Genomic DNA, 72,089 nt, shown 5'->3' on the forward strand with positions numbered 1-72,089 from the left:
ACATGCATGACTGTTCATGTTGTGAGACGTACATTTCCAACCTCTCCACACACACGTGCGCGTGCACACACACATACACACATCCCTTTAAACATTCTTACACACACATTTTTCAATTTGCTTACCTCCGCACAACACGACCATAAATGAAAGGAGAACTCTTGTCTTTTCACTCAAATATGATAAATACCTTTCCTTCTTCATGTTGAAAAGATCTTGTCTCCATGTGCCCTTTTAGCCCGCTCAATATAGAGCAGTACTTGATTAAATCCCATTAGCATGGTTATGTGAATGAAGGACCTTCATTAAAATGCACAAATGTGATTTTCCTACAGTTGCTCGGTGGTAATATCATTTTCTTGCTCTATGTTTTAAAATAGCTTATGATGTTGCCCAGATAATTATGACATTTATTTTGTATTGCATGCGACTGTTGCAAACTTAATGTCCTGTATTGTCAAAGGTATAAAAATGTGCTTCTTTATTGTTCTAGCTCAGGATTTTTCACATCATGAACCTGCTGCTGATCTTTACTTGTCACATGGTCTGCCATACCATTAATAGTTCACACTTTGTCACAGTTCTCTTAACAAGTTGTGATCTACAAAGTTCTGAGAACTTAGGTTTGAAGGTGATTGACATGTACCAGAGGACAAGCTGTTATTTTTTATGTTCGTATGTGATTGATTTATAGAAAACTCTTTCCACTGGGCCAAATGAGGCAGCCTAGAAATGTGTAGTTTTTTTTTAAGAAAGTGCCTCTGCTATCTTTTTAATTAATATCTGCCTCAAGGCGAATAGTTAGATACAAACAGAAAAAAAAGCCTTGGTGCATACCAATGGTCTGCAAATCCAGGAAGGGGGAAAACATTCCCTCTGTGGTCAAAATGAAAATTAATTTGATCGAGCCACTTCAAATGATAAATAATTCTACGAATAATTTATCTTGATGTATTTAAAAGAGTTATTTTTTCCACTGGATTGTTGCACACATTAAGCACCGATGTTATCGTCCCAGTTGAATATAAAAATTCAAGTGTATTCATTTGGTCCTTGAGACAGCAGTTACTCAGCAAGTTATTTGAGTTAATCCTAGATTTTTTTTAAAAAGCTTCCTTATATTTTAATCTCTTGAACACCAAGAAGATATCCACTGGCAGATTATGGGAAGTTTTTCTGCAATTAGGATGTGATTGTCCTGAATGAGCATATAGAAGGACTGCAGTCTGGGAAATGACTAACTTTAATTCTTAGACAGCAGTATGCTGATTGATGCGTTGAGTCACAAAAGCATAGGGCCATATGTACTTCTGCAATTACACAGCGATGATGGAATAGAGTTCTGAGATAAATGTTATGGCGTATCATTAGCTTCCATGGTCTGTCATTTTGAATTGAGAAACACTGGAAAAGAACATTAAAAACCCATTCCCAAGCACTAATACTTTAAGCACCAGTCAGCTCTAAAAAGTTTGTTTACTATTCTTCTTGGGGAACTGAACACCAAGAGGGAGGGTCACATCTGCCACTGCCAGTGTACGTTCCACTCCAACAACTAATAACCATTACCTACGAATCAAGCAAATCAGATTTGACTGAGAGAACGAGAAGCATACAGTATATTTCTCTAAACACAGGCCAGTGTTGAAGAAACTGCAAATTGGCCACTGAATGTGAATCTAGCTGAAGGGTGGAGTGCAACATCTTATCTGCAGAGCATAAGTACACATAATTTCAAGCTACGATTTATTTGCCTCTGAGCAATTAGGCAAAAAAAGAAGAAAAAAAAAAAAAATTAGCATGAGCAGTAATCTTTTGTGTGGCGAATATGTGAACTAATGTAATGAATAAAGAATCATTTGCCTGGAGCAAATTTTTAAATCGGTGTGCGCATAAGGTACATGCATATGTGCATTTTTAAACCAAAGAACGCAATTGAAATAGCTAATTTTTATCTCTTCCAAAGTAAGCTGGCACGGTGGATGTAAACAGAGCAATCCTATTCGACAAGGCAAAATTGGCCGCGCAGACGCTCGAAGGAACAAAAACGCCGCGGTGTGCGAGGTTATCTCTCGGGAGGAGAGAAATTAAATCAAAGCCATGACTATCCATTCCTCAACCAACTCATACAAGGACAAGAGCAAACATTATTAGTAATTGCTTTTTTATTTGATCTTTTCATCTTTTTTTTTCAGATAGATCACAATGAACACAGCCTTTAGACAATAGCAGTTGAAATAATCCATACAAATGAATGTCTCTGGTCTTTTCACCAGTTGCCCATTGTAGCGTGGAGCCCTATGCTATCAGTGTGGGCTTTGGGAGGGAGGGGTTGAGGGGACGACACTGACAAACATCGGGTGCTTGTTTTAACTAACCAAAATGGCATGTTGTCTCTACGTGTGTGAAGCAGTGGCTGTCTGAGTCTGTGTGCACCTGCATCAGTGTGAGTCAGAGACCAGAGGCGGTTAGCCACATTCAACAAGGCCCAGTCCTAATCACTTGGTAAAACCAACAGTCTCAAGTGGGCAAAAAATTACCCACTCTAGATTTGAGTAATGCACTGCCAACAGTGTATGATGCCAACTGTGTGTCATTAGACAATGAGAGGCCTTACATTATGCTCAATCTCCAACTATGTGTTGACCTCAGAAGCAGCCTCTGCTCTATTAGACAGCAAATAGCCTGAGAGAGGGGGGGCATGGCTTTAAAGAGTTCCTTCAATCCACTGGACCCAGCTCATTTCCTGCCCACAGATTGTGAGTGTACAGACAGTGGCTAGGCCAGGGGAACACCATTAGAGGGGACAGCACTTTAAATGTGCTTGAACTGTGACAGTGACTCTTTGTGGCAGCCAAACTGAGTAAATCCCGGAGTGACCTCTGCACTCTGTTTTAATTAATGCCCAAATTAAAGAGAGACCGCAGCAATAGGTTTAACGTGAGTTGGAATTAAATCTATAGCACACAGGTAACATAAATTAAATGAGAAGGGGAGGAATTGTTTTGTCAAACAATGAGGGCATGAAAGCGAATCAAGCACACGCACACACACAGAGCAGAGAATGCCTGATCCGGCATGAAGACCGAGCAAAATGAGATAAAAAAGAAAATAAACCATGAAGACAAGTGTGAGAGTGTCACATTTGTCTGGGTAGTGTTTTGCCCTCTCTTTCAGCCTTCAGTTTACCTTTAAGGGGCTATGCATTTAAATGAAAGGCAGTGTGTTGCTGAAGTGCCCGGGTGTTTGTGTGTCTGGGTGTGTGCAAAACAGCATTTCTTTCTTTTTCTTTTTTCTTTTTTTTTTTAGCGAGGATCACAGTAGCAGAATGCACTTTTGAACAGCACAGTTTAACCGTTTGTGCTGTCTGTATGATGTGAATATCAGGCTTGCTTGATTTATCCAGATATTTGAGAGAGATAACAACAACCCAAAAAGAAAAAGAAAAAAAAAAACGTCATTTAAAAATAACCATAAATATTATTCCTCCTCTGTCAAATCTTCCAAGCCCTCTCTAAAAACAGCCGCTGCCATCTCCCAGGAAAGGAGCAAGGGTAAACCAAAACCAAATACTTTACAGACGAAAGAGAGGAGGAAAGCTAACAGTTGCTTTGCTCCTCAGAGGCGAGAAAGCAAACAGCTGAAGAGGAGGAAAGTAAGCAAAGGAATAGTGATATAAAAAAAGATGGAAAGCAGGCTTAAGATACAGCAGGATGGCAGAATGACAGGAGAATGTCCAAACATGTACCTCGATTAAGAAAAAGAAGCGAGAACAGAAACAGCGAAATACTCAGATGTGACATGTCTGAATGTGTTAAATCTGCTGTCAAGATTCCAACTCAGCTCAGATATACTTTACATTGAACACACCAGGAGCCATTTATACGAATATAAGTCACTGTTCCCTCTCATGGCTGCATCTTACATAGATTTGGTGATTGTGGACATATTTTCCAGAACACATCTAGTCTAATAGCCTACTGTTCTGCTTATTTTACTGTCAGATAATATTAGAAAAAGCACCTCCCATTCTTATTTCAGAGAGTGGCCGAAATGTGCCAAAATTTTCAAAAATAAATGTCTGTATTATTTTTTTTTTAAGAAAGCCTGAATGTGAAGACACTTGGTTGTATAAACCGTGTACCTAAACAGCTAAAGACATCGAATCCAAAGCAACTTCAGATATAATTTCAGATGTCAAGTTTCTCTGCAAAGTATGAGAATTCTAACACGTATAGAGAAGGAGTACATACATAAACAACACAGACTGCTGAGAAAGAACCTCTTTTGGTCCTTTATAGAAAATGCACATTCTGGTGGACCAGGGCTTTATAAGCAGTCACAAGCTCCACAGATACAACAAGCTCTCCGCAGAGACAGTAAGGCAGTTTTATGATCACCAAGGAAACCACTCCACTTTCCATATGGCAGGTTTCTTTTTTGGAAAGAAAGTAAAAACATAATGAACACAAGATACGCATACTAGTTATTGTTAAAGAAAATAGCTGCCCTGTAAAAATCTGCTCAGTAAAAATATTCAAACTGTTATCTTGTGGTTGTTGCTTTTTGTTGTTGGTTTGACTTGTTTTCTAGATCAGCTGGCTCATTAAGCTTTCAACAGTTATTGTATTTGATCCAGCTGGATCTCAGGGTAAAAAGAGGCGACATCTCAAAAGCACTGAAGCCAGCCTGCAAAGATGCAGAATAGAGAGGAAAAAAAACACCAACAAAAACCCAAACTAAAGCAAACTCACAGAGTTCGACAGCTACTAAGGCAACTTTTGCCAAATACAATATAAGCCCATGTATATTGCAACACAACTATATATTAATTTAATAAAATACACAATATAGCTTTTGTACACATAACAATTTGGCTCAAATGCACAGAAATTGCAGTGAAATCAATAAAAATATGTCAATTTTTTGATGTAAACACATCTAAATTGGATACATTTACACATATAATGATATTATGTATAGTGATAATGTGAAGGGACATTTTCTTGTTTGTTTATATTTTTGGATACTTGTCTTTCGAAACAATGGCAGTGTCCTTTGCAGTTCTTTGAGTTAACACCCCGCTCTAGACCTTAACCCGAGGACACTTTTTTGCTGAGATTCCTCATTTCTTTTTTTCTTAAAAAATGTATAAATATTTTGTTAATATTTGGACACTATACATGAATTCATACATATAGTCATCTATATAATCATATAGATATCATCTTTTCACAGTTGAGGAAAAATGTCCCTTTTTATACAACTGGTGATTGCCTTAAGGCATAGTCACACACATGATAATTCACTGTACACAAGGGACTGAAAGCTGATGATGTTCATGTATAAGACAATTACACAGATGGCCAGTTGTGTGAAAGCATTAGTGTGTATGTGTGTGTCAGTTTGTGTGTGTGTGTCAGTGCGTGTGTCAGCATGTGTATGCGCAAAGTGTAGTGCACACGTGTAAAGTTGGTGCGTGCAGCTACACCGGCCAGCAACATGAATGTTTAAATAGGAGGCGTGAGACAGACACAACTTACACATGTGGCTACAAATGACAGGTGAAACATGGTTACACTGTTAATAATTCTCCTTCAGCGTAGCATTTAAGCCCCCCCCCCCCCTTACTGCGAGTCCTTAAACAACCCCTGCGAACACACCCCTGATTAACCAATCTGTTCATGTTCAGTTACAGGATCCATCACACAATAAACACGTTTATTAAAGTCAGAAATGATAAGGTTGTTTTGTGTGTTTCCATCGTTCACCGTCCCGGGTAGATTAGAATTTGTTTCTCTGCTTCCGCGTCGATTGTCGTGTCTGACCATAATTAGTCCTTTTTCATTCAGTTTCTATGGCCATCACACAAAACAGAAATCCACCTACACACACTTAGATATGTAGGATTTCACGAGAGACCATGAACAACACACTTATGAGCTGGTGGGCACTTAGATAATAGCTTGCGAGGTGCCAGAGGCATAAGCCTCTGCAATTTGCTTAAGAATCCAAAACAAAAAGAGTTTATAAATTCAGCAGAATTCAGATGTTTGTTAGCCAGTTCCTTCTTGTTGGTTGGGATCTTAGCTCCAAAACTAGTGCCAAGTAATAAGCGTTCCCATTGTCCATCCAGAGTTGGTACTTCAACAACAAATACAGTGAAAAGAGCTCCTATCATAAGAGCCATTTAACCTTTTTGATTTGTTTTGGTGACAGTGACAGTTTTGGCATGAGAGTTTTTGGAATAGCATCATATTCCTCTCTCTACCTCCCTACTTCTTTTTGTTACAGTCCTCTGTGTCACTTCCTGAGTGTGCCAGTGGCCTCACTTCCTCTGCAGTCCTGCAATAATTTGTCGATGTCTCTCACCACCTGGTCTGCGTCCATTCTGTCGCGGCTTCCGTCGGGCTCCACCTGCTCCAGGACACACTCCATTTCACCTGTTGCCTCTTGGCTGATCCTGGAGCGGGCCTCTGCGAGCACCTTGGCCACTGGGTCTGAGGGAGGCAAGGGTGGGTAGACCCCCTGGTCTCTGGTTTGTTTGGTTGGTGACAGGTACTGACCATCAGGAGGCCCGTAGTGGCCGGAGCAGGTAGCAGGAGGAGGTTTTCCTTCAGCCCCGTCGGCTGGGCTTTTGACTGAGGAGCAGGGAGACATGGTGGAGCACCCTTTGGTGGGACTGCTAGAGGCTGAGGGTACCTCTTGGAGCAGTGGACTGAGGGCACGTTTCGCCTTCAAGTAGGGCTTGACATTGGCGACCAGGATGGTGTGGTCACGCCTCTCTTTTCCAAAAGTACAGAACGTCTTCTTCCCATTGGGGTTGACAGTCTCGTAGGTCTCTGCCTCGGGCACCGTCTCCATCCCCGCTGGTACAAACATATTGTTGCGGTAGTCGACACCCTCTGCCTGGTTTCCTCCAGCGGGGAACTGGGGCATCCAGCAGCGGTCAGAATGACCCAGTACTCGGCACTCCTCCGTACAATTCACACAATCCTCATCTGGAGAGAGAAACAAAGGGAGGGGATGGAAGGAGAAAAAAAAAAAGTCACATTCATGTCAGTAGTGGGCAGAGAGAGTGAAACCACACAAGGAGAGGGGTAATAGAATCAGAGTACTAGTCTGAAACTGTACAAAGAGCCCAAAGTTAGGGAAGTAGAGCCAAGCCTGATGAAATTATGAATAAAAGGAAGAGGCAGCTAAACATGTCCCATTCCAAGAACTGTAAATGCACACGCATACACACACATACACACACCTTTCCAAGGGACTGGGGGACACCTGCTAGCATTTTCCAAAGCTCTGATGAAGGGGATGGCAGAGCATACAGAAGGGATGGGGAGGGAGCGAGAGAAAAACAACAACAGTTGAGGTTTGGCAAAGGCATAGTGGCGTTATCATAAATTCATGTCAGTGGGCTTTGAAGCCCTCCCTAGACAGAGAGACTGTGCCAAATGGCTTGTGCTTCTTCCCCGTGTGTTTGTGCCTGTTTATTTGTGTGCTCCTTGTTGTTGTTGTGTGTGCACGCATGTGTGTATAACTGCAAGAGTGTGTGTGTGTGTGTGTGTGTGTGTGTGTGTGTTCCCCTCTTTCATCTCTATTCAGAGGGATGCACACTCTGGCTGATTATGGGAGTGTTCATGCCTGTGTCAAACAGATCCAGAACTTGGTTACAAAAAAATATATATTAATAAAATACAGAGAGGAGCGCATTTTTTTCTTCTCCTTGGCGTGGAAGGGGAAAATAGAGAGGGTAAAAAAAGAAAGAGCATCTGTTGTCCCATAAATGGAATTTTTCCATTGGCCGGGTGGGATGAAACCAAGAGACGAGATGACACAGACAGGACTATACAAATGAAATTGGTACATGTAGTTCCTTGTTTCTCATCCACACGTCCGACAGCGTAATAAACAGTAAGCCGACACATTTCATTATGCTGCCTCGACAGGCCTCCATCAATCATTCCATTAGTTTAGGAAAGTGTAAACTTGACAAGCTACATGTTAGGCAAACCAAATAATGCAACAGCACTGAACGCTGCTCTCCAGTAAACATTTAAAAGCTTACTTTCATTCACAGGCCAAATGAATGCAGCTCAGGCCAATTTACACATTGTTTTCAAGATACGCAATGCATCTGGAAACAATATGTTTGTGGAGCCAAACGCCGCTGAAAGACACCACATTTTTAATTTCTTGCAGCAGTGCACTTGTTCGTTTGCTAAAATACACTATTTGTAAAGAAACAAATGCAGCAGAAGTCAAGCAGCTCTCTTTGTTAAGAGGAATTAGTTAAGTCTATTCATGGGAGCTTAATTTCGGCATTGTTGATGTTTGTATTGGCCAATCAAAGTGGCAAAAACCCAAGAGGCATGAAGCAATATTTGAACTTAAATCAGCCATAGACTTAACAATTTAATACTCTTAAAACATGAAACAGCTTCTTGACATTTTTCACCTTCCCTGCTGAATGGTAATGGTTCAAACCTTGATTCCTCATGATGAATCGTTGTCCTTGTGTATTGAGAGTGATGTTTTTCCTGTGAAATTTATCTGCATTTAACAAGCCTTTTGTGGCTTGAAGTCTGAAGCAAATTTCAGTAGGTGACCTTTTAAGGGATATTTTAACGCGGTGATAGAAAACTTTTTTTTTTTTTTTAAACGTAACATTTAAAGGGGCACTATGTAGTTTTGCAGAAAAAAATTCAAATTCAGAATTTTAATATTTACAATATTAATGAGGTAATAATACAAACTCAGAAATGTTTATTTTCTCCATTACTGAATAAACAAGCTGTTCTCAGAGGAAAATAAAGTCCCCTGAACACTGTTTGAAGCTAGAAAGGTGGCAGGGTCTGCCAAATATCTGTTTGTTTATTCAGACATGACAACAAAGAGAGTTTGTTTTGGGAGGTTTTTAGGCATAAAAATCACTCATGAAGATTTTTCTCTTCTGATTAAAATGTCTTCCCCAAAACTACATAGTGCACCTTTAAAAGACTCACATTGAGGCGGCTCAAAGCTGTACAGCTTCTCTGCTATTATTCTCAACTCCATGTGAGAAGACAACATTACTGTCAGGAGCTGTAAATCAATTCCATTATACCATGCATGGACCTTTACAGCATGGCGAGAGTGCTGCTGTAAAGACCACAAACTTGGGACTAACACAATCTTTTCGTTGATGCAAATGAGCGGGCAGAGTGGATGTGCTTGAGTGCACTTGGCGAGGCCGTCTTTGCTGTGTTGCGGGTCAGCAGCCTTGATTCCTAAGAGACTGCCCTCCTAAGCTGTAGAGATGAGCTTAACACTTCACAAATGTTTGAAGAAGCCAAACAGCGCTGGCAGAGAGAGCCTGACATTTCCCATGTCGAGGCAGTCAGCTGAAGAGGAAATAAGGTGAGCTGGAAAAGCGGAGGCCGGACCAGTTTGAGATGGACTACATTTAAATGGTGCGGGTGGGTGAGCGAATGCATCCGCACTCGCCGAGAAGCATTCGTGTGTGTGTTTGTGTGTGCGAGTGTTTGTGCAAGAGTGATTTGAGATTTGAGTAAGAAAATACGAACGACACGTCAAAGCGCAAAGATCGATGATATGGTCGAAAGCTTGTACATACATAATACAAACCCGAATACACTCTCCAACCAGAACACGCTATTACTGCAATCCATCACCGAGCAACAAAATATAGACCCTACGTGTAACCGGGCTTAACAGCTGGACGACCGCTGCCAGTCACACACCGGGCTCGCATGCATTCCAGACACACACAATTAACTTAGCCCCTACAATGTCTTCATGCTCTCAGAGGTGATTGTCCATTCACCGTGTGCATATTAAAGCATAAATAATCCATGCAGACATATTTCCCTCTATTTAGTTGGAGGAAACCTCTGATAGATTATTCATGTCTCAGTCGCACATTCAACCTTGAGGCGTTCTCCTCATATCTATGGCTAACAATATGACATATGAGAGCAAGGGTGACATTCATCTCCCTCCCTTCCTCCCTCCCCCTCTGTCTCACTCCCTCTCTCTCTCTCTCTCTCTCTCTCTCTCTCTCCCTTCACCATGGCTCCACCAGCTCTCTGGGATGGGCAACAGAAGCCTCCACCAAGGACACATTTGCCTGTGATGATTTGGCTACCAGGTGCGTGCTCGGTCGCTGCATCTCCAGTTTCTCTCTCAGCGCTGTGTTTGGTCTCCAAGATAAATTACACTGATAGTGAATCATGCAATTATTTATCACGATTTGATTCAGCTCTCGGCCAGTGATTTGATGTTGTACGACGATGAAACAGACAAATCAGCATACGGTAAACCATTACGCAAAGAGTCCCATTGGCTTCACTATTTCTGCACCGCTTTAGTTTTTCTTTATTGCAACATCACTGTGTGAAATTCTGAGTATTTGTTGCAAAATCAAAACATCAAGATAGCTACAACCTCAAGATAACGATCTATGTTTACAATAGGTAACGCTGTATTATTTATCGTTTAGTGTCCACTCTCTTATCATGTTTCCAATCTCGGACGCTGATATTGTATAGCTAAAGAAAAATGAGTCCTTAAATCTCATCTTACATAAAAGGCCTTGAAAATGGCCGCTGCATCCTATAACCACACTGGCCCTGAACCATATGGAAACAAGTGAAAAAGAAAGGGGACGATGAGATTATATGCAGCATGAATTTTAAATTATTCAGTATAAAGCGTGAGAGAAAAAACATCTTGGACATCAAGAAGAAGATAAAAAATCGTGCTCAATTTACAAGTGAAGTGTCGCCGAAACTCTGATGGAATTGTCAGGAGGCAGGCGCCGTTGATGTTTGTATCTTTGCGGCCCTTTTGTAGACACTTGACCCGGTTGAAAAATCCCTGATTGAAATCAGATATTTATTACACCTTCATTGCTGACAAAAAAGTTTAATTAACTTCACACACTCTTTTGTACTTGTGGATGCTTTCTTAACAGTGAGCAGCCGGAGCTATCTTACTACCTCTGGCAGGGTTAATTGCCTTGCTTTAGGGCAGAATAGCCAGACTGGGTAACAATGAGTTAGATAGGACAGCTATGTAGCTGCCAGTTATCTTTACTGCTAAGAGCACATGAAACAGATATAAAAGTGGCAAAGCTGCTCCAGGAAATCTCTCGAGCAATAATAAAAAGGACACACAGTGTCACGGAAACTGTTAAAAATCCAGAGAAAAACATTAATTTAGCAACATTAGGGGAAAAAAAGGGAAAAAAAAGAAGTAAATGATCCTGGTTCACGGCTTTATTTGTCAACATCAGATATCGCCGTGCCTCGTTACAGCAGCCGGGGCGAGATAGGCCAGTGGAAGTGCAGGAGAGATGAATGAAGGATTTGTTAATTACTTTCTGAACCAGTGAGGTGCCTTATCTAAAATGTAAAAATCAGTGCCTACATGTATCTCTTTAAAGTGACTGGAACATTTTTAGAGGCCGTTCTTGCTGAATAAATTATGAATAATTTGAATGAATAATCTCAATAATGAATTCCATTTAAAAAGCAGCGTAGAGCAGCTAAAAAAGTGCGTGATGACCGTGTGAGGTATTCAGAAGGAGGCGAGGAGGGAACAAAAGTGGACCACGTGTATTGTGCATCGGATGAATTTATATCTATAACTTAAAGGTGCACTATGTAGTTCTGGGGAAGAGATTTTAATCTGAAGAGAAAGATCTTTTGTGCTTCTGGTTTTTTATGCCTAAAAAAAACTAAATAAACTCTATTTTTCATGACTGGATAAACCGAATAAAAGGACAACACAATTTCAGTCTTGCTTTACTTACTGCTTATATTTGGCGGACCCTGCCACCTTTCTAGCTTCAAACAATGTTCTGGGGACCTTTTCTTCCTTTGAGAACAGCTTGTTTATTCAGCCAGGGAAAACATAAATATTTCTGAGCTTGTATTATTACCTCATTGATATGGTAAATATTACTGTGTTTCAAATCTACATAGTGCCCCTTTAATGTTTCCAACCAAAAAACAGAGACCAAACCAAAAAAGGCTTGCAATTCATGTGCAACAAAAAGACACGATGAAGAAGAATTACTTGCTGTTTTACCGAACACATTTGTTTGTTTCTTTCGTGTAAGAAGTCCAATTTTCAACGCCGTCCTTATCTTTTTATGTTTGTAGCATGCACTGATTTTTCTAGAGCACTGAGCCTTTGCTGTGTGGATACTACAGATTCATAAGAACGGGGAGCTATTATCGGTGTCTCATTTTTCAACCTAGCACTTTCTAATGCTTCTTGAGCACCACGCTAACGCAGATGCAACAGAAAATATACAACAAAGAATCGAGGTTGGTGGGGCAAACCCGTACAGACATACACCTCCACCTACACACACAATATCCACAATCACAACTCCACTTGAGATGATTCACAACAGTGTTCACTGTAAAATGTCAGGATGGAACGAGGTCGATATTAAAAAACTTCAATAACCCAAAGGGGTCAGAAATAAATGCTGGAGGAGAAAAAATCCTTAATACAGTGCTACACCCTGCGGACTACTAAATTGTTGTGTTCTGCTGTCATTTAGTTTGTAATCATATATAAACAGCCGCGTTTTATCACCATCTCATATCATGAGAGTTATCAGTGTCGTGAAAACCTCCCGCAGCCGTTTCAGCAACATAGCAACGGTGAGGGTGCTTCTTCTACTGAGCCATAAAACGCCTCTCATCCCTTTCCAAATGATAAAAAAAAAACCTCCCCTCTGTTTTCCTTCCAGAAAAAGTCTTTTACTAAATTAACACCTAATTAATTAGGACAAGGGGCAGCTCAAAATAACACACAGGTGGGCCTGAACGCAGGGGGCTCTCCCTCAACACAGACTATAAGAGAAAGTAACTGGTCACCAACCCCAGCGTGTTTTTTTTTTCCTCCTCTCCTGGATTTAATTTTTCAAACTTTTGGGTTGGAAGCTTCCCGTATGGCGCGTGAAGGATGTGCACCTAAACCTGCAAGTGTAAAAGTGTGGCTTGTTTATCAGTGTGTGTCATAAAGCATGGTGTGATTTCCCTAAACACCCCTTTCTCCCTCCAGACGCCTGCCCCCCTGGCCCTACATGCCCATCCCTCCTCGCTTTATTACCCAGCCCTGTGATTAATGTCCCTCTGTCACACTCTGTGGTTCCCGGGGAGGGAGGGAGCAAACCGAGAGAGAGCTGTACATGCAGGCCACTGCTGGCGAAGCAGGCTGAATACAGGACAAACTCATAGTGTGCTGGAGTGTTCCCAAAGTTAGAAAAACAAGGTGCAGGAAAGTAAAAAAGCTACACGCACATAACGATTTAGCATCCATCGTAGTGGTGGTGAATCATCTTCCCGTTATACACACCTGGGTAGTCATTAGACAGCTTTATGAGCTACAAATAGAGCCTATGAGGTTGGAGAATGATCTAAGATGATGTGTTTAGGTGTGTGTTTGTGAGTCGAGGTTGTGTTGCGGCAAATATCCCCCAACCCACCCAAGGTGGACAGGAGGAATGGCAGCTGACAAATTGCGCAGAGCATCTGTGACAGACCATGACTGCACCTGTTCACCTGAGGGAGCTCACAGTGTGTGTTTATGAAGTGCATGTGTGTGTGTGTTATTGTGTTTTTAATCTCCTCGCCTATCGCTATCCGGCCCAGCTGATCCCCCCCCCCCCCCCCCCCTGCACTCTCAGCCAATCAGGGTGACTAAATATTTGAACTGCACAGATGAGAGAGTCTCCACTCCGACGGAGCCGAATGTTTAGTAAATATCTTGTGACTTCTCAGGTTGCCAGTCTACAAAACAACAGCAGTCAGAGGAGTGAATTTCAAACTTTAGGTCTGGGTGAACAGATTGTGCTTCGGATAATTTAAGATTTCGTCAATTTCTAAGGATTTAGACATTACGTGGTAGACTGGAAGGCCAATTTCTCCTGGGGCTATACACCAAATTACTATCTGTGAATACGACATTCGGTGTTGAGGTGGATCCTACACTTACTGCTTTTTCAATCTGTGGATTTCCTTTTTTATAAAAGAGCTGCTGTTCTCTTATGAAACACATTTACTCTGCTTTGAATTCTTTTTTTTTTTTTCATGAAACAGACCCCAACAAATCAAAATGTTACATTTCTCATCACTTCAGATATAGAGCACGCTAGTTTATTTCCCTTTATCCTTATACAGCATTGTTGTGGTGAAATGAGAGCATCACTCGAGTGTATTACTGCATCTGATATTGTTATGATTCTAAAACAGAGCTGTGCTGGGAAAACAGGCTGTTCTCTGCAGTTGGCCGGTCTGTCTGTTTTGTCAACATTATTTCAAGAGGTTTGCAGTACAGTAGTATTTCCATCAGGCTGCTGTCTGGGTGTATTCAATGCAGTTTTGCTGTGGGACCTGCGTTTCACTCCGGCCAGCAGCCCTGCTCGAAATCTATCAACAACAGCAAACGGTGCCCATAGTGTGATTTTAAAATGATAATAAAATGTAGATTTTCCTGGTAAGGCTCTTCATCCACAGCAGCCCACATATAATCTACTTTAGCAGTGCAACTGTATCCACATTAAAACTATTTTAGGATATGATATGTTAAATTGTTATTAAGCTCACGTTTTATTTAAAGATCTACTGAGAGTGTGGCTGTGTTGAGGGAATAGGTCCGGATTGTTCTGTGCAGTGGGTGGCCAGGCACAATGAGGAGGATACTTCTCTCCAGTGTAATAGCTTTTATCACAGTGGGAGGCATGAGAATACTGATGCATAGCAGGAAATGCTTGGCAGCAGTGGTGGGGGTGCCCGGTGGCTGGCGATGCCGAGACTGAATCAAGGACATATATCTCAGGATCAAACACGTCCTCTCTTCAGGCATTCCCTCGCAAACGGCAGGACCCTCCGTCAGCTAATGCCTGGCTAAGTTGTTCAAAGAACACCCCGAGGAGAGAGTATTTATGCATAGGAGAGAGAGGGATAAAAAACCCAAGAGGAGGAGGACGAGGAGCATAAGCTCATATTCAAACAAAAACAAACACAGAGAGCCTAATCAATGATGAGCAAGCAGGGCTGTGTGCTGTGGGTGGCGAGAAAGGCCTGTGGGTTGAAGAGATGAGGGGCTCCTGGACAGCCAGATTGATGTTCTCAAATAGTGCTTTCCCTTTAACACAAAGCAGCAATGAGGGCCCTAAAATGCACAATGTGGTCCTTAAAAATACAAATCTGTTTACAAGTGGCCTACCTAGTTACGTAAAAGGCTGCGTTGTGTGCTCAAGTGTGTGCGTTTGTCTGAACAGAGCAGGATGGACCGTGCCTTGCCAGTGTGTGCCTGCAACGCGAGGGGGCATTGATTGTTTTTCAATGAAGCTCGTTTTTTTTTTCATTCTATGTACCCGATTTCAATATGAATAGCTTCCCGAATGTTTTTACTACAGGTTGTAGACTTGTCATTCGCGGCTGAGCCATGTGCTGCCTGCTATGATCTCAATTATCAAAGGTTTCTGCAAACTTTAATTGTTAGCAAAGGCCAACCTTGAGACGAGTGTGAAAACTCGAGACTCCGTTCCTGTTATCTGTTGACAATCAGCCGAAAACGAACAACCTCAACAAACGGGTTTCCAGCAGTAATGAGGAACCGACCATGGGAACCTATCCAAGGCTAAAAAGTGCTGAGGACAGGCAAACTGATGTTTATCTGTAACCGCACCCGTCACCTGTGACAACACTCTTCAGAAGATTCCCACTGCTGTGTTTGACCAGCCCATTCAATCAGGTCGGAAGTGTTCTTCATTGAGGCGTTTTCATTACGAGGGACAGAACGAGAGAGAGGAAGAAAAGTGCCATCGGAGAAAAGGCTATTTTTTGTGATCCTTCTTTCGCTGGGCATGCAGCGTTCACTGCTCACAGCGGTCAGAGGTAGCCCATAAATATTGCAGGGTTAGTCGTGGAAGATCTTTGCTTGAGCCAATCAAAAAACCTGAGCCTCTGTTCCGACCTGTGACTTAAGATGTTGTATAATTCACATTTCCGCTGGCTATAGCTCACTCTTCAACCCCTCTTTCTCTAACTCCTTAAGTGTTCTAATGGTGGAGCAATTCGGCAGAGCAGCCACAGGCGAGCCATTACATATACAGTGGGTGTCTGAGAGGGGCAACTCTCGCTCCTGCTGTCATCAAGCTATTTATACCCATACATCAAACAATTAACATGAAACTGGAAGAAAATAAATATCAATAACATTACAATTACACAGCATGCTGTAATCTCTTCCTATCAATCTATCTGAAGGTATGGCTGCTGATAATACACCTGTACTATATCTGTATACCATGTACTGTTTTTGCTCTGAAGATATTAGAGCTGAGCTCATCCTGCACTAGGTCCAGGTTCATTTTGGTTCATATTTCTGACATTAAAGCTGCTGTAAGTGATATACATTTATTAAAATAAGCATTAAATAGCTCTAAATCCCAACAGTAATCCCTGTTATAGAGTGTTTTGCCAGTAACCCATGTCTCTCCTCTACTTGCTCCTGCAGTGAAAGAGAAAAAACATGTCCTGGTATCCCTGCCCACTGTGCCCAATCAGGCCAGAGAGCTTGATAAAGAAGCGGTCTTGTCTGCTCGCCAACAGGCAGAGAGCAGGATCCTCCTGTTTGCTGCTATGTCTGGAGAGGAGGGAGGGGATTGCTAACTGCAAAACGGACAACAAGTTAGCTAAAATGGCAACAACACTTATAGCAGCTTTGAGAAATGTGACACAGTTGCCAATAAAAATGTACAGATATCTACAGAGGAAACCTTTGAAGGTCGATTTTGTGCCTCTTGTGCTGAAAGTGTGTTATTCATTGTAAATCAAAATAACAAGCGAGATATTGTGTGGCAGCCTCACGTTGGCAATTTCAACAATGTAGATCCTTGATATAAATAAAGTTATTCTGCTGTAAATAACACACGTTCAGTGTACTTACCAGTGAATAGATGCTTGTGTCTGACCCTTACTTATATAAAAAATGAAAAAAAGCTAATTTCCCTATGAGGGTACACACTGCAGTCACATGCACCATTGCATACAAAGCCAGACATACAAACCAAAACCTGCACACATATGAATGTGATGTAAGAACTTTTTCTCAAATATTGAGCATAAATTGAGGAGAACAGCGAACAAAAAAGTCTGCTGTGCAGCCTACTTTCGAAATGGGATTAGGTTTTTTCCCCTGTTAGGGGTTGTCTGAGGCAGACATGTTAGCAAGGAGGAACAAAGACAGACAGAAAGCCACAGGTCAATAGTATCTTGCTACCTTTACCTGGAGAGAGACGTGGAGGGTGGCACAAAGGGTGGCAAGGAGACAAGAAGGGGACTTATTAGAAGATGAGGCGAGAAGCGTGGTGAATCAGTGGCTAATCCTCCGTTTCCTCTAAGCCTGTGTAATTAGGACATGGGGGATTGCACCGTGACAGGGGATGCTTCTGGACCGCCTTGCTTTTTCTCCTCTCTTTTGTTTATTTCTTCCCTCTTTTGCCTGGGTTTATGGCAGTTTGTCATCTAAATATAGCGTGCTCGTGTATGACTTGTCTATTGTGTGTGCATCGCGGCGTGTTCACTCATCAGCAACGTAAACAGACACAGCGTGCTCGCGCCATGTTTTATTTCTCCTCACGTCTGCTTACTGTTTTTGGTGAACGAGAGTGCCTTCTCTTTTTGCTGCCTTGGACGCTGCGTGACACCTTCAAATTGAATTTTGGCCCATTTATGGGAATGAAATGGGCTGTTTTCAATCAAACTTTCTCCACCGCACGCGCACAATAACACACCGTGTTCGAAGGGTGCCTATAACTAAAAAGCCTGAGGAGACAGAGCACAGTGTGGACCAGACATGAGACCAGAGACCAGAAAGGCTGATCAGCATCCTTCTGCCTGTTAATAGCCTTAATCTACTTTCTTCCCCCAGTAGACGGTAAGGAAAGTTGCCTTGGCCCATTTAGAAAGATACCGAGCGCAAGAAATAAAGTGAGAAAGAGAGTGAGGAAGAGAAAGACACAGAGAGAGAAACGAGAAGGGGGGGGGGGCAGGGAATTAAAAAAAATTAAGCCGAGTGAATCTATGACTCACCAGCTCATTACAGAAATCCTGTTTCTATCCAAGGAGAAAACAGGTTTAAAGTACCCTATTAAAGAAAGAATGAAGGGAAACCTTTTGTTGCTAATTCACGGAGGGTCGTCTTTTGAAGTGCTTCAATCCAGCACATTTTTACATTTTAACCATGCTTCTTTAATGATGCTACTCGCAACATTCTACATTTGAGGGATCTCCTCTTAAACTGATTGGATTTGCCGCCTAAAATGGGGCACGGTGGCCCTGTCCTGATAACCGGCCTGAAACAACAAGGATAAAAACCCATTTAGCATTGTGGAGGCTTCATTCAGACAATCCATACAATAACAAGATCCACCAGACATCACACAATCCTGTCACATTTGCTGAATTAAATCACTTTTCATTTATTGTCTGCCTCTCTCTGTCTGTGTCTCTGTTTGTCGCTCTCTTTTGAACAAAGGGATTTGAACAACTCAGGGTGTCATGGCTTTGTGCAAGTAATCATTCCCATGTGTACTGCTTTAGCAGGATTAGGGAGAGTGCTTCTGATTCCCTCTCTCTCAACAGAGCCATCACTGTAATACAACAACGCGTTCACATACAGTGTACAGTAGCGCTGCGTTTCCCTCGCTACTGAGTTTTGGTCCTGTGGTATCAAATGACCTTGATCATTTGTAGCGGTGAGTTTTTGTAATAAGAATGAAGCCAAATTCTGAGAGAAAAGTTGTGATGGCAACATACATGAATAAAAATCAGGCTACAAAAGAGGAAAAGGAACATTCTGTAACCCTCGTGATTCTCTCGCAGCCGTTGCCACGAGCAATACCCTTCTCTTGCTGAACAGGGTCACGCTCCACACAAACAGGGTTGGTAGGTAACATCTTTAAAGGCATGATAATCAGAGCCCAATGCAATCCAAGAGGGCATCATGACATAGAAAGTGAATATGTCCTCGCCGGTGCTGATGAATGATTCAGACATCAAAATAGTCACATAAAATAGCAGATATCATGTTTTCAGCACAGCCACAAACAAATTCATTCTTCCCAAGTTTGCCGCAGTAGATAATCTAGCGCGAGTATGGCCGGATGAAACGCCAGATGTGCCGATGATTTTTTGTCATCTTTCAGATTCTATTCCGCAGATTGCGATAACACCACCAGAAAAATACTCCAGTATGTCTGCGGAGAGCAGCTGTGACACTTGGGAAGATCTGTCGCGTACTTTGGTTACATTAATTCAGCTAAACTAACAGCATCTGCAGCCGTGCAAAAATACTTTAAGCACGTACCTGATATGACACCAGTTTTCAAACAGCCTAATCTGACAGACCAAGCCGGTCTACGTGTGTGCAAATATTTTCATTTATCTTCTAACTTTGACTCGCTAGAGCACGTAGTCATTTCTCACTGTGTGTGTTATTTTTGAGTTATAGCATTCAGTGTGCACACATGGAAAAATGCACTACGGATCATTTAATGAACACAGTTATCACTATTGAAAATAGAAATAACAGAGAAGATCAGTTGCCACCGACTCCCGAAACAAAATGTAAGACTGTTGTAGAAGACTAGCGACAGGCGTACCAGACAGACCAGATGCCTGTCCCCATGTTAAATCACTCCTCAAAACACATTTGTATAAAGCTGCCTTCAATTCTTGGTTCCAGTGCTTTGTTTTATTTTGTTTTTTACTTATTTATGTTACTTTTTGTCTGTCTGTCTGTTTTATTCATTAATTTTTTATTCATATGTTTAATTGCCCTAGCGGACGCTTCCTCTTTTCCACGTCTTTAAATGCTTTGCTCCGTTTATTTGTGCAGCACTTTGTTGCTCTGTTTTTGAAAAAGTGCAATAAAAACTGAAGATATTAAAACCAAAATTATTGGTTACATCACGTTAACGATCATAAAAAAAGTGGCTAAAGTCGTGGAACGATCGCGGCTTGGTTGAGTTTAGGCACCAGAACTTCTTGGTTAGGTTTAGGAAAACGATCATAATGTGGGTTAAAATATGTATGTTATGGACGTAAGTTCACTTAGGTATTTAAGTTAGCGTATGGGGGTGTCACTATTGCCTGAATGCATGATTCAAAGTGACTTTTTTTAGTTTTAAGGTCACGATTCAAATTGCTTTTCGATTTCAACACTTTTTTCGGCTATGCAATAACTACACTAGCAAATCTGGATTAAAAAAGATCATCAGGGTGCTTTATACCCTGGCAACTATCAGATTCTTCTTTTAAAGAAAATGCAGAGGTATTTTACTGCAACAACTTGACTTTATGGTTACTTTGTGCATGTTATGGTCAGGAAAGTTCAAATCATATTCATCAAAAATAAAGATTTGCAAGAAAAGTAAGAAGATTCTAGTTGGAGAAGGAGTTAACCTCAGTAACAATCAGCTGATCATCTTTGAGTGATGTGTTTTCTATTTTTTTATTTTTTCCACTGCAAATGCACCCATGTCTCCTCCCTACGTGAACTTCCTCCCCCTCTCCCGCTCTAATCCCTATGGCCAGGAGAGTCGTCGCCTCACGATGAATGCAAATATGAGTCGTACTAAGCTGCTTGCACAGACAACCTATTCAGACAGTTCACGGTGTAGAGAATTTATATAGTATAATGTGTGAGTACAAATCACCACTTTCACTTGCACATGACACCGATACTGTGTGATGAATCAAACTGTCAAGTAATAGTATCACTACCGACAGTAATGAAATGGGATCGACTTCGCTCTGACTGCCTGCTAAACAATGTGATACATCTGCCAGAAGAGGGGGAAAGGTGTGAGGACACACCACCTGCAAACTTGCCGCGCTGCAGAGCAGCACACCCCTCCAGATTCATCTCCAGCACATGTACTCATGAGACTAATATGTGCAATAAGAAAACCGTACACTTTAGCATGTAGGCATTTGATCAATTGTGCCAATGAACAGCAGTGTAGCTCCCCTAAGGATATTGGCGGGTGTTGAGCAGAGGCTAAGTGGAAAGGTGGAGAGAGGTAGGTTGAGTCGATGGTGTTGGCTTTCTCAGCCCCGGGGCCTAACACATTTAGAGAGCTAACTGACACACTTTGGATGTATTAGCCACAGTGAGCTCTGCCAACCTCTCCTCTATTTCTGCTGCACCTCCTCCTCCTCCTCCTCCTCCTATCGCCGTCTGTCTGTCACTGCAATCTCCTCTCCATGCAGGGCTGAGGTACATGCCTAGTGTTTCAGCAACATTGCTTTAGCATTGATGTTCCTCCGTGCCCCAGCCAAATTGGTGTTTGCCAGTCTAGACACTGGTTGCTCGTGTCTCAGTGTGGATAAACACGCGCACACACTAACACTCCCGCTCGTCTGTTTATAAGTATGATTAGATTAAAAGAAACTGACGGAAATGCAATAACGGTCTATTAGTCTACTCGTCAGGGGGGATAATCATTTCAAATAGAAATGCGTTTTCCATCTCACTATCTAATTTATACTTTCTTTGCCTCTCCATATGTTTCACTCCTGAGACTGGTGGGTTATGAGCGCGAGGCTTTAAAATAGGCTGGGTTCAAACCCAGGCCACTGCAATAAAACACAAATAAATAGAAATATATAGCAATAAGTACCTCTCAGTCTCAGCTCGTGAGAAAGAAAACCCACAGGCTAAGAGGACCCTGGCTCTCTCTGACAAATATATGCATTGAATCTGAAGGTGAGAAAAACAACTCTCCTCAGTCCACGCTGCACCATTCTATGCGGTGGTTTAAGATTAGGGTCAAAGATTAGAAGGCTTACACAAGATAAGAATGGGATTAAAAGAGCTCAGAGATGTAAAATTACAGATCAGAGAACTGGGGAAAACACACCTGAAATGTAAACAAACTCATAACACGACAGCCACCTGTCCTGCTGGACAATCCGGGCATCATGGGAGGGAAAGCAAAACAACGTATTCCTGATGAGAGAATAGGAAGTGAATATTATGGAAGCAGCATCCAATATTCCAGAGAGGGATTCAACACACATCAAAGGCTGCCTCTGCAGTAAGTCTGTTAGATTTGGGATTAATGGACTCCAGAGGGGCCTGGACACACACACGCAGGCACACAAACACACAGACACACGCACACACACAAACAGGCACACAGACACACACAGAATCCGCTACCACAACTCCGCCTGATAAGATTCACAACCCCGGCTAGCAAAGCACTGCAGTGCAGGGTCTATCTATTCTAGTAGCTCTCCACAGTAGAGTTTCCACTGCAGCATGATACTGTGTAACAACACGTTGTAAGTCAGCGCAGGCAGTTAAGTGCAATTTCCTAACGTTCGAGTAAATTTTGAACGACGAATGCTTCGACAGTCCAGGTGGTTCGAGTGCAAGATTTCCACGAATGTAGAGCAGGCTCTTTCCAGCCATGTCTACTGGATTGTTTGGACAAGTTCTTTATTTTGCTTGTCAAATTACCAAGCACATGCCCAGACACACACACACAGGCACACACGCTTGCATGCATACGTGCAAACACAACCGTAAGTTGCCTCCGAGCTCCAATGAGTTCATGCAAATTACAAGAATGCAAATTCGGGTGGTAAGGCTCAGCTGTCCTGTGATGCATTTTGAGGAAAACACGACAAAACGGGAGGAAACTCAACAATAAAATCTATTTCGTTTAATCTCAACAGACAGAAAGACAGCCTAATCCCAACCCTGGCTGCCTTTCCACCCCAATGCCCAGCCTCTCCCCATTCTGCCACCCCCCTCCTGCATCCCCTGCCCTCTGGGCTAAAACCACAGGTGCAGGCAAATGCAAACCACTGGGTGGAAAATGCTCGTTGACAGCATTCTGGTGTGTTTGCGATTGGTCAGTGAACAATGAGGGAGTTTCCTGAACCACTTGTCGTGCTGATGGAACAGCTGGACACCAACACCAGACACGGATCAGGGTGGGAAGAGACCATGCGGAACAACAGGGAACTTAAAACTAAAATGAGATTCAGCGGAGCTTAAGCTCACTGTCATTTCACAAACCGATTGTGAGTCGCAAAGAAAATAAAAATCCTCAAAGGACACAAACAAACCCAAGTCAACTCAAATTCTCAAGAAATTCTCTGCATTTAAATGTTTGATTTTACTTTACTTTTACCGCAACTCTGTGTGAAATAAACTTCTGCGTCACTTGATTGAATTTGCTGTACATTAATTCACTTTTGAGCGGAAGTGGTTTTAATTTAGCAGCTCAAAACCCACAAAGGAAGGTGGCGGCAATCACCTGTTGCTCGATATGTCTTGAATTCTGATGTGGTTGCCTGGATACAGCAACAGCAAGAGTGTGTATCTTCCGTTGGTCTGTGTGTACTAATTCACCGGCTCACTCTGCCATTGTCTGCCTCTCTTCTCTTTCGAGCACCGCCACGCAGCCAAACGAGTTCATGCGAGCGCGATCCCGCGGCCGTGCGCACGCCAAACCAAACCGCCGCTCATCCACATGATCATCCTGAGCAGCATTATCACAATCGAGGGAACTAGATTATCCCCGGGCTCAAAACTTCATCCTCCCTGATCCCCACTTGGGAGGGGATGAGACTGAGCACAGGGGACCATCACCCAGATTTCCCACTCGTTAATCACGGCACATTTCGATCACCTTCGGGGACAGATGGACAACTGTTTCAAAACATCGCCGCACAATGGGCATTATGCTGTCGAGGATACTTCTTCTAGCAGCGGCAGCAGCAGCCTTGCACCGTCTGTAATCTCTTAATAAAATAAGGAATGCTTATTTTCTTAAACTTTATCACACACTGCCGCTGACATTTCAGTTAATATGATTGACGATTGTAAGCACAAGTGAATCTGGTGCTACGCAGTGTGAGTGACGCGTACAGGATGATCAGCTGAGGTGCTCCCTCTTTTCTGTTGGCAAAAAAACCTACACATCTGCAACACATCCGACTGTCTAACCCGCCGTGGTCTGAATATCAATGAAGTGTGCGTAAACCAGAAGAGGAGGCGCAAACACCCATAAGCACCGCACGGAGATCCATCACACTTCGTTGTTTACACTGCAAGCCTTCTAAATCTCCATAATAGATCTTTGTTGTGGTTCGAGGTGGGAGTGCGAGGTCAGCTGTTAATTGGCTGCTGGTAATTACAGATGCATCTTAAGCTCGCTGACACTGTCCACGGGGCTTTGGAGACCTGCAACCAATGCGCCGTAGAGATTACGGCGATGTATAGAAAATTACTCAACTCTCAATCACGCATGCTGAAGCAGCAATTAAAAGTCTTCACCTAAACCTGCTTCTCACCCTGTCATGGAGCCACTGCAGGAATCACACGTTCGTATTTAGTGGCTTAAATTACATTAAGTTGAGCAGGGGACGTCGCTTTTTCATACACTCGAGATGAAATCATCCTGTCTTTGCCATAAATGTTCAAACTCGTCATTTCCTTCTATCCTCTGCCAGTAGCCATGAGGGTGTTTTTCTCCCCTCTGTGGGGCTGATTCCCGGGGAAGTGAGGCAGCGCAGGGACAATAGCAGCCACCCAATTAAAGCTGTGTTGGCCTCGCAATTCCTCAAGGTATTGCCATGTGACAGTTTAATTAACCAAGCCCCTTATCTTAATTTAGCAGGATCAAAAAGTAACAAACTGAGGTTATCGGAGAAAAACACTCCCAGTCGCTGTCCTCACATACTTGGAGAGACACGCGCGCTCACGTGCGAGCATTCTCTCTCTCCATCTCCGTCAGTTTGAGAGCGCTGTGGTACAGTACCACACGTGTTACGGAGATATGACATTTACGCAGCTAGCTTGTATTCCCAGATAAAGCTTTAATAATACTGCAAATGCTTTAAAACATATTTATCGCAGCTGTAGGGGTTAGACTAATGACAGTCTTTTTATGCCGCCGCAATGTGTGCAATTATGCCCCTGGGTGTGTGCGCACGTGACTGGGTTCAGGCTTGTCTTAACAGGGTATGCATTTACGTTGACAGGTTTTTCTTTCAATTTTGAACTGGTGGCTCAGACGCCGTAGGAGGCCCAGCACCATGCTACATAAGCCAATCTCCCATGGAGCCCGCCTGCTGGTCCCGCCCCTCTTCATCCATCAATCCATCCATCCATCCATCCATCCACCCATGAGCTCCTTCTTCTCCTCATCATTTGATCACTTATCAAGCGGTTGCCACGTTTCTTCCTTCCTTCATTGCAGCTCCGCTTCTCTGATCTTGGATGTCTATGTGATTATTCAATGCATCTATTTGAGTTTATTTTATTGAATCCATTTCGGCCCTGCTAATACAGTATACCTCCTTTCATATTATACGATTCTTCTTCTTATTTCTGACATCTGTGATCATCACATCCACTGTCATTGCAAAGAGCGCATCCTCTCTTTGTTTTAGCATTTCCTCTTCTTCAACCACTCCATTATCTATAGCACTGCAGGCAGTGGATGAAAGGACATTACTAGTTATGGCTGAACAGAGAAGAAGTCCTGATGCCTTGGACAGGCCGGGCCCATTTATCTCTCTGGTTCCTGATGCAGTGTAACATGGGGAAACAATGCCCCGGGGCACCACAAATATTCATTCACATCAGCCTAGGAAACAGCCTGGACAAAGGGGGCCTTCACTTGTGTCTCACTGATTCAGTGGAAGTCGTGCTGAAATCTCTGTCTAAGTAAATTTTTTCCAGGCATTTCATTTTCACATAATCAAAGCTGAGCAATTTCCCAGGTTGTAACTGCCTGCATAGAATTGATCAAACAATCTGTCACTCGGTGTTTTCGTAATTAATAATGTTGCTGCATCCAATAGAGCATTACTGGGCACAATATGAGTCAAACCATTGCATTGTGTGATTTAAATCTCTGCTGATTGTGTCTGTACCACCGAATCCATACAGAAACACATTAATATAACTGCTTACAGACGCCACTTTTTGTGTTGCTACGCAGGTATTGAGTTGCACAAAATATGAAAAGAGTGCCGATCAGTTTGCTAATTCAAAGCCACTCTCTGTATTGAAAACGGCTGTAAGCAGCACAGATAGCTTCCAAACACAAGACATGAATTCATTAAGCGAGCTGTGGGATTGCGAGTGAGACGCTTCTGCTGTGATCAGAGACAAAGTTGTGTGTAAAAGAGATCTGTGCTACCCGTGACTTCACCTCCCACAATATTGTTACCAGCTGACGAGAGAATTAACTCCTCTAATTGCAAGAACAGGCTACCAGTGTGAATTCGTCATACGCAACACATCGAAGTTGAAAAGCACAAGTGTTTACGAAAGAGTGTAATGGCTCTCAAGCTGTCTCTGTATAATAATGTATTGTGGTGTAGGTGTTTTATTTGATATCATATTCTTAGATACGCACTTGAGGCAGAGTAAAGCATGAAATAACGCTCAGCCCTTAAAAGAACAAAGTGTGCCCGGCATGTGAAGGCATGGAGGACACTTGTTGTGGCACTGCATGTAAAGCTCCACTTCACGGCATATTCCTGCAAACAAGAACGTGTAAAATTACAGTATCAACTAAACCCTGAACTGTTACATGTCAGTATCTGAAGTCTTTGGAATATTTCATTGATATCTTGGTGGATTAGTTTCTTGTGATTTGACAGGAATCCAACTCAAGAGACACAAACTGCTGATGGCAGCACTGCTGTGAGTGCTACTTAAGTGACATAAATATACAAGCGTCAACTATCAGCTGTGGTCAGTACACCTTTAGTGCACAGTTGGGTGCAGGCTGTGCAGGTGGCACACGTCAGTGGGAAATGGACTTCAACACAACATCTATATAAAAATAGGTCCGAAAAATGAAGAATAGCACATAATTTAACTATCTTGTTTTATCAGTTCTGATCATGTTTTTAATTTGAATGTTTACTTACGGCCTACCTGCAGTACCTTCACAGAACACTAGGGGGCACGGCCCAAGCTTTGGGAACCAAAGGACCAAACGATTAATCAATGAATCATGAAAATACTCAGATTAATTTATACGCAGTTATGAAAATAATCACTTCTGCAGCCTGACATTTTTTCTGCCATTGATCAACAAATCGCTTGTCTATAGATCATTGGAAATAACAAATGTAACCAACTAATTCTGTTCAATGAATAATTTGAAAGAGAGTGCAACAAGCAGCTCTTTGCATTTTGTTTCAACTCAGACACAGCAGCTGCTGGATATTTTGACTTGATAAACTGCTTGGACAGTCATTACATTTGAAACAAAGATAAAGATTTCAACACATGTAAATCAGCGCTCAGAAAGATTAGAGTGGGGTAATAATAGGAGGGAAGTAAAAGAGGTTACCGCGGCATATGTAAAAAAGCGTGGTTAATGTCTAGAATTACATCCAGCACACACACACATATACACTTAAACACACATACACCCCGGCTGAGCACGGACAGGGGACAGATGGCCGCAGAGTGGCTCTGGTCCAGGAAGTGACGATGATCTGTATCATTATAATCTGCTCCGTAGTATCCTGCCTACTGCTGTGCTGGACAACATGTTTCGCCCACTGAGAGCAGATACTGGAACAGCTCTTCTGCTGCTCTGTCGCACACATACTCTTAAAGAGGTGCTGTGACAACAAACTAAGTTTTATGGTGAGCGCTCCTTGAGCTGTAGTGGTCATTTTAAAGGCCAAAACTCACTCGGTGATTTTCTTAATGCAGCAAGGAAACGTACACAAGGACACTTCAGATGTACAGCAACAACATGTTCGAAGACACAAGTCAGTCTTTGATTGCTCACAGGGGTTATTTCTGTCCCTCCGTCTTTGTGTATCTCAGAGACTCACGGACACAAACACAAGGCTGCAAAGCATTCTGAATTAATGTTCAGCCTGTTTGCTGTTCTCAGTAAAAGCTCACTTGTTACCACCCATAAGCTGGAAAAACATCCCCACTCTGAATCCAGCTCCATCTTAAAATATCTCAGCATCAGAAGTTATGATAACATCCTAATTGTGTGTGCTGTTATCACGCATTTAACTAAGCTTTTCAATTAGAGGTTAATGCCTGAAAGAAAGAAAGAAAGAAAGAAAGAAAGAAAGAAAGAAAGAAAAAACAAAAACGTAGGCTGCACTGCCATGGGGCTCAGCCACACAATGTTAATTAATTTCATTTATAGCACAGACACCACATCTACAAGGTTGTTGTTCATGTGATTACAAAGAGAACAACTGGGAGCAGAATCATGTCTGTCATGATGATGGAGGAGATAAACACCCTGGATTTTCTCTCTCTTGCCGCTCCTGCTTTGAGCGAGCATTTCCAACGCGTTCGGGTGGCAGAACAAGTTCAGCGAGGAGGGTTTTGTTCACTCTCACCAGGGTGAAAACATACACTCCAGATGATAATGTAGGTTACTAGTGTGTTTACAGCAAGCAAGCCTGTGTGCTGTCAACACGGGAATATGCAAAGTAATCAAACCGTCTGGCCTCACTTTCCAAGTTCTATTACACACAAATGAGGCGTTAATACAGACGAATTCAAATTCATCTGCAGCCGAGGCTTCGATGACAGAAACATCCCCAGCTTGACAAACGGATCTGCAGAAACAAGTGTGTTAAATACTGCGCTAAAACAAAAAACAAAAGATAACAGTAATATCACTGAGGTTTCACTGGACCTCACAGTGGATGAAACTTTGACAATATGGTTAGAGAGAGTGATTAACTTTAAATCTCCATGACTCTGCACTAATCCTCACACTCAGTGCGCCTACATTTTTTAATGGGCCTTGAATAACATTTCCACAGCATTTAATGGCTTTGTGTGTTTTTTCAATGTCTAATATGAGTGAGCACACACTTGGATTAATACCCTGTAATGTTCTCATTACAAAGCGGTGCGAGGAGAGAGAGGGCCGGGCTACCGTAAGCTTTTAGGGGCAGCGGCTCTTATTGGAAGGTGCGGGAGAAAAGCACCCTCCGTGGGGATCTAGCGCAGATTTTTTTTTTAAAGATGAGAAGTCCAATCATGAGAGGTTTTAATGGTACTTAGAGTGAAATAAGACATATTTTTACTCATTGCTTCCATAAACATGCCATAATTATTCACCGCGCCTGCCAGGGTGAAGGAATAATGTCAGAGATTTATGGCCCGAGTGGTAAGAGTCTGAGATATTCATCAATCCTCTCCAACGCCGTGGTGCCACAGTGCTTCAGATAGCCTTCACTGGCTGAATGAGGATCAGGGGGTGAGCCGCCGTGCAGGCGGGCTGAGGTTTAGAGCTGGGAAATCACACCCCGACAGCCGGCCCAGCGCAATATCACACACGCTCAGCGCAAGAAGAAGGACGCGAGAATGGACATTACCCTTCATGAACCTCAATCATAACAATGGAATTTAATAAAAACTTCATGTATTAAGGAAAATAGACTAATCCCTTTAAATCTTCCATAATGAGAGAAGAAATCCTAAGACTGTGATATTTCCCCTCCCTTCACCCCACAAGATTTTAGGCTTTCCACAGGATTCCACTAGCTTAGCCGCAAATCGCCTCACTGCTGTGCGATACTGCCACATCCTCTAAGAATGGGGTGAACACACGAGCTGGCACATGTGTATGGCCGCACAAATACGCACACACACGTACGCAAGTGTTATTTGACTTTGAGTGATGTCCAGATTGCCGATGGTTCTCATTTTCCACACCAGGAAAGTGGCCGGTGATGTCGCCATGAATCAGGCTATCAGCCCAGCCAGGGACAGACCGTGGAGAGCTGAGAAGATGAGGAGCAGGAAAAGATGAAAGGCTCAGAGACAAATCCTCTCCGTCCGACGGCTCGAACAAACACTACGAAGAAACATGAGCATCTGGCTGCTGTTTTCAGATGTTTCTTGTTTTTTTCTAATCTACTCCCCAAGGCCATACTTTTAGATGGATTCTTTAAGGTTTGATAGTAAAACGTGACACATGCTCCACAAAGAGGTTCTGAAAATGACCCTGATTTTTTTAAAAACTGATGATGAGAAGCGGCAACACGCAGTCAGTAGGAGCTCTGCAACGCATCAAGTCCGGCTCGCGTTGCTATGAGGAAGTTAACTGGAGTGACGCACGTACATGTCTCCACCGGAACGATGGGTGTAAACACACTCTGATGGACTCAATTAATCATTTCTAAGCAGACAGATGTGATAGCATCACATGAAACCATGACTCCTCCATATGCTACCTGTTTAGAGTAATGTTTGTAAACTAACTAATTACAATGCTCTCAAATGAAGCTCTCCTCTCAGCAGATGTCCATTAACCTGCGCAGCAATTGCTTTAACATCGTGTGAGGATTCGCACATTAACAGTGCCCTCGCTGCACCGGAGAGTGCACCCTGACAAAGACTTCAAAAACATTTAGTGTGCTGCCTTGCTCAGAGGGATGTTTGGATAAATAATGGGCCGAATAGAAAAGGTCTGAAAACAGTTTGTGCTGTACTGACTGTGGAAGAATAAAAGTACATTTTCCACTCCAGTTTCTAAGGTTTAATCAATGTGGAATGATTGTGCCATATTTATTTTTGTCAGCGATGATATGTACACTTAACAACGACTGGCAATTCTTTATGCAGCGTTGCAATAAAGCCTCTTGTTCACATATATATAACATCACGTCTGCTTTTGCAACTACCACCGGTAAGATGGGTCTATTAATGGTAATGAGAAATGAGGACTTTGAAGCACTTTCCACTCTCATAACTGCAGTTACACGTGGACAAGTGTCTAGAAGTCAGTCTTCCTGTTTACTAGATATGAATGAGTCACGTTCTGGTGGTGCCGTGGCTCCATCCACACTTTGGATCCGATGCCCACTGGAAATGTTTCAGAAGAAGTGCTTCTTCGACCAGCCTATCTTCCTCCAGCAGCCAGATTTTGTGTTGCTTTGTTCATTTGTTTCTGGGATTCAATTGTGCCGTGTGTGAACTCAGCTGTGAGTCTCTCTCTCTTTCTCCGCCTTTCTCTCGCTTCGACAGAAAACTTCAAGTTATACACATTATTTACGCCTCAAAAGAAACCACATGAAAATGGTTATTTTTTGTTTTTTTTAAATTAAGATACAAACTCATCCATCAGACTCTGAGAAAACGTGATAACACTTTTAATTTTCGACAACTATCGCTGTTTTTCCAGATTCTTTTCAACATTTTTTGAACAATTTAAAGCTGCTGTAATCCAACAGTAATCACTGTTATTGAGTGTTGGGTCAGTAACACACATCTCTCCTCCCCCTGCTCATGCAGTAAAACAGAAAAGAAACATTTCTGGTATCCCTGCCCACTTTATCCAATCAGGACAGAGAATTCCATGAAAAGGCGGTCCTGTCTGAGAGCAGGATCCTCCCGTTTGCTGCTGTGTCTGGAGATTACCGCTGCAGAGGATGGGAGGGGATTGCTAACTGCAAGACGGACAGGAAGTTAGCTGAATCGACAGCAGCTTTAAACTATCTCAGTATTTTTCATTTGCTAATAATGAACTAAAATATTTTAGTAATATGGATGTAAAGTTTTGCCTTTCATAGGTATAATTTATCAGGTGTAATCATGTTTAAGAGAAGAGTAAATTTAACAAAAACTTTGACTTGACTCGGCTTGACTATTTGTAACAAAAATGGGATATGTGCCAAACACAACCTCAGAACGAGCATGATGGCGCCGCATTCTGAATACGAATTCAGAGGAATTCAAATTACAGATGTAATACGCATCGAGCCACCCAATGAAAACCGTGTCTGCATTTATCTGTCCATGAAATATGAATGATGTTGAATGGAATGCCCTTTTCCAACCGTCAGATAAAGGTTTATTGAAGGCCAGTGTGAGCAGGATAGAAGTTGCCATGGCTACAAGTGTGAAAAGGGCATCTGATCTGACTCCTGACCAGTCAATTAATCTTGGAATTGCAATTTTTTTCTCTTATTTTTTTTTTTTAATCAAAATCACTCATGATTCACAGTTAATTGCTGTGAATAAAAAGAAAAAAAAAAGGGAAGGACTGAGATTGTGGGGACTTGAAACCCTTCGGAAAAGTACAGTAATGCTTGAGTCTTAAGATTAGGACTGCCACGAGGGAAGATGGGTGAATATTTAAGATGGATTAAAGTCTGAATATTTAGTTTGTTTGGTCTCAGTGTGAAGTGGGAGAGAAAACCTATTATTCAACAAAACAACACATAACGAGCTAATTTTCTCATGTTTTTTTATCAGACGAATAATTGTCACGTTGCAATGCCACGAAGAGGACTCCTGAAACCATTACATAAAATGGCATTTAAAAAAAAAAATATATATATATATATATATATATATGCTTATTGTTTTGTTTCCTGTATTTAACTGAAAATGCTCATTTATAATAATAATAATAATAATAATAAATTCATCAGCCCTGCGTCTAAAGGAAAAAATAGTCTCTCATCATTGTTTCCAGAGGCATTATGCACATGAAGAACTTGCAGTAAGACATTCTGTGCTGTTATGTCAACACGACTTCCATATTTGGCACGACAGGCTACAGTCGGATAAAGGATGACAATATTGTCCTGCACCTGTTGGCTTAAACTCCAATTTAGGCAGCAGACAAAAAGGAAGGATTAACTCGAAAAACTCAAGCGTTCTGTCCTGTGAAACTGGCTATTTGAATATAAAATATTTCTCAATTTAAGTTGCCTTAAGAGTCACTTTTTCAGGGTTTTTTTTTTTCTTTAAAGCTTTTGAGAATGTGCAGAATATGAATCTGCTGTGAACTCAGTTCTGTTTTTAAGACATCCTGCTACCAGGCAGCGGAATAAAATCGACATTTATAAACTGTACATCCGAGTTCAGAGGACTCGCTGACAAACTCAGCGCCATAAATTACTTAACAGAGAAGCTAAGCATCATATAAATACAGGGTATGGTGAGTAATAATTAAACATATTGTACCGCCAACATCATCATTTATTTGTGTACAGTCTATAAGTCTGTGTGTGCATGTGCCGAGGGTTTGCACATGTGAGAGCAATTGACAAAGCATGACATTTCCCTTACTTAAGCTTTTCACATGCCGAGGGATGATGTGGGGATTGGGATTTCTATCACCAAGCCACAAATAACAGGGAAAAGTCAATTTCATCGCCTTTTTACTGCACTGTCATAGGAACACATCTCATGCAGACTCTCTACACTGTACCCCCGCTGTCCTTGTAGTATCACATCCTCCTCCCTCCTCCTCTGTGCCACTCACGCCTCCCTTTTAAAACAAGGCAGGAGGCGGCTTGATTATCACACTCCAATCGCAGCTAATTAGGATAGGTCAGCTGGTACAGTCACACAGTATCCCTGTCAAACAGTGTCCCTCCACGCTCGTCCTCCTCCTCCTCCTCCTCCATCATCCATCTCTCTCTCCATTTCCTCGGACAGCCCTATCAGTGGGTAACATCTCCCTACACCACTGCCGCCTGTCTGTTCGTGATAGCGACTATGGCAGTCATCTCCACAGAGGCGAGCGATGTGCTGCCAGCCACTCCGCCGGAGCCAGGCGAGCTCGTATCAACGTCTGCTGCAGACGCGCTGGAGCATCAATTAATCGCCGTTTAAAACTGGCAAAAAATGCATTTGATATACTTAAGCTTAATTAATACATTGCTACCAATTTTGCAGGGCTAATTAATCAATTCGGGACCCGTCCCTGGTGCGAAGATGTCCAGATTATGTTGTCTGGAAGGAGAAGTGCACTGAACATCAGAGAAGGCGATGAATCACAAGCATGGAAATGGGGAGTTGTGTGTTTGTTCTACCAATGCCTATCGCCAGAGGAGAGCATAAATAGTGAAAATTGAGGGGAAATGAATAATAAAAGAGGAAAGAAGTAAAAAGGCTTAAAAGGATGAAGAAATCAGAAACAAAAAGGAGAGAGACACAAATGTGTGCACACTGCAGGCTACAACCTCGCGACTATAAAGGCTAAGAACTGAAACAGGGTTGGGGATTGATTGGGACTTGAACTACATGCTTTGTGCACTTGTAGTTTTGTTTATACTGAGCCAGTGAATGAGGCCGCAGTGTCCTGGCAGGCGAGCAGAGAGAGCTACAGAGAGTAATTGGGAGGGCTATGCTTGGAGAGAAGCAGAGGACTTAGGATGGGAAGAAGGAGGGAAAGGCGAGGGGGGGTGGAGAGAGACCTATGAAGTAGATGCTAAGTGCTGAGATGTAAAGAAAATAAGCCTGCAGGAAAGCGACCCCAGGGACAGTGACCAATGACAAGCCCCCCTCCTTCCCATCTGATAATAGACATACAGTACCTGTGGGCTTCCGTGTGTGCAGTTCATGTGTCCGCGCACAGGGAGCTTCGTTTAAGCTGCAGAAAGCGATACCTGAATGCAGAGCGGCACATTACACCGTGTTTCCTCCTCAAAGCTCGTGTTTCAGTTCTCTCTTTGCTAAGCCTCATTAATTAGCCAGACAATGACTGTAATAAATGACATGTACAGGAGTGGGTCTGCTTAAGACAAAGAAGCATATGGGGCCACTCTTATGCTCACCAGGCACAAGGTGACCACCTCGTGAGGCATCTCAAAGGGCAGGAGAACGTGAAGTAGGAAGGCAGTAGATCATATTGTTTTCTAAACTCAAAATGAGATGCAATTTAATGCTTTTCTCACTTAATAAAGATGCACTGGAACACTGCCAGTGTGATGTTCCCTATCCCTCACTCATCATCGCTGTTCTTTCACAATGCCTTGGCCTCCTGCCCCTGCCCTCCCCCACAGCTCAGCTAAGCCCACATGTTATTGGCTAAACACAGCCAGCTGCAGCCAGTTAACTGTCTAATCTCACATCAATCGATTTCCCCAAACAAGGTGAGGTGGAGAAGTGGAGCGAACGTCGTGGAGCGGGGGTGCGAACACAGCGGCAGGGTGAGAGCAAATGGGAGGGCAGCGATGAGTGAGGAACAGGCAGAGGCAGGTTACAGCCTTTCACTGAGTTTTCCAGCACCACCCAGGCTTCTGTGTGTGTGTTCATGTGTACTGTCTGACGATCTCTTGTTCGAGACCGTCAAAAGGATACTGATCGAAGGCGACACACAGAAAAGGTGGACGGACAGGCTGAGGTCGGCGCTATCAGGCGGCGGCAGCAACAATGTTGCGCGGGGACAGTTTTTACAGACTGACTGCCGCCCAGCACACTCCTCTTAGCTCATTTCGTCACGTGTCGTGTGTGTACAAGTGCGATTCTTTCAGTCCCTCACGGACAATTAAATGGGAACATTTTCAAAATGAGAAACATATGGAGCCCTTTAATTGGCCAATTTCTCTTGCCAACGTGTGCGGCTTTTTTTTCATTCAAAAAACCAATGAAAGGGGAAAAAAACGCTATCTAGTAAGACATGCATATTGCAGCACAGAGTGTTGCACAAATTGTCATTGTCCTTCCGCAAGGAGTAAAACAGCCCTTCTGTTCCCAGGATTAATAGCACCATTACAGAGGATCCTTGTTCAGTATACGGCTCTGTACTTCTAGATCCAGTCAGTGAGATACATAGAGGCTTGAATTTGTATTTCTGTGGGAATATCTGCTTTTCCAAGCAGGTAATGGCCCACGGTGAGGTACATGACTGGTTGAAGCTGCAGTGAGAAATGTACCATACCTCCTGTCCCATTACTTCTCTATAGGCCAATGCATAATCTTGGGTTTCTTGCCTCCCTTGACCCTGCGCTAATCATGTGAGGTGGCTGGGGTGAGGAGCACTGCAACAACTCATATCTGGGGAGTTATTGTTCTACACATGTCATGTGTAATCTGCCCGACCCACAGTGCTTAGAATAATTATTCATATTTAATCACCACACGACGAAGCTACATCGCACGCCGCTCACTAAGTCATTTTCCATGTTCCATTATCAAAGTTTCAGAGACGGGTGCTCAGGGAAGGGGGACTAAATGGAGAGGCTGAAGTAGTTGGGCTTATAAAAACATAATGGGCTTGTCTGCTTTGATAAACTGAGGACGTGTATAGAATGCACACTCGCTCACACCCTTAAATACACACATAGGGGCTCACACACCGCACACACATTAAATGAGAAAAGTGCAGAGAACAAAGTAGGGGAGAATAAAGTAGCCAAGTAGAAGTTCAGATTGTGAGCGCTCAGGCAAGTCAGGAGCTCAATCGTTAATACAAATAACTGCGGCGCAGGGAACGGATTGATAGTCAGTCGGCTCAAGTGTGTTTGGCTTGCGCAGCAGCTTTCATTCCTCATGCAGTCAAACTCGCCAATGAGGGGCTCACCTTGCTCCAAAGGTGGTGGTTTCACGCCCGTGGCCTTCAGCTTGAGGGCTTCTTTCGCAGACATGTCACAGCAGGAGCCTTTGTTGGTGTCCTGGTCGCTGTCGGCCTGGTCGCTGTCACCATGGCCGCTGTCTCTCAGGCTTGCTCGCTCGGGGTCTTTGAATGTCGAACTACTAAAGAAAACAGAAAGAAAAAAAAGAAAGAGTATTAGTACACAGCCTGTGGCAGAGAATGTCTCAGACCTATTGTTATTATTTTTAAGAGTTCAGAGACAGAAAGAAACATTGATGAGCACCCTTGAATGATTAAACAAAGCAAAAGATTAAGTGTAATAAAATGCTTCTAAAAATATTGCACCAGCACTACTGTCTGCTAATGGGAAACTCTTGTGGGATCATATTTAATGTATTATAGAGAAACTGTTAGTGACCACTTTTCAGCCTAATTAAATGTACATGCCCTTCTTATCTCTGCTGTGACTTGGTCCGATTCGTTGTCAGATGAGCAGCTGATGGGAAACTACCGTGTTGGGACTATCGGAGAAAAGAAAACAAAGGTCTGAGGTGTAGTGACAGTTATAGATCCGAACTCTTACCTTTGAACAAACTGTTGTCTGCTACCCATATAATTAGGCTCAGTGGGGAAATTGTCCGTCTGCGGAGAAGAGAGAAAGAGAGAGAAAAGTATGTAGTGGGCTCTGCAGAGTCCTGCTGTGCAACAAGATCTCCCAGTGACATGTGATTAATTATGCAGAAAAAGATGAGGCAGAGGACAGAGTAGGGGCAAGTAAAACACTGTGGATATGAGCTCTATATCGTTTATGTTGGAGCATTTCATTAACCACATAAAGCAGGCTAATTAGCCATTTGGGAGTAAACCGCAGAGCTGAGCATCAAATCTGGCAGACGTAGTATAATCAATAACAGCTAGGACAATAGCCTTGATGAGCACAGAAAACTTCGCAGTAGCTGCGTTGAAGTGTCAGCTAAACATCTCGTAACCAAATTACAGCGCTATCAGTGCAGAAATTAAAATGCAATTTGCTATTTCCTTTAACAACATTTCCGTGACAAACTGTTCACTCTCTGAGCCACAACACTTTTTTTTTTCTTTTCTTTCCAGAAATTGAGAAATTGTTTGTGAGGATCTGTGTTGAACCATCTGGCGGTTATTGGATACGGGGCTGTATACGCTCGTACACAGGGGGCTTCGTAATATGTGGATCGATGGGAAAAAACACACATGTTAACGCAGAAAAAAGTCTGACATAAACAGTCACACAAAGAAACAGCATGGCACGTATGACAAACTACAGCAGCATAATGGAATGCCGGCACAAACCCTACAAACACTCAGCACTGTATGCAGCAGTGCATTACAGACCGGATCAATCACGCTGACGGTGGAAACTACTCTGTCTTTCCGACAGTCTGGCTCTCTCCCTCTTGTTAATTTTACGGTATATGAGGGTTTTTAATCACGTCAATTGAGATAAAAGGTCACAAAGATCCCAGTTCCTCTCTGGCATTTACAGAAGTATCTGTCAACATTAATAATGATGAAAACAACTAAGGCAGTCAGATGTATAGAAGAGCACAGGTCAGAAACTAATGTGTTTATATTTTGTTAAATTATTACGGGAATATCTCAAAGTCCCTGTTGGGTAGAGGTAGGAACAGAAACAAATGCCTTTAAGAGAAATAGCTTTCATACTGTTGTGGCTGCATTCATCACCGCAACACAAATAATCACGCTATGTAGTGCACAACTCTCTGTCTTGAATTGATAGCGGTAAAATGTCATGTTTAGTGAGTAATGTCTCCTTGTGCCAGGCTTTTTCACATGCACAGCTTGACTCACGGTCGATAGAGTATTTCAATGTCATCCGTGCTCTGCGGTGGCTCAGTATGAAAAAAGGGTGTGTGAAGGTCAGACAGGCCACCTCAGTACTTTGACCTTCCATGCTTTTGCCAACACCTTTATCTCTACCTTAACACGCCATTCCACCTCAGCCTTCGCCAAGATTAAAAGAAAACACCCACAAAATATATCAAAGGCTGGAATCTAACAACGGACTTAGAGAAGGATGAATGTTTGAAATAGTTTGGCATTGAAATGATAACAGCCTGAGTTTTTCAAAAAGGGGAGATGGAAGTCTTTATATTGATGTGGCCCTTCTGTATTTTTATGACCAGGGACTCGTCCTTGGACATACTTTTCAATCAAGTCAGCTCTGTTGGCACTAAATCTGATCAGGATGAAAAGACGTTAGCAGGAGGTTTTCCTTGATTGTTGTATGGTTGAAATTACTTTCTGCACCTGCACACAAAGAACAAATATCTAAACGCTATCCTTGTGATCATAATCATTTTTTTACTGACTCACAAGACTCACATGGATCCCATTTTTTCACCCTCTGGAGTGTTTACCATTGATGAAATAAACTTGAAATGGCAAAGGTCTAGTTTTCTTGTCGCACTTAAAGTAGCATACCCTCTGCATCGCTCCACCAAATAACCCCTCTGCATGCCAATAAAAAGCACATTACGGCACTTCATAGTAACCTCTTTCCTGCCAATTAGAGTCCGGGCTGATCTTAAGCCTCCATCTCTTCCTGTCTGTCCATAGTGCCCAGCCCTTTCACTACAATGGGCCACTTTCCAATTAATGGATCGATAACAGCCAGTATGGGCAGCTTTGTACTTAGCCAGTCAGAGCCCATAATGAATACAGGATAATTTGAGGGAGGGGGGTACGATACATTCTGGCTAGATGTCCAGTAGTTTTATTATCATTATCAGACACTGGATTAAACAGTACATAAATTAATTTAGCATCGCAAGAATCATTGAGTATTTTATGTTGCATGCCCGCACTCCTTGCCTTCTAATTTCATCTTGTGGGATTTCTTGAACTGAACTGAGGTGAACTGAATTGAGCTGAACTAAACTGACCGACTGCAAATTGAACTGACCCAAACTGCGGCATTTGTGTGTTTGGCCTTTAAGGTTTCAAAATCTGACTTGCTTATTGACCTAAAATATGAGTCTTTGACCTTGAAAGTTCAGAGAAGCACTGAACCCATTCAACACACAATGAATCCCAGCAGCTGTGGGTCAGTGCACTTTGTGTAGATATCGACAGAGAATATTTTCTTTGGTGGTGTGGATGAGAATTGCAAAGGCATGTTGTTGAATTGCACCGGATGATGTGTTATATCTAGTCCATGCTGCAAGGCCACAAAGGTCAGAGGGATACTGAGTACAGTGAGGCTGAGTAAGTGTAAAAAGCTGCAGTCTATTCTGTATTCCCATTGAGACCCTAAGACTGACCGAGCAGACAGCAGGCCGATTGAGACAAATGGGACGAGCATATTGGAGTGCTATTCTACTCTCAGGCCTTGTTGGTGCATTTTGGGGCTATGTTTGTGTGTATCTACCTGTGTGTGTGTGTGTGTGTGTGTGTGTGTGTGTGTGTGTGTGTTTGATATCTTAGGTAGCGGTGGTGAAAGAGGACAAATTGCAGCTTCTCTTTCACACATCATTGGACAGCTCTCTTTTATTCACAGGAACGAGAGTACACCCCCTTCCTCTACCTACCCTTCGAGGCATGATACATGCATTTGTCCTTTACTGTCTCCCAAAAACACACATACTCACTCTAGTGCAAGTGCATGTGTTTGCTCGGTGTCAGAAGGTGTGAGCGCTTCCAGATCCACCGTAACCTTGCCAGCGAGCCAAAAGGATCTGGACTGCAGTTTTTAATTTGATAAACTGTGTCTTTGTTGTGGGACGTAACCACCAGGGGAGCTCTATTCGATTCCTCTTGGAAAACTGTCAGAGTGGCTCAGCAACAGCCAAATGGGAAGAGTGGGTAAAGGATAAAATGGAGAGGAAATGAGCTTAGAGGAGAGACAACCCATCGCTGGAGGGGAGTGCAGCAGAAGCAGGAAATAAAAGACTGAAAACAGAAAAAGGAAAGCGAAACGGCAGAGTGAGAGGATGATTGAGGAAGTATGGAAAAATGGGCGGAGAAACGAGACAATAATTAGACTGCATTGATTACCTAGTGGCTGAGGAGCAATTGTAAGTGATCAAATCTAATTAGCTGGTCCTATACATCTTCCTGGAGATAACACACCAATCAATCAGCGGGCTTAAGTGAACTTAAAGCCATCACAGTCGACTGCCTGCTAAATATCTTCCACTATCTTCCAAATAACTTACAAGAGGTCCGGTTCAAATGACTTTCAGACAAATAAGTGCTACCGATGACGGTAAATGGAGACGAGACAGATTTCAACCAAACTGAGGTCTTATCAGCCAAGATGGACACCTTGCTAATGATTCTGGAAAGTACCTTGACAGAAAGATGACATCCTCCAAGGCAAGTTGGGATTTCAAGGACTGTTTGGACATGGCAAGATATGGAGGCTGATAGTGTTTTCGCCTTCTCTGTATTCATATTAGTAGGAAATGATTTCTGTGTTTCCTATTTGTCATTTTGATGGTGTGGCACACACGGACTTAAAGCTGCTACAAGGATCTTTAATTCCCTGTTGATCCTGGTGGCCCCTGTGGACAAAAGCTGTATGACCACCACAGCCTACTGTTGTAAAAATCTTGATCAGGCTAGCACATGCACGTGTTTAGAAAGTAATCAAAACATATTTTTAATACTACTTTCTGTCCTTCCGTTCCTGATGTGTTTGTTGCTGTGTAAGAATAATTAAAATCTGTTTTAATAGATATTGAGCAGTGTGAATGCAAATGTTTCATCACCACCATTTTAATCACTTTAAATCTTTTTTTAATAGACAGTGAGCATTACGAATGTGGATGTCTTATTTAAATTGACGTGTCTCTATTGCTTTATTTGGTTTTATTGTTTTAATTATACTGTAATCTTTATGTATTGATGTTTTATGCGTTGTTATCAAGGCGGCATCACTGCAAAAAGGGAGGTTGCTCTCATTGGCCTTCCCTGTTTAAATAAAGTTGATGATGTGAACAAATTCTACTCATCAACATCCTCTATTAACGCTATCATTTTGTGGGGAATTTGACCTGGTAGCAGGCATCAAGAATAACTCACAACAGTATTAAACTCCTTGTAGCACGTTTCAATAAAAATAAAAATTATAAAATTGCCACAGTTCTCTGTTAGTCTGTGATTTACCTAGAGGGTAAATATAAGTGGTTCATTTGTGATCAGATGTATTTGTGGCACATAATTTGCACACAGCAAAGAAAAATGTAAAATGGGTAAAAAGAGTGCAACTTGTGCACCACTTGATGCCTGTGGAGTACCTCTACCTCAGAGTACCAACTAAAAGGTAAAATATTCTACCACATGTCTGCGACACTCAAACATAACCTCTTGTATAATTCCAACGTGCCCCGGTGAGCTGTGTTGTGGAGAAGGGTACAAATTGGTTGTTGAACCAGAATCTTCCACGTTTGAACGAGTGCAGTTGTATGAATGACTTGAGGCTCAGCTGAAACTGAGCATGCATGCTCAGCAAACCTCTGGATAACTTTAAGAACAAGACTAAAAAGCTTTGCTTTTTTTTTGCAGTTCAGAGAATCACCATTCGGGAGCATTCGCACCTACTGTTATTAATTTATATATCACAAAGCTTCTACTGTACTCCTCGTTTCAGCCCGAGATCTTATAAATTGATTTTCCTCGATGCTACAATGTTTGTCAGAAGATGGCAGGTTACCATAACTGTCAAACTAATGCGTTGGAGCTGGCACTCCATGTGACTTATACTTGACGCTCTGGGTTTGTTTGATGCAAGGCAGTCATAACCCTAAATGGACTCGATGCATGTATAATGATGAATCTTTTGCTAGCGTTACAAAAATGCTGCAGTTTTTTATAATGGACAGCAGAAAGTGAACAATATGTACGAAGAAATATTTCAGAAATGACTGCAGGGATGGAAGGAAATACCTCAGTAAAGCATGAGAACTTGCCATGAAATCAATGTCAGTGTGACCATAACATATCACTAGAGTGTGTATCAGAATATATCGATTATTTGTCCTGCCCCTCGCGATCAGTCATTTAAAGTATCTTTCCAACTGACAGTCTCTCCTCTCTTCCCTAAATCTAATTGTACCGAGCTCGACTTCAGCGCCACAAATCTAATACAAGCTGAATGAAGTCGGCCACATCTACATGCGTTAGACTTGCCACTGCCTTGAAATATTGTGACTGTGTTCTTTATAGAACTACTATGGGGCTTTTTATGAAATTGCTGGTTTACTATGAAGCCTGTGACTCAGGCAGCTTTACTCCAACTCAATAGTCTCATCTTGTTAATCACGGTTTGCCATAATTCAGTATATAACTGCATTCCTTTGTATTTTTCTTTTGTGTGTTAGTGTGTGTTTATGTGCTCATTTGGTGGAGAATGGACATTTTCCTTCATTAAATATGGCTAAGTAGCACTTTGGAGGGTTTTTTTAATACAGTTGCAAAAACAGCATGACCTCTCTTGCACATTCACGGCTCACCAGAAAAGAAACAATATTCATAATTAATATGCAACCACTCACATTGATTGCCAATTATTTTGGTTGACCATACAGTGTCATTAGAGGTGCCCATTAGGAGCTCAGTGGAAGTATCGAGTCGTTTAAGTGGCACAACTTTTTTTCTTTTGGTTTCATCATCCTCAGTCTCACGAAAGCCACTTCATATGGAGAGAAAACGGTGTGCAAATGAAAGTGTTGACTTGCTAACCACATACTGAGCAGGGGGGACTGAAATCATTGATAGGTGCAAAGCAAGAAAGGAAGACAGAAAAGAAAGGGGTGCATGGGGCAGAGGGATGGCTGGGGTGGTCATGCTTGCATCTCTTCATCGAGACAGGCGAGACAAAAACACTTCTGCTTCAAAGCTGATTTCCCTTAACCTGTGCAGTTACTGCTACTTTATTATTCCATTTGATGAAGAGCCCGAGCAAGAGTGGGTATCATTTTCTCTTCTGTCTACAAATGACTACTTTGGTCTGATTTCTAAGGTAGTTTCCTTATGTACAAGTAGCGATAGCTGCATTTGCCTTGATGAGTCACAGCTATGAAAAAGTCTATCGCCGTGCTTTTTTTGCTCCAGTTTTCTAAGAGCAGATTTTGTAGAGCCTATTCATCCCTCGTAACAATGTTTGTCAGTTAATTTCTGCCGACTAAATTACTCTTAAAGAGCATGAAAAGAAGACTCTACGAGATAAACAGACCCCCTGAGTCTGAGAGATGGTCAACAAAGCGTTGTTAAACTCTATTCTTAAGCCTGTCATTATCATCTTGAGAATCAACTCACGTAGAAAATAATAAAATGCAAACCTCCTGAGAGAGTGCGTATCCTTGAACTTGTTTTTCTCTCTCTTTATCACACACACACACATACCATTACAGGTGTTGGAGATCTTACAGTCTAGCCTATTTTATGATGCATGAAAAATCAAATGATGGGCTAAACTAAATCCTGCATAAACAAAATGGCTCTGAAGGCTCGTCTTAATAGGCATACGGTAATACAGAATAATCTGTTTACCACATATTACAAAAAATATATAATAATCTGTTTCTTAACTCCTGTGCATGTAATTGATTTATTAATGGGCTGATTACGCTGTTATTGAATGAATCATCCTTATCTAGCTAAAAAGGACATTACCCATATACTGTGATGTTGACCAACATCCCCTCGGGTAAAGATTACAATAAGCTGCTACGTTGGAAGCGTACAACTGCGGCTCTACACTGAGTCAAACTGTCAACATCTTTTTTGGCTAAATGGAAGTAAATAAAGCCAATTTGACTGTGACCCATTTAACAATCCACCTCTAGTTTGAAATCAAATAAATTGAATCCGAGATGAGTGTTTCAGTCAGGAGACCCAAGACAACATTTAGACAGCGGTTCTATTTTTGCGATAAGTGGGGCCGCAATAATTAGCCAGTTAACCAATGCTGTTGAATCGAATGAAAGTTAGTTGACAATTATTTGATAATCGATTAATCGTTGAAGTCATTTTTCAAGCAAAAATGTCAAACTTGTACTGGTTCCAGCTTCTTAAATGTGAGTATTTGCTGCTTTTCTTTGTCATTTTTGATTTTAAATGAAGAGTCTTTGGGATTTGGCAGCTCAGTAGCTAGAATGTAATGTTAGCAGTTAAAGGTAAGTCCAAGGTTAACATTTGTACCAAACAATGCGTATCACATTCACATTATATGCTTAATACCCACCCTTCACATCTATTGGTGGGGGGACGGTGGTGGAGTTATTACAAGCCAACAAGGCTGCCGAACGGCCAACTCGAGTCAAATTACTGTATATTGGGGAAATTTCCAGACATTTTTGGTGCGACCAAAACTGGCTATTTTTCATGGGAAGTCGGACCATCTACATCCGTGATAGTGGTGACCAAAACAGGTATTTTAAGCCAAACCATGATTTTTTTATTAACCCTAACCAAGCGTTTTTTGTCTGCAAACCTAACCAGAGCACAGCATTGTGACAAGGTAGAAATAGAAAATTCAACCTTAACACGTGAAGTTGCAACATAAAAGAAACATTCAGTCTTAACTTATCTATAGTTTTGCAGAAACATACTTAGCTGACATTTATTCTGGCAGTTGGGTTGGTTTTGGACTGTTGGTTGGATAAAAGAAACAATCTCGTGTTGTCATTTTGGGCTTTTGGAAATTGTGTTGAGCATTTCTTCAAGATTATTTTTTTTTTTTTTACATTTTAGTCTAAACAATTAATCCACCAATTGTGACAATAATCAGCACATGAATCAATAATTAACATAATGAATAATATATCATATCTTAAAAATATAAAAGTTGTTTTTAAAATAACAAAAACACCAAGACCTGAGAATACATTGTTTCACCAGTGAACACAGCACACATGTATATTTAATGACATAAACATACCTGGATGAATTGGTGTTAGAGACTGTGTGTGTATGTATTGTTCCTGAGCCATTATTATGGGGTGCAGTCGCACCTATGTGCAGTGGAATATAATGAGGCAGTCTGTTCAGGTGTGGGCAGTCAACACAACACCAGACAAAGGAAATCATTAAATAAGACCTGGACATGAAATAAAAAAAATAAATCACAGTCTACTGGAACAGGTTGTGACCCCATCTCTATTTCCCAAAAAAAAAAAAAAAATGTTTGTCCAGTTGAAAAGGGCGAGAATAACGTCATTCTAATCTCACTTAAGAATCACAGGCACTGTCACATTTGCAATTACCTTCTACAGTATTACTTCTGTGTGTCAGCACTTGCTGCCACGATTTCTTTTACAAATACAACAATACTGACAACAATTCAGCAGCCAATTCCGTTCAGCTGCCGTCTCTGAATTCAGCTCAGAGGAAACTTGTGTGCTCTGAAGAGGAGGGGCAACACACGACGGCGCGTTTGTACTCCTATCAACACGATCCACATCTGTGGCAGTTTAGCCCCAGGAGTAAATGACAAATGTAGCTTTTGGCATGGATATTTATTCCAACACACAAAAACCCCTAACACAGCAGTTTGTCAGCTCTCCTTAAATAGCAGTATTGTTTTCCCTCACAACTCAAACTTACTTTGTGTAGACACATTTAACCAGCTGGTCTGGGCACCGTTACAGCTGGGATCAGTCTTATGATTATTGATAAAGGAAAACATGTTAACTTTGGAGTCAAATGGTGTAGACAGACGACTTTACTTGACGTTGAATTATTTATACGCAACTGAAAGTGTGAGGAGACTAGTAAAAAGAAAGACAGGGCGCAGAATGTGATCGTGATGTGTAAGCTACTAATCATTCACTACTTGCTCATCGATAGTTACAACAGCTTTGAGTCAGCACTGACCTTGCTTTGCCCTCATTAATCCAAAGCCAACTCAGCCCAAAAATCCAAAGCTGTTAAGGAGCCTGTCGTACTGTACGTGCACGCATGAATGTGAGCATGCACAGAGGTGGGAAATAACAGAGTACGAAAACTTTGTTAATGTACCAAAGTAGATTTTTCAGGTGTCTGTACTTTACTTGAGTATTTAACTTTTAACTTTAACTCACTCCGTTTTAACACAAATACCTGTTCTTTCTACTCCTTACATTTTTAAAACATGTCTGATTACTTTAGTTTGAATGCATTTGAGGGGAATTATCAATGATTATTTTTTATTTTGTGTCATTGCACAATGCCTACCCAACATCACAAGAGGGATTTCAACCCATCAGCACACATGATGCACAACAGACGGAACAAGACGGAAACTGACAGAGAGGGAGACTCAAACGGGGAGACAAGGCGTGTAAGTGTCTTCTATCTGCAGAGACCGTGCAGCCTTCTGCCTGAATTTTCTTATTTTCTTCATTTTTGCTGCGCTCAGGACGCTTTAACTTCCCAAAATGTCGATATTTGACATCCTGGGAATGAGACTCAACAATCAACTATCTTTCTGGTGCATTTGCGAATTTATTAGTATGACGTGAGGTTCAGCTTTGCAGAGAAATGCCCGGTCGAAAAGCATCTGTACGTCTGCTTGAGAGTAGAATGTGTGTATTTTTGCCAACTCCGAGCATACATAAGAGTAAGCACAGATGAAGACTTCTTGAGCAATAAGCCGACAAACAAAGCTTTTAATCAATACTTTCGACAGTTCGGTGAATACACTTGTTCACTTTCTTTTTTCTCATGCCTGTACACTAAATCTGAACCTCACTGCTTCCAGTCAGGAAAAGGTCTGACACGTAACCTCCAATAAAGCCACATTGTGTTGTTTGAACATGTTGTGGTTAAATGAACAGGAAGACCAGGCTGTTCCCCCCGTTACCAGTCTGTACGCAAGGCTAACTGCTCACTGCGATGGTGGTTTCAATCTACTCATCTCTCTACTCTCAGCAAGAAAGGAAATAGACATATTAAGCATCAATCAAGTTTAAGAGGATAAAATCCATGACCTAAGTTTCCCTCTTCAGAAGACGGGATTCATACGTACATATAAGAAATGAGAAATGAATGGAAGATCGTAATCAAACTGCAATAGAGAAGTGCATTCAAATATAAAGTGTATCTGAATTCTTATCTATCTAAATAAAGGCAGCGTGGCACTTTACATTCTTTAGAAAAGCGTGCTGTTTGCGGCCTTGCAATCGCATAATAAACCACCGTTTTCCTGGTTTTCGGTCTGCTCAAAGCTCACGTTTACTACACTTTCAAACTGATATTATTAAACCCTCTTATCCAGTATTAGCATCAGATATAACTAAAGAAACAAGCATTTTCTGATTTTAGCTTTGAAACAAACCATCCGCAAAACGTGATCTAGTTTGCAGGTTAACAAGAGAGTAGCTGAGAGCTCGTGGACAAAAACATTAAAGAACATAATTATTCCATTTGAATTGACGGAAGAGGAGCTGCGTGGATGAAAGGATTTCAGATATCTCCCCAAAGCCTAGAACCAAGGCCAGACACAGATAAATAAACTCACCAACACAGACACGCCGGATGCAAGCACACGTGTCTAATAACAATACATGCACAAGTGCGCACACACGCACCTGTGTTCTCTCTCTGTGTCTCTCTGTGCACACATGTAACCACATGCAGCAGATGGACTATGCCTGCTTTCATTTCAAGGTGACCTATCTACTGTATATGCATCGGGTCAGAGGTATCTGAGCAGAGGAGGCGGGCGGGAAACAGAGGAATGGATGACAGGAAGGATACTGTCCATACACCTCGGTGAAAAAACTGACAGAAAAGGCTTTACGATAAGTCTCTGTTGTCAAAGTATCAGATGCCAGTTCCTCGCCGTCTCTTTTAAGTGCGTCTATGGTGCATTAAGAATCTGTCAGACCAGCTTTAGCATTAATCAGCTAGCCCGCAGAAGAAACAATCACACATAATCTCGAGCTTTAAACCCTGCTGACCTTCTCTTCAAATGCACAGATAAACTCCCCTTGAAACTTCAGTGATTTAAAAGACGCACACAGGCCCGAGCTCTGGCGCTGGTAATTTTTTTTCCCCTCCCCGCTCTCCCTCCCCTGTAGTCTATCTGATTGGTTCCTCCCACAGCAGCACCCATGTCTCTCCACCTGGGAGTACATCGACTCAGCATGTCAACGTGACCTCGAAGAGGACGCGTTTCCAGACGATGTGTGTGGGGTACAGGGGCTGTTTCACCCTATCAATCTTGAAACGGGAGAGGAGAAGAGAGAATGTGAGAGGAGGAGATACAGGAGGAGGAAAAGAAAAAAGAGAGGAGAGAGGAGAAGGGCAGAATACACAAGTTCCATTCATCATCTCTGCAGTGTTGAGAGTGTATAAATAGCAAGATCTGTTTGGAGTTATCATTGAGCCAACGCTTCCATCGTGGTACTTCATTTATTAAGACTGCGCGCAGATCAATACGGCAGACATATACACTCTGTACTGTTGACAAGATAATCTCATCATTATGAATTTGGCTTGGGTCGTCAGTAGCATGAGCAATTGCAACGCTTATCTGAGATGACATGAGCAGGGAGAAAGAAAGGGAATCCGAAAAAGGAAGCAAGTCAGAGCGGGAGCGAGGCGAAGCGGGCAGGAAAGAGCGCGAGCATTAGTGCTTTACTTTTTTTCTATCTAAAACTAAGCAACGCTCAGAGTGATAGATAATGAAATACAGTATTTCAGTCCCAAACAGAGCAAAAATCAATAAGAAACAGAGCAAACCAGCAATTGATGTGAATGCTAAGGGCCCCAAGAAGATTTCTCTCGGAGACATAAACCCAGTGAGGGGCCAATTGAGTACATCTGTGTAGTACAATAGAAAAAGATGAAACCGGCCAAATGTCCCATTTTCAATACGCCATTAGCACTCAGCATCGCCACTGCTACCCTGAAGAGCAGACACAGTCAAACGTTTGATGACAAATCTTGTGTGCCCACCACTTAGTGTGCCTTTTGTTTAGGCAATAACATCTGAGAGTGCCGACTCATTCGCCTGTGTTGCCACAAACACGTAACAGCCGCTGCAAAACACAGTGGCTGTCAATTCCCTTCAGACACACACAGGGCTTTAGACATGGGAGTCAGATTTCAAACTGTGCTACAGATACGAGCAGGAACAGAGGAGACAGCGGGATCCCTCCTATTAGTGTGTCGGACCTTCTCAAAGACACACAAACATACACTGGCAGGATTACACTGTTTAGAAAAATACGCCTCAAATTGCAAAGCAAACTGTCGGTCTGAACGGAGCGCCTGTAATGCACTCCTGCGGTTGTACGAGGGAGGAGAGGCCCGTCATATAGCGGCTTGTTTTGACACGTAGTTAGGTGAAATTAGAGCAAATGAGATGGTATTCATGGTATGTCGCTCCGATCAATTAATCACATTACTGATGAAGCTGAAGAAGTGCTGAACTGTAGAAGGCAAGGACAAGGAGAGAGATAGTCCGGGAGAAAGGGATAAATCATTCCTCTTATACTAATGAGATAGAAGGTGAGAACAGATTCACATAACTCATTCTTTGAGCTGCGTGTTGTTTCTGCAGCACATGCCTAGGGGGCACAGTGAAGGAAGATGTGGCAGAAATAAAAGCTCTCTCAGGTTGGACTCGTGCCAAGACACGGCAGAGCGAGTTCCACTTTGTTTGACTTTGAAAGTGTTTGATTTACAGCAAGGAGACACAGCTGCTGGCAGTTCAAAGAATACATCGCCACGCCGTGTACGCCTATGGAGCCCTCTGTGCGCTGTGCATCTCAGTGCACATTATTGTGAGGTCACTCTTATGTATACCCATCTATTGCTGCAGCCCGGGCACCCTGCTGCTCAAAACGTTAAGTCTGAAGACCCCAGGGGGGATCTAAGAGCCCTCAGGGGGCAGGCGGCCCCTACAGGAAAGCCCATTCCAATCTGAGGGAAGCAGCAAGACCGGTGCTTCAGAGCACAGCTGGTGGTAACAGAGGTGCGCATGTGTATGTGCACTTACACACACACACACAGACACATGGCAGATGAATCTTGGATTCCTCCACTGTGAAGGTTATGTTTTGTTCTCTTGTTTTTGTGACCTTGGTTGATGCTAGGTTGGCTCCTTGTTCCTGAGTTTTTATGAGCACAATACCAGCAGCACCAAGGTAAATGCTTCAAAATCTACTGGGGGCACGCACAGATCTCTTCTTTTTCCTCTGTAAAATGGAATGGATTGAAGGCGTTTACATTAAAAAGAAAAAAAACATTAAAGTAAAAGGACTGTCAGGTGTAAAACTCACAGATCAATCTGGTGTGGGCGTACACTTGCAATGCAACAGAAATATGGGCAACTGGCAGTACCAACAGGGTCAGGAAAACAAGACACACTGTCACACAGCCAGACAAACACAAATGACTGGCAAGATAAAGTCATGCTCGCTGTAGCCCTATAACATTATATAAAAGTAATTACTTTAGGACTTGATCTGATACCACTTAAAATGCCAGTGTGTCTGGAAGGTAACTCATACGAAACAATGTCACTAAGTGCTACTTAACAAAAGGACATGACAGTATGACATGATATTTTGAAGCTCCGGTGTCACTGAAATAGGCAGAGGAGTCCTAATCATCCACTTCCCCTCAATCACAAACACACAATAACTCGAGCAATGAATGTCCACTGACAATCCACAGTCGTATTATCATGCCCATGTCATCTCCAATAGGCTACTTCCTATTGAACCAAGCAAATTGGTTTAATGCGTCCGGCCAGTCTGGATATCACGGAGGTCAGCTTGTGTTCTCATATCCTGTCTCTTTCACTACACAAAAAAAACAACAAAATTCCTTTGTTGCCCTGCATTGCCAGGTCGGGGAGGTCCGTTAAAATAATGAAATTATGCAGCACAGATAAGTGCTGTGTCCACATGAATGCACAACAGCTGGCTGAAAGGTTTTCTAGTAGCTGCCCAAGACAGTATACATAATTGTCTTCAGTCTATCTATATCTACCTTTTTCTGTCAACAGTTTGACTCGAGTTTGGTCTAAGTTACAGGATAAAGTTGTGTCTAGTGGTGGGCAGAGTCTGAGGCCTCCATTTATACTCAATTATTTATCAGGGTTACTTGGATTTTTGAGAACTTGCGATAAATAAAACATTCACTTCCACGGCTCCCTCCAACCTCAAACAAATTTCCAGGGTACTCGTAAAATGTATCTGCAAAACTATTAATTGTGTATATATCTGAAGAATTTTCAGCCTGAGTCTGTTCAATGTCGTTCATGGAAATCGAGGCCAAAGAAAACATCAAAAGCGTCGGTGAAAGAAAGACGTCGGTGCTGTTCCATACAACCAAAGCAGAGTTCAATGTGTGTTTCCTTTCTAAAACCTGAACATTTCATTACTGCTGGGCTACTTGAGCGATCACTACAGTCATCTCCTCTTTCTCTCCTGCATCTTCGTATTACAAACAGACACGGGACAAGTAAATGAAGCTCAAATTCTGCTCGTATCAGAAAATAAGTAGCTAAGTTTCCCTTACCCCTTGTTGTACCCTCCTCCTCCTCCCCCCGTGTTCACAAATATGTAGCCAGAGACCTCTGATGTTTATCGTGACATCTTCCGCTTTCCTCTGATTTGTTAAACGTTATGATTTATTAATGAAAGAGGCTGCAAATATAGCTGCTGTGTTGTGTTGTGTGTTACACTTCTGCTACAGCTTCAAGACATACGAAAGCGTTTGTACTGGAGCAAGCACTTCCGCAAATTGGAATGCAAGTAACGGCGGCTAATAAACCAAACATTCAATGACAAAAAAAATCTATATTTTTGTTAAATTGAGATAACAATTATTTTCTGTTATTCCCCAGAGCCACATTCTGTGGTCTCCAGGCACTTCCTCTCAGTTGAATCTACCGTATGAGCTCCAGGGAGGTGAAGAAAATAAAAATAAAACTGCCTATTAATAATTCAGAATTTCAGCGTACAGTTATGTACAATAGCAGCACGTTTATTTGAGGAAATATGAAGATACACCCTAAGGCGAGCTGATGATTTTTTTTTTTTATGTACTGGCAAGCTCAAATAAAACAAATCTGGCCTACTGGCCCGAAAGAGCTCAAGAGAGAAACAAAAGTACACAAATTACAAATGGCTTCTTGAACTGTCTCTGATTCCTATAAATGACTGTTTGTGCATCTAGTAGCTGAGCTGCTCAATCCTGTCTACAAGCAGGCTTCAGTACATACAGGTTTACCAAACTCATTCCATGGAAAGCTCCAGAGGAGAGCAGTTATCTAAGATGAAGGGAGAGGGAGAGAAATGAAATAAAGAGCGCTTTTCTATTCATTGCCTCAGTGGCCACTGAAGTGTGGGAGCAATTTCAATACAATATACAGCGGAGGCTTTGATAAGACTTTTCACTAGAATCCTTAAAAACAGCCCAAGCCCGGTTACATGTGCATCTGCGTGTTGGTGTGCACGAGCATGTGCGTGTTTGTGCGTGCGTGTGTGTGTGTGTGTGTGTGTGTGTGTGTGTGTGTGTGTGTGTGTGTGTGTGTGTGTGTGTGTGTGTGTGCGCGTGAGTGTGTTTCTTGGAGGAAGGGTGTTTCAAGGTTCGGACAAATGCAAGATTGTCCCGCTCATAAAAGAGAGGGGCTCTGTCACGGAGCCTGCCAGCTAAAGGCTTAAATCACATGCCTGGAATACACAATGACGCTTCACCCACACACACCCAAACACACACACACACACCATCTCCCCCTAAATTATGCAGAGTAAGACCATTCCTGGAAGCATTCACTTTCAACATCTGCTCCAGCTACATTGTTGGCATGCACATGCTCAACCTTAACAAATCAGAGGGGGGAAATTTTTATCTCATATATTGTACTTAAATGATCACAGTCACACCTCTTAAATGATTTTTCATCTTTCTTTAAAATCCTTTAGTGGTTTAATGGCTGCCTGTCATTTTGAGAATCCATGCAAAGACCTTGGTTTATAGTAACAAAAAAAATCTACCTTGCTATCCAATTTATTTGCAGTAATGCATGCATGCATTCAGTGTCTCCTTATTAAATTTAGTGATTTTCATTTAAAACAGTTGAAACAAAATACTGTCATGCAGAGAAATATTTCATAGTCCATGTGTTTGTTATGAATTCATGTCTGACATTTTCCATTCGAGCATTAGGCGCCTCCTTACCCAGTGACAATGTCAAGTCAGCAGCGGCTAGAGCCCCTTTTCTCCTTGACACCCTCATCTCAATGCCACCTCACACAAGGCAGAATGCCGCCACCTATAGGCAGCTTTAATAGCCTTTCAGACCCCTCCGCCGCTGTACCACCTGCACCTTATTAACATGGATGGTCTCCCACCGAGACAGGATTCAGTTTAATTAGAGTTTCGTGGTGAATCAAATTACAACATTCAAAACTTATCAAAACAAATCAATGATAAATTATGGGCCAATTAAAAGTAATGACACAGGAGTCTTCGAATGTTTGGTAACAAGGAGGGCAGCCTCTGGAAAAAGGTAGCAGAAAGGCAGCAGAGGAAGTTAAGAACCAGTCAGTGGGCCACCGCCTGGCACAGCCACTGAAGTTAAACATAATGTGGGACCAAATCCTAAAACATATTCAAGACAGAGTGGGCGCAGGCTCACTCTTTGGAGCGAATTACTGAAATCCCTTCTTCCTGAGCATTGAGGAATTTTGCAGCAGATTGGTTTTAACCTTGATTCCACACTAAGTAATTCCCTTCAACGCCTTAAGCGGAATTAGGCATCATTACGTATCATCCATCTCCTTATCCCAGGAATTCTCTTTAGAAATGAAATGAAGCTCTCCACTGGGCCGGGTGCTGGCACGGTGGTGACAATGATAAGGCCAGCAGAGCTCTGCTGATATGTTCATATTATTCCCCTCTCCCAGCTAGAGACCGAGCCCAGCCTGTCTGCCAGTGCACCACTATAAAACATCATTAGAGACCAGCAGCCGTGTGGAGAGAGACTGGAAGTTGCAGGCAGTTACAGTAGCCGTACGAGGTGTAGATGAAGACAGCCACACTAAGGTGCCCTTGTGAAACTGACTGGGCAGGCGATATGCTCCCCCGCTTTATCTGTCTCTTTATTTATTTTTCCTATTTAGCCTCTCCTCCCGTGGCAACTGTAATGACAGATGGGCTGAGAGGCCTTGGGATCGATGGAAGGGGAATTCTGTCTTTGTTTCCTGACATTTTTCCCATAGCCACTCTGCTCTGACTCAGGTTACTTACTGTCCACACGGACGGACAGAGAAGGCAGAAGCAGAGAGGAGGGAGGAAAGTGATATGCTTCTGTACAGCTTCTGAAGAAACTTAATGCCTCAGGCCATCTCCCTCTACACAGGTTTCTGTTGAATAATACAATAGAGCACCCTGCACGCCTGATGCGTCGAGGGGACCCTCTGTAAACAAGACGCTAAGGAATGTGTTGTTGCTGCTCCTGCTTGTTTCCCCTTTGACAATCTGAAGGGGGGAAAGAAAAGTGCACAAAATGGGTGTGCAACAGCCCACACAGTCTAATTCATCATCACTACATTAGCAGAGAAACAGCCTGCAGAATGGACCAGCAATTATTCTGTCCCTCTGATTAGGAAGCCTTAACGGTCTTTGTGCTGACCCTTGCCCTATGCAGCTGGCTCATAATAGAAGCAGAGCTGAGACTGAGAGTGGGAACAACAGACAGTGGCCGTCCTCCCTGGTGGGAACACGTCACATCTGATCACAGTCATGTTCACATCCACGTCCAACGCAAATGGTGGGATAGAAAGGACTGCAGAGAGCCTAATCAGGAGACTAAATGGTTATAGTCCATGAAGATATAACTGGAAAGGATGTCATCCTCCCAATTTGCCAAATAGTACAATGTCACAGGCAGAACATGATAACTAACTCTCAAGGACTCCTTATTATTCCTATCAAATTACATTAGTAACATACATTTTTTATTTAAACAACAGGTAAACATAACAACAAGGGTTCATTTTGCTACAGCTGCCCATTATCCCAAGTTACATACCACTGTTTTAAGCAGGCCTTAATCCTTGTCTGACACGACAGACTTTTAATGGGCTTAAGACCAAAGACACAGAGAAGTTATCACGTTAGAGGCTTATAAACCCAAGTACTCCGCACAAAGACCTATAAAGTAGCTGCGAAAATAACTATAATCTGCTAATCTCTAGGAATTAAAATCGCAAGAATTAACCACAACGAGCTATAGAACTTTACGACTGTTTTGATGTTATAAACAGTTGCTTGTAAAGCAAATAACATCTGTCGATGTTTGGTGTTGCTAAATATTGTATCAAGAAAATCCAGTCATTTGATTAGGACATGCAAATGTCTGTGGGATAACTGGGTAATCTAAAATGGAATTGGTCCTGAGAAAACTACATACCTGATTATAGCTCAGCCACAGGCTAAACTCTTTATTCCACGGGAAGAGAATGACAATGATTGAGTGATTAATGAAAAATTCCTACATGAAAACTGATTTCAAAAGCCTGCCGTGACATATTTCAAGCACAACTGATTTGTGTTGATGTCACAGGCTCTGTTCTATGAGAGCACCAGAATGACTGTTTAATCCTTCTAATGCTCACCCTCCCTCCCCCCGTTTTCTCTCTGTTCTCCTGGGCCTCTCTGCCTCTGCCTGTCCTTATCTTTTTTTCCTTTCATTTTACAAAACAAGGGGCAAACGTTGATATCGGAAATGGGAGCTTTCTGAGGGTTGTGGTGTGACAATGGTGGCATAACAGTGAAGGAGGAGTGTGCAATTTCCCTTACCTGTATGATGGACATGCGGTTAGTAGGTGTGTCTGTAGTGCTGGTGACTGGGCCTGTGAAGCTGGTGTGGCATCCCACGTGGCCTTGGGGCACGCTGAGGTTATTGGCAGTGGGCTTGAGGTACATGACCTCTGACCTTGGTGAGCTGAGTGGCAGGCGTGTCTGGTAGTCAAAGTACATGGGAGAGGTGGCCAAGGAAGGGCTGCTTACCACATTCATCACATTCATGGCATCCCGCTCCTCCACCTCGCTCTGCACCAGCATGATGTCGTTCTTGTTAATCTTCTTCTTCTTGCCTTTCCCCAGCTGAGGGTGCGAGTACTCTGCAATGCGACAATTATAGGTACGGATTTCCTTGTTTTCCCGCTTGCACTTGATTGCTATGGTCACCATGGCAGCCAGAAGCATGATGGATATGATGCTTAGAGTTACAATGAGAGGCAGGGACATGTCCCAGTTCTGATTGTCCTTTGTGCGCGGCAGTCCGTCAGGAGGACGTCCATCTGAGGCCTTGATCATGAGCCTGGCGGCAGCAGTGAGGGTTGGCTTGCCGTGATCTGATACTCGGATGATCAGCTCCACAATCGGGCTCACATCGTCCCAAAACGGATGAGCTGTTCGCACCTCCCCTGTCACCGGATCAATCTCGAAGAGGTGCTCCTCATTTCCATCTGAGATCTCATAGGTGAGCCTCCCACTCTCACCATAGTCATTATCGACCGCTCTCACTGTGGTGACAATGTAGCCAACACCAACATTACGCGGCACATGGATTTCAGCCGTATCATTTAGGAGTAGGGGCAGAACTATGACAGGAATGTTATCATTGACATCCAGAACACTGATGCGCACTGTAGCGTTGCTCTCCAGGTGAGGCGATCCAGCATCTTTAGCAAGGACCTTAAAGTCAAAATACTTTATTTGCTCATAGTTAAAAGATCGCACAGCATAGATGGCTCCATTAGCAGCGTTTACATTAACATAGGTGTTAACGTCACCCCCGCTCACATTTGAGTTGAGTATGCTGTAGTACACTGTGCCATTCTGGCCAAGGTCTGGGTCATGTGCCAGAACTGAACCAAGGTACTCCCCCGGGATGTTGTTCTCAGGTATCTGAAGAAGATAAACTGACTTGGTAAAGCGAGGAACATTGTCATTCTCATCCAGAATCTTTACAGTGAATGATTTTGTGGAGTTTAGAGGAGGAATGCCATTGTCTTTGGCCACAATGGTGACATTGTACTCATCCTGTACCTCTCTGTCCAAGGGCCTGTCCGTCACTACTGTATAGAAATTATCGTAGTTCTCCTCAAGCTTAAAAGGGACATTACCCAGCACTCTGCACTGAAGCTGCCCATTCCTGCCTGAGTCCTTGTCTGTGACACGGACCAGAGCAATGACAGTGCCTGGAGGTGCTGCCTCACTGATGGCTCCCTGTCTCACAGACACAAAGCCTATAGATGGCCAGTTATCATTCCGGTCAAGCACTTTAACAGTGACTTTACAATGGCCTGGGATTGGATTGGGACCTAGATCCTTTGCCTGGATGTCAATCTCAATAACAGGGCTCTCCTCGTAGTCAATTTCGCCCTGAATCTTTATGACCCCTGTTCTTGAATCTATGGAGAAGAGCTCCCTGATTCTCTCTGGGGCATAGCCACTAAAAGAATAGACGACTTGTCCATTGTTGCCCTCATCAGGATCAGTAGCATTTAAATCGATTAGGACTTTGCCAGGAGGGGAATTTTCAGGAATTTCCACAACATATGAGGGCTGATCAAACACGGGGCTATTGTCATTTGAATCGATAACTTTAACATTTATCTGCATGGTGCCTGACCTAGGATATTCCCCCCCATCAGTGGCTGACAAAATAAGGGTGTGATGGCTTCGCTCTTCTCGGTCCAATGGTCGTTGAATAACTAATTCTGGGAATTTAGTCCCGTCCCCACGGGATTTTACCTCCAAGGAAAAGAGATTGTAGTCGTCGCGTGTTATTTGATAGGTTTTCAGGCCATTTTCCCCTGCATCTGGGTCATGTGCGCTGGTCAGGGGAAAGCGCGTCCCTGGCACTGCGTTTTCAGAAATGTCAATATCAATCTGATCCGAGGGGAAAGTGGGTGAGTTGTCGTTAATGTCCTGAATATCTATTTTGATCATGCAGATCTCCTTGTCATTGGCAAACACCTCCATGGAGAGCTGGCACTTGGGGTTTCTCTTACACAACGTTTCCCTGTCAATGCGCTGCTTTGTATACAAGAGTCCGCTTTGGGGGTCCACGTCGATGAGATGCGGAGCTGAGTTCTCCAGCACCCTGAAGTTGGCTTTCTTACCCTGTCCTGCCTGTCCAGTCTGTTCGAGTCCGAGTCTGGCATCTTTGGCAATGTTCCCAATCACAGTCCCCGGACCTTGTTCCTCCGGGACAGAGTAATTCAAGTTTTTCAATGTCAGGGCGTGAGCCCATAAGAGGAGGAAAAAGAAAATAGAAAGATACATCCCCACTCTGTAAAAGCTGCTATAATCTGTGTTGTGTTTACACTTCCTTTGACCTGTTGATATTTTGTTCAAATTTGGTATTTCTATTATTCGGGATCAAATACAGAGTTCTGTTCATCATGTGAGGCCTTGGCATTTGTCTTTGTGGATTGTCTTTGCTCTGTGTCTCTCTTCCTCTGCCTCTTCCAGCAATCTGTGGTGCCGAACACCTAATTTATATTCAGCCGAGCGCCCAGACTCATCTGAGCAATAATCGCGATCCAGTCTCCAAACAGAATAGTCATTGTAAGTGTTCACTCATACCACCTAGGAAGGAAAACAGAAAAAAAAAGATATATTTGTTATAATGTATACGTGGCAATTAGTCACCCGAGTAAAAATAGACTGAGCTACCTTATAGCCATTCTGCCAGTAAGACATCAGATCTACCAGTGAGCCAAAAATGAAACAGGGCTCATGTGTAATTCATCTCCACAATTATGGGGGAAGCTTGTCAATTAGTTAACCTTGGGAAGACACTTGGCGCAGCCCTGATACACAGGAATATAATGATTCCCCCTGAAGCTTATTTACTACATGTGTTATTACCAACACAGGATTCAGGATGCAGTTTTTAATCTACCTCTAATGTGCAATGCACGACCTGACCCTCGCGCAATAATGGCCCATTCACACATTATGAGGATGCTGACGGAAACTGTAATAGGGCAACTTTAATAATATGGTAACACTGCAGGCGTACAGCTGAAGATGGCCTATTGTGGCGGCTATTTGAATAAGTGTGTATGAAATGAGCCTCTTACACGCATTAACAAATCCGCATAATCCGGATATTCACAATGAGCCTTATAAAAATTCGGAAATGAGCTGCCAACATCTCAGCACAGCCGTGTAATTCTCCCCACTGATGCTCCGTGCGTGCGTGCGCGAGGCTCCCTCTCCCCGTCTCTCCGCAAGATCCAACGGTCCTTGGAAGAAGCTGTTGCATCCGCATGCAGAGGGGACGGCTGTGAAATAACAATCGCTTGACTCGAGATGAGCAACAGACACGAAAAGAGCACAAAAAAGACACAAACTTACCAAAAGGAAACTGCTGTCATAGTCCCCAAAACATATCGCTGTACAATCAAAACGGGCAGCTCCAGCAGGGTTCAGGGAGAGTTTCATCCCCAAAGCTCTTCACCAGGCTGCCACCCGTATCCTCTTCCCCCCGCTGTGTGTGTGTGTGTGTGTGTGCAGGGGGGGGGTAAAAAAGCCACAAGCCTCCGATGCACACGCAGGCTACAGTGCAGCGCAGTGGAAATAAAAAAAAAAAAAAGTGCTCCAGAAAAGTATGACTGTAATGTCAATGAGCTGAAGTCCTCTCCGCTGTCTGATTAGGATGCAGCGGCTCGCCTTCTGCCTGCAGTGAGTCACCGTGCTTCAGGAAGGAAAACTGTTCGGAGAAAATACTCTAAGGGGAAGAAAAAAAAAAGATGATGAAGAAGAAGAAAAAAAATCCAGATGTGCTGTAAAGGTAGATCCAAAAGTGTGTATTTAGAAAGCGGTCAGTGTTTTCTCCCCACGTCCGAAGCGGCGTTGAGTGACTGATTCCCGGTGTGGCGTTTTGTCCTTGTCCGCCGTCCCCCCGTCAAAGTCCACACACACAGAGAGAGAGCGAGAGCGAGAGACAGCTGCTGAGGAGGTGGTCAGCAACAACCCCGCATCCTGGCACAAGTGTCTGTGCAGCCGTCAGGAAAGAGGGTGATTTTTCTCGGATGTATACGCACAGTCGTGGTTTGGTATTTTCTGCACGTAAAACAGTCCTAAGCACATTGAACGCTTCCTCTCACTGACTGAACTCCGGACACCGCATGGTGCATTAAACATTGTCGCTGCTCCTCCGGCAGCCAATGAATTTGAAGAGGTGGGATGAGAAGGAGGGATTCAAAAGCCGCTTTGGGTGCAGACTACAAATGATTGGTGGCTCGTAGTTCACCGGTGGCGCATCTGTTTTTTTCAAATATCACACTTCATTGTTGTTTACAATAAAGGAGACCGTGCGTTGGACAGCCTTGCCAGGAGACGCGTGGGGGGGGGAGCAGAGCTGAAGTGGTTTGAAATTTCAGTTAAGCCATCTATCAGAAGAACATAACGGACAAAGGGTTTGAAGTTCCTGAATTATCTGAACGTAACATGTGGGATCTAAGCTTTTATTCTGAAATCCATTAGTGTATTCAGAGATTTGAGTCTAATGTAAAATAACGCCTTAAATTGTATAACACCTTTAGCCTATATTTGTTTTTGTTTTTATTTTTTTGTTTTGTTTTAATAGTTTACTTGTGTTTATGTATCATATTGTTTCGCATATTGCAGTTAACTATCTAGACTACTTAAGAGATTGGTTTTTGAACCCAAATTTAAGGTTTCGATAGCAAAACAAGAAGTTTAAAAACATCTCCTGTACCCTGTGTGACTAGAAAGTCTGGATGAAACCGTTCTGCATTGTTATGCCAGTTTGTAATGCCACATGAGGCTCGACAGTAATTGCATTAAACATTTTTCTATGTAATTAAAAGTGTTAATAACCTGGGAAGTTATATGATGGGAAGTGATGAGAGTAGATGATTGTAGCAGGTATTTGAAGTGACATTGAAATGCTGCACTGACTCTGACTTTCAGCAGGGCTATTGTACTTCAACAATTATAGACTGAGAACTTCATTTCATCCTGTCTCTGACTATTATAGTCCCTGTTATAAAGAGAAAAAACAACCAAAACTGTCGATTAAAAAGTTTTGTTCCAGCACTGGAGGCAGAGCTGAAATGACTTTGTGATAGACAGAAAATTAATTGGCAACCATTTTGGTAATCACTTAATTGTTTAAGTCCCTTTTTCAAGCAAAAAGCCAAACATTCTCTCTTTTTTTTGTTTCTCAGTGGTGAGGATTTGCTGCTTTTCTTAGTCTTATGTGATTAAAATATCTGTGTGTTTTGAACTATTTGTCAGACAAAACAAGGAATTTTGAAGATGTCATCTTGGACTTTAGGAAATTGCAATGGATGTTTCACAGACCACAAAATTAACTGAGGAAATGTTTAATAGATTATTCGATAATGAAAATTAACTTTAATTGCAGCACTACTGGACAGGATGATTATGCATCAGAGTGAACACAACAGTAATCAATCTCAATTGTAACAATACTGCTAATCACTGAGCTACCATGTCACATCAAGCATTTTAAAACAGATCACATCTTATTGCATACCCATAGAAATATCACATCGTGGCCCTGAGGACATTACGTTTAGTTGACTTTTGACTTGCCAGTTGTCACAGAGCTGCAGTTTCTTCAGAGTTTAACCATGCCCTTCATTTGGTATTGCTATTTCAACATGTCAGCTTTGTTCAGTATAATCTTGTAGTCAATCCATGTATAAACACGGGTCTCAACCTCTTTGACTTTCTCCCTGACCTTTCTCTCCGACTGGATGGAATGACAAGAGTGTCAGAACCATTCGTTAGTCAGATGGCACCCAAAGCTTATTATTAAACAGCAGGTTTGATGTACTAATGTCAAGATGTTGATAACTGATGAAGGTAAATGTCACATCACTGTCTCCGTCTGCATGGTGTGTGTGCAAATGTGTGTGTGTCTGGTGCCTTTGTGTGTGTCTCTTAAAATGTGATGCATATTTTGTTCATTAAACGTACCTTCCTCTTGATTCTTCAGGTCCTGTGGGCCTTCCAAGAATTAAAGGACCAAGGATGAAATGCTGAGTACAGCCTGTTCTACTCTCATCGTGTCAAATAGGGCAGCCTGGTCAGTGGCCGTAAGTTTGACACTGTTGTCACGCCTCTAGGATAACTTGTCGGGGGCATTTGGGGTGGCTGGACGGGTCATTCACTGGACTTTATCTCCAGACACCAGGGTTAACAAGACTTTTGTGACCAAGAGTATAAGGTGATTTGTTGATAAGTTATTTTATGCAAGTACTACGAGACTGAACGTAGTTATTTTAACCCACGGTATGATATTTTCCTAAACCTAACCAAACCCCGACCATTTCACAACATTAATACCAGTGCAAAATTCACAATATGTCATAATAAGTGAACTGTTTGTAAGGCAGCTTTATTTTGAAAGTCTTACCAGATGTAGCATATAACATATAATTCCTAACTTAAAACCCCTTTACACCCAAAACTGACGGTAAGGGGGTTAGATGAAATGAATTGGGAGTGAGAACGTGGTAACAATATGCCAGCTATTTTAAAACAAAACGATAAGCAGCATGTGTGGAAATTGATTAGAAAATAATTCAATCTGTTCTTGAATGAAGTTGAATTATCCATTTTCCTCAGCGCCACGTTGTTGTTTTTTAAATTTGCCCAAATAACATGTTGACTTTTTTCTCTCTCCAACTACGAAATGCTACACACTGAGCCTAAATAATGCCTGGAAAATCACCTGCCTTGAGAAATGTCACCAGCACCGCCAGAGATAAACCCAGCCATTAGCAGCTTTCTTCATTAGCCCAATTAAACGGCCCTCAGGAAATGCACTGACAGAAAGCGTATTCGGAATGGGCTGCTGGTGAACAGCTGCATTAAAACACTGTTTCGTAAATTAAATTTCAATCTAATGGCAATGGCCTTTCTTCAGGTGGTAATAAGCGAGTGAAGGCCTCTTCCTGCCTACACTATTTAACCAATTTCTGATTTCTTTTTTCCTCCCTTTCTTACTCTCTCTGATTTCACTTCTCCTTCCTCCCTCGAGCGATAGAAGAATGTGTTACACTCTTCCACCATAAAGAAATTCAAACCATGACAATGGACCGTGTGGAGTCTGAGTGCAAGCTTTTTCCCCGCTACCTCTGTCAGAAAAAAAGGGGGGGAAAAAAATCAGAGCTGACTTCTACACACGGAGAGTTTTCCAGCAGCAAACTGTCACCCCTTTCACCGCTACTCTTTACTTGGCTGTTGTTTGTCTCCCACCTAAATTTTTCCATGTTGCTGTCTGAATCTGAGCCTCTCTTCTGTTTTGCACCATTCAAGTGTTGGCTGTGTTAAAAAGAGAGGAGAGGTATCTCCGTATTGTTTACTTCACTTTGCTGTGGTTCAGCAGCAGAAAAATGCTGCTTTCCAACACAGTTGGAGTAAGTCTCTGTCTTTGTCTATGATCGTATCACACCAGGTATGATTTTTGCCTCTTTCATCCTTCAAAGGCATAAGGTTTCTGTACTGTACATTAGTTACAGCACCTATGTATAATGCAGTCTCACTGCACTGAGCTATTAATATTAATTTCTTCCCTACAGGTGACCTGCATATGACATTCTTTACTGAAAGTTAGTTCAATCTGCATTGAACTCGGTAAATTTTATAGTCTAATCCCTGAGCATCTCACGGATTGCTGAAGCGGTAGTTCCCTATAGTTTAGTGCCATAGAATGAAGCTGAATTGAAAGTGATGACATTAACTAGAATAAGACCCACATGAGAGTGAACTTTCAGTTCCTATTTCACACACTTGCTTATTGGGACGTCTTCTCTTGCTGTCTTTCGTCTAAATGCCCTTAATGTTGCACGTCTGGTAGTAAGTAAAGGTTTCAGTATACTTCAAAACGACGACTTTGCATAGAGTTTTGTGTAAACAGTAATCTAAAGACCAAAGTGTTTAAACCTGCTCTAATGCCACACAAAAGCCCCCTTTAAAGCAACATTATGTAGAAATTGGCATTTTGTGTGATTTGGCGCCCCCCACAGTTTCTGAGTGCAACACCACTGTTGTAAATACAAATCTCAGGTCTGTAACAATTTGTAATTTAGGCGTAAACTCATAACATCATAACAGTGTTGTGTGATGAAAACTTGTATGTTGAAGTAAACATGTATGTAACGCTGTGATCCTACCCTCTCACTGAAGTTACATAGTGCAGAAACAAGTGATAGGGGGGCTGAGACAGAGACACCATTCACCCTATTACAAGACACTGAACCATCAAAATGATTTTGAAGCTGTTATTTTAAGGTAAAAGGTTGAATAATATAGCATTGACATTTGCTATACACCTACATGGTTTTATGCTTGCCTGCTTCTATTTTAATCTTGCCTTGCCTTAAACATATCTTTATGCTTGTGTGTACATACGTATCTGTATGTAGGTGCAAAGCCTGTTTGCTGAACAGTTTCAAGTTTATTTCATTTATATAGCACTTTAAAAGCAAAGCTGAGTAGTGTCCAACAGGCATCTAAACAGCTGGGTTAGGGGGATGGCTGGAAAGCAGAGTTAGATGTCAGTGTATTTACTCATTCACATAGACAGCCAAGGTGAGTTTACTGAGTCACAGTGTCTGTCTGAAAGATGTATGATAATGAACAGATGAGCACAGTGAGGGTTTCACAGTTTGAGCCACGTGAACCGTCTGCCTATATGTTTACCATGCGGCCTCGCCTTCATTCTTTTCTCCCAGCCTTGTTTCCGTCTTTGTAACAGAGCGGTTTAAATCCCTGACCTAGCTTAGCAATGTCATTAAGCCTCAAGAAAAAACACAATGGTTGACGACAAAGTGTTTCTGTGTACGTTGCCTGTGTGTCTGTACACTTTGTCTTTTTATATGTTGGTTTCCAGTGCGTATTTACAAATGCTTCATGCACAGAGTTTATTGGACAGGGCGAATAAAACCTGCATCTGTTTGTCTGCCTGTTTGTGTTCATTTGCCTGCGTGTGTGTGTTTGTGTCAACCAAATGTTCAGTGTTTGCATGTTCCAAGAAGTATTTCCTGGTCAATGCACACTATGTAACTGATTGTGTCTCATCACAGTCCTCACTGTTGGAATGCAAGCCATAATAGGCTTCAGCAGCTGGACGGCAGGATCATGGATTTTCACTATGAAAAGGATTCCATTCATTTTCGTGTAATCTTCAGTGAGGTTTAACAAAAAATGCTCTGCTTTGTACAGTCATGATTCATTTTCATTGCTGGACAACTTGTCCTTCGACGCTGATGCCTTAAATGAAAACGTCAGTGTAGTTGCATACATTATTGCTCTCAGCGCTCTCGTGGCGTGAAGTAACACTCTTCTCGTTGGACAGAGCACGAGTAAAAGATGACTTATGATAATCTCCCATAGCTTTTCATATCACCTAGTGCTCCTCAAGATCTGAATCGTATTTGTCCAGCTGAGACTGGACACAGGAAATTGGCGCAGTAATGAGAGGCAGGCTCGTGGTTATGTCGACAGTATGTCTTTTATTCACCCTGATGTGCAAATAATTACCTCTCCTCTCACCTGCAGAGCCAGGTATCGTGCTGCGACAAGGAGATGAGACCAACAGCTCCTTTGGGCATAGGAAGGCTTTTGAATTTTTTTAGCCTAACATCAAATAATACATCAACACACATGGCATCATTTTTGATCATGATCATCCACTGCATTAAAAACTGTCCATCAACCATCAGTTCTGTTCCGTCTCGTCTCGGTCAGAAGCATCAGAGGAAGTGGTGCATCACATCACTTTCATTATCATGTTTTACTTGATCAGATAATGTAGAAATTTCCAAAACTCCTCATATATTGAAAAAGCTGAGCAGTCATTGGTATTAGTAGCCACTTATGCTGTTCCCTGCAATACTTTTGCTTTGCTTATTAACATTAGGAGGAGATTAATGAAAGCAACAAACAGAGGTGTTTATTAGACTGCACAGTGACAGATGAGCCCCCCTGACAGACAGCATGCTGACAATAGCTTTTCATCAACACTTAGCAGGATATTATTTCTTTCTTTTTCATTGGCCTGTCAATGTTAAACTACTCAGTCTAATTTTCCTATGTTCGTTTAGCAATTTGAGTCATTCAGACCAAAGTATTGCTCTCTAAAATCACAGTAAAATGACGCTTAGAATGACAGTTTGTCCACAAAGCACAATAGTTGGAACCAGTTTTGAGTATATCTGATACATCTGATTCACACTATACTGAAACTCTTGACTTCCCTTTCACTTCTTAACTTTTTGACCAGATCTTCACTTTATTTTGTGTGTTCTTCCACCTTCCATTTCTTCCTAAATAAATCGTATAATAAAATATACATTTATATATGATTTTTTATAAATCAGCCGCAGCCCACATAAATCACAAAAGATGCTGATCGGCACTGAGAACCTTTGTATGGGATGATGAGCAATGAAAATGTGTAGGCAGGAGTTGGTTCAACACTGATTTTTATTAAGAAAAATGAGTTTCAACGAGTTTCAAGTTCAACAAAAGAAAATATCGAGCTGAAATAAAATGTACTACCGCCCCACAGCCACCTAATCTGTTACTACAGACAATGACTAGTACTGTCCTCTCAATCTGGAACGTACCATCTGCTCAGGTAAACACAGGGGTGAGCTCAACAAGTGCAAGCACTAATAATACACATAAAAAAATACAGTAATTCAAACTATTGATGCCTTATGATAGATAATGTTGAGATCTAAATTCAGCTATCTCCATGCACCCCTGCCCACTTGAACCACATTATAACATTTTCATCTCCATTGTTGTATCCTAACCGGGCACCGGGCAGGATACAACAATGCACACCTGTTTTTAGTGTCATTGAATAAACAGATGTTCATCTACAACACGAGCACAAACACTGAAACAGGCTCATGTTGTTGCTTGACTGATAAATTATACTACGGCAACAGACTGAAATTTGTGATTTAAAACTTTAATAAACCTGCTAATGTTGAAGAGCAGGGCCTTGGGAAAAGAGAAGGAAGTTGCCTTTTCATTTTTGAAAAAATCTTATTTTCCAAGCACCATTTCACCACAAAATCTAACCTAATACTTTGCAAGAATAATGCTGCTTTAGGACACGTATGTCACTTCACCAGACTCTTGCAGGGATATGAAAATAATATTTCTGTTTGGGGAATGCCACTGTGCAACATCTATACCTGTACCCTCCTCTGAACTTCTTCCTCTGGTTCATCTAATTTATTCATTTATATGATAAAAGGCAGGTTTAACAAGGACTTGGACTACTTTACATCTAAATAGGTCAGAGTGATTTTCTACAGAGGAGATAGAATCATATGGGTCACTGCATTATTTCTGGAAATTCAAAAAGAACAAGTGTTGTAGGATTGTTGAAAATTACCAACCAATTTTATATAGGTGACCTCGTAGAGTGTCTATATTTGGGTTTCTGTGGGCTTGCTGTATGTGAAGGGAGTGGATTTGTCTCTCGCTGCCTCTATTTCACATCTCATCTCACTTAATATGGACTTTATCGTCTTTCCTTTTTCTCTACATGGCTGCCTGCCTGTGTTAGCTCCCCATGTCTGTCATGGCTGGACTACTATAAAACCATTGTAAATTTGCAATTTGAAAGCCATTCGGTCGTCTCATATTGCGACATAACATCTCACGGTCTTGTTTTAGACAATATAATGACTCTCAATTGCAGCAGATATCAAACATCTAATCTTAAAATAATCTTAAATAACGCTTAATTGTTCCATTTTGCTGTGAAGCATTGTCGTTTTGATTTCGAGAGATCTGGGATTTGAAAACGGGATTCAGATTTCCTCTTTGATGTTTGGCCTGACTTGTGCTCAACTAGGCCAGCTCAGTTTGTCTTGTCTAAGGCGATTGTGACTCTAGGGATGGTCACAGTCTCACCCTCTTTATCTCCCTCTCCACCCTCCACTGTTGCTATCTCCTTCGTTCTGTCTGTGCACTCCACCAACGGCTCCTCCTTTTCAATGTTCCCTGTCTCCTTCCCACTCGGTGCCCTCTGTCTCAGTCACCCTGTAGCGAACAGGTGTATCTGTCGCTCTCCTGATGAGTTTATTACTCTGAAGTGTCTCCATACTCCCCGCGGACCCCCTGCCTCCTAATACGCTTAGCCCTCACAGCTTATGTCAGCCAGAGTGGGTGGTCTGATAACGCTCCACTTGATCAAGCCATCCGCATCAGGGTCCATCTGGTCCACAGTCACTTCGGTCAGCTTGTATGTCAGGGAGTGGACACACAGACAGCCACCCACACAGGGTAACCTTCCCCCACCCATTAAAGGTGATGGGAGTGACACTGCACTATGGTACCACGCTGACCAGGTTTCCAGGCTTGGAAAAGTATTTCCAGACATTTTTTTTCTCTCTATCACTCAGTGAACAGGTATGGAGATTAATGCAGAGTGACTCAGCTTGGTTCCTTCAACACTTCAAGCTGCTGTGCTCTCAAGAGGAATCAGGTAGAAGTCCATTATGTATACAGCAGCTAAATGACTGAATTCTCAGTTAATTCTCATAAAGTATTAACTATTATATCCCAGGTTTAGATGAGTAAAGCTTTTAATAGCCTACTTATTAACTTGAAGCTGCAAATGCCTTTTCAGAAATCTAAACAATGAAGCATGGTATTAGGGTAAGAAATAATGATTTGTTAAAGCAGATTTTTTTTCTTCTGCTTATCAGATGAGTTTATACATTTGCATTAATTGTTTTTTGGCTACTTGGAGCAGTGGAAAAAAGTAATAAGCACAACACTGATGTATTATCCCCTTTTAACAATGAGCTCAAAGACGCTGAAATGGAGTTTAGGGGAACTGCAGTGGCTTGTTTTGCAGTGGATATGTCAATTCAAGCAATCACTTTCACATTGTTTGTAATTGTTTGATCAATTGTTAATATAAAAATATTGATTGTAGCAGCTTTAAAGCCATAATATATTCCATCAGGACAATATAATTAATGGAAAAATAGGTCTTGAAGCAAAAATATACATATAGTCAGTTAATTATGGAACAGGAGACACTACTGTGATACAGGGATCGGGATCACATGTCACAGGATGCTATTACAAGATCAACATCCATAATGTCATTTCACTGGAGGAGTTAAAGGTGTAATATGTTAAAAGTGTAGTTCAAAACACTGAAAAATGTACTAAAATTAATGACAGACTAACAGTTTTGATGTTATGCTTAGTGTTGAAGAGCTGTCAACTCAACTTAGCATGCTAACCAGCTAGTCCCGCCCTGAAGACCTCTTTCTCCCAGTGGTCCAAAGCTCCTGTGATAAACACTCCTCTAGTAGTTCGGCTAGTTGCACAGCTAAATGAGCTAACATGCTCAGTGTTGCCAACTTAGCAACTTTGTCGCTATATTTAGCGAGTTTTCAGACCCCTCTAGCGACTCTTTTTCAAAAAAGTGACAAATCTAGCGACTTTTTCTGGTGTATTTGGAGACTTGTGGAGACTCTGACATGAAAGCACGTATCGTTCAACGAACAGCGGGTGCTGCCGTGGGACCGTCCCAAAGCACTCACATGTAAATGTAAAGTTTTCTTCACTGCAATCACTGCACTAAAATAAGTTCATTTGCAGTTCTAAACATATTAAGGGTGTTTTTATCTCTCCCACGATGTTATTCCTCTCTCCTACAGCGTCCATTACAATTAAATGCACATGGCCAGTTATGCAAATTAGGTGATGACGTCATTTAGCGACTTCTAGCGACTTTTAGGTCAGCCAATAGCGACTTTCCTTACTAAGGGGTTGGCAACAGTGAACATGCTAACAGTAGCTACAATCATGGATGTATAATTTTTTTTTATTTGCACCTTTAAATGCTCTTTATTTCCTGCATCATCTTCTAATTTATGATGTTACCCTCTGCTGTCATTAAGTGCAGTATTTACATAACAACAAGCTAACATACATGCTGAGTAATCCACGGCAGCTCTGTGCTTTGATCCGGGGCGGCACAGGTGAAACAGGAGGCAATATTTTGCTTCCCATCGAGGAGGAATTATCCCAACCTCCACCCACCTCATCTCCTTCGCTCTCTCTTCCTCTCTCACTTCTGCAATTCCCCCCCCACACACACACACACGCACACACACACACACACACACACACACACACACCTACCAGGTGATATCAAAGGGGTTGCAGTGAAGACAAAGACTCCAACCCATCCCCATAGAGCGGTGCAGCGCCTGCGCTTAGATGTGCATCATGCTGAAGTGACAGTGCAGCACCTGTTTCCCTCAGAGCTGCTGCAATTATTTGTAGACTCTCGAGGCCTTGAAGTATGCATATGGGTTGTGTTCATGATCAGTAGATGACACAAGAGCTGGAGACAACCTTCTGACTCTATGCCTGACTCACAGTGATGTTTCCCATGCAGAATGGTACTTGGATTAGGTACATTTCCAACAAGCATCAAGGTTATTTACGGTGTGTTGTTTGTTGGAGGCGAAGCTGCTTTGCGCTCCTATAAGATGAATGGACTGAGCAGTGAGAGCTTATTTACAGTGATATGTTGCATTCAATTTACACTGTTTCTATTATCCATTCCCTGTGTTTTCTGCATTCTCACAGCCCTCATCCGTTGTTTAAAAAAACACTCTATACTTTTCACCATACTAATTTCTGCTTATCCATGGCAACCACATACTGCTTCTCTCCCTCCATCTGGGGTTGCAGAAGATGCACACAGCTCAAACAAGGCTGAGCCTTTGGAGTTAATGTTTTGCTACAGTGGGAAATTCATCTAAGGCTTTTTAAATAAATATGTTTAATTTATTTGTGTAACATTTAAAAAAAAATGGTTCAATCATTACAAAAAGAACATCCATCTGCTGTTAGGAACAGGGTGGGAAACACATTAGCACCATCTAGTGGTAAGTTTTGAAGAGCCTTTCTGTCCCATTGAGGATCCCTCATGCTTTTCTTGTCATGCGTGGACACTGGACTTATTATTTGCAAAATGTGCAAATCATAATGTGTAGTAATATGTGCATATACTATGTTTATGTTGGGAAATCTATCTATCTATCTATCTATCTATCTATCTATCTATCTATCTATCTATCTATCTATCTATCCATCCATCCATCCATCCATCCATCCATCCATTATTTAGAAGAATGCAATAAATGCAGTAAAATGGATATACTATACACACAGTCGCCGTGCCTTGCAGATCAAGCTCTCTGATTAAGAGAAATCTCAGACTAGAGTAAATTAACCAGATAATAAGGAATTCTGAATGTCAAGTAAATTATGAATTCACTTCCATCGTGTTCATGTAATTATCTCCAAATGTGTCCTTTTTAAAATCTCCCTTTACTTGTTTGAAAGTGCCAGAGCTCCACGTTGTATATAATAGATCAACCCATTTGCAGGGGCATTTACAGACTGCTAATAAGCCTTGCTCATGAAAGTCACGGATCCATCTCCAAACCGATCTAAATCAAAGACGTCAATGCACATAACCAGCCTGTCTGCACGCATGCCACGGCACTCTCACCATGTGATTTGTAGGTATTTTCAGATTTGTGTCACTCTTAATGGTGTGGATGTTTGTTACCATGTGGAAAATGGAAGGCTAATT

At 42.2% G+C, this 72,089-nt stretch overlaps 1 protein-coding gene across 4 annotated transcripts; it reads right to left on the bottom strand.

Moving 5' to 3' along the window:
• Positions 1–2,147: 2,147 nt before the first annotated feature.
• On the bottom strand, positions 2,148–60,543 carry pcdh17 (protocadherin 17). Of its 4 annotated transcripts, none has more exons than XM_084353310.1 (5): positions 59,786–60,543; positions 56,420–59,011; positions 36,987–37,045; positions 36,392–36,561; positions 2,148–7,001 (listed from the first exon to the last, which is right to left on the bottom strand). In XM_084353310.1, the coding sequence occupies exons 2-5, from the start codon at positions 58,703–58,705 to the stop codon at positions 6,304–6,306; spliced, it is 3,213 nt and encodes a 1,070-aa protein (XP_084209436.1). In that variant the 5' UTR covers positions 58,706–59,011; positions 59,786–60,543; the 3' UTR covers positions 2,148–6,303. The 4 variants fall into 4 exon arrangements, with proteins under 4 accessions (XP_084209436.1, XP_084209435.1, XP_084209434.1 ...); XM_084353309.1 differs by having other exon boundaries at positions 36,392–36,564; XM_084353308.1 differs by having other exon boundaries at positions 56,210–59,011.
• Positions 60,544–72,089: the final 11,546 nt, after the last annotated feature.

Source organism: Pagrus pagrus (assembly GCF_965226575.1).
Source record: "Pagrus pagrus genome assembly, chromosome: 1".
In the NCBI taxonomy this organism is placed as follows: Eukaryota; Metazoa; Chordata; class Actinopteri; order Spariformes; family Sparidae; genus Pagrus; species Pagrus pagrus.

Bases quoted from the DNA above. Each gene is read 5' to 3' on its own strand.
- pcdh17 (XM_084353307.1), bottom strand. From the start codon at position 58,705: ATGTATCTTTCTATTTTCTTTTTCCTCCTCTTATGGGCTCACGCCCTG. The intron at 37,046-56,209 runs GTAAGGGAAATT...TCTTCTCCGCAG, and splicing joins ACCGCATGTCCATCATACAG to ACGGACAATTTCCCCACTGA. The intron at 36,565-36,986 runs GTAAGAGTTCGG...TGTTTTCTTTAG, and splicing joins AGACAACAGTTTGTTCAAAG to TAGTTCGACATTCAAAGACC.